General features: G+C 31.6%; 7 protein-coding genes and 1 long non-coding RNA gene across 12 annotated transcripts; 5 read left to right on the top strand and 3 right to left on the bottom strand.

Moving 5' to 3' along the window:
• Positions 1–2,859: 2,859 nt before the first annotated feature.
• On the bottom strand, positions 2,860–4,641 carry LOC133686120 (uncharacterized). 2 transcript variants are annotated; one of them, XR_009839519.1, is made up of 2 exons: positions 4,256–4,641; positions 2,860–3,136 (listed from the first exon to the last, which is right to left on the bottom strand). It is a non-coding gene; the product is annotated as an uncharacterized LOC133686120 (long non-coding RNA). The 2 variants fall into 2 exon arrangements; XR_009839513.1 differs by lacking the exon at positions 2,860–3,136 and adding an exon at positions 3,159–3,462.
• Positions 4,642–10,429: 5,788 nt separating this feature from the next.
• Positions 10,430–11,185, top strand: LOC133688376 (protein CUP-SHAPED COTYLEDON 2). The gene is made up of 2 exons (XM_062107849.1): positions 10,430–10,690; positions 10,783–11,185. The coding sequence occupies exons 1-2, from the start codon at positions 10,510–10,512 to the stop codon at positions 11,070–11,072; spliced, it is 471 nt and encodes a 156-aa protein (XP_061963833.1). The 5' UTR covers positions 10,430–10,509; the 3' UTR covers positions 11,073–11,185.
• Positions 11,186–11,832: 647 nt separating this feature from the next.
• LOC133701975 (protein CUP-SHAPED COTYLEDON 2-like) lies at positions 11,833–12,753 on the top strand. The gene is made up of 2 exons (XM_062126192.1): positions 11,833–11,837; positions 11,961–12,753. The coding sequence occupies exons 1-2, from the start codon at positions 11,833–11,835 to the stop codon at positions 12,478–12,480; spliced, it is 525 nt and encodes a 174-aa protein (XP_061982176.1). The 3' UTR covers positions 12,481–12,753.
• Positions 12,754–23,982: 11,229 nt separating this feature from the next.
• Positions 23,983–31,981, top strand: LOC133680132 (uncharacterized). Of its 2 annotated transcripts, XM_062102956.1 has the most exons (17): positions 23,985–24,148; positions 24,229–24,292; positions 24,419–24,527; positions 24,633–24,695; positions 24,776–24,876; positions 25,370–25,436; positions 25,536–25,607; positions 25,790–25,951; positions 27,345–27,418; positions 27,532–27,629; positions 28,034–28,144; positions 28,734–28,831; positions 29,752–29,889; positions 30,159–30,206; positions 30,562–30,676; positions 31,218–31,318; positions 31,555–31,981. In XM_062102956.1, exons 1-17 carry the CDS (start codon positions 24,073–24,075, stop codon positions 31,642–31,644), a joined length of 1,587 nt encoding a protein of 528 aa, XP_061958940.1. In that variant the 5' UTR covers positions 23,985–24,072; the 3' UTR covers positions 31,645–31,981. The 2 variants fall into 2 exon arrangements, with proteins under 2 accessions (XP_061958947.1, XP_061958940.1); XM_062102963.1 differs by lacking the exons at positions 31,218–31,318; positions 31,555–31,981 and having other exon boundaries at positions 23,983–24,148; positions 30,159–30,292; positions 30,562–30,673.
• Positions 31,982–36,499: 4,518 nt separating this feature from the next.
• On the top strand, positions 36,500–39,608 carry LOC133681147 (small ribosomal subunit protein bS20c). The gene is made up of 3 exons (XM_062104293.1): positions 36,500–36,721; positions 36,946–37,115; positions 39,026–39,608. Exons 1-3 carry the CDS (start codon positions 36,580–36,582, stop codon positions 39,260–39,262), a joined length of 549 nt encoding a protein of 182 aa, XP_061960277.1. The 5' UTR covers positions 36,500–36,579; the 3' UTR covers positions 39,263–39,608.
• A 5,186-nt stretch (positions 39,609–44,794) lies between these two features.
• On the top strand, positions 44,795–50,860 carry LOC133692249 (F-box protein At3g07870-like). Of its 2 annotated transcripts, none has more exons than XM_062113057.1 (4): positions 44,795–45,087; positions 45,526–45,617; positions 47,444–49,872; positions 50,524–50,860. In XM_062113057.1, the coding sequence occupies exons 3-4, from the start codon at positions 48,703–48,705 to the stop codon at positions 50,611–50,613; spliced, it is 1,260 nt and encodes a 419-aa protein (XP_061969041.1). In that variant the 5' UTR covers positions 44,795–45,087; positions 45,526–45,617; positions 47,444–48,702; the 3' UTR covers positions 50,614–50,860. The 2 variants fall into 2 exon arrangements, with proteins under 2 accessions (XP_061969041.1, XP_061969045.1); XM_062113061.1 differs by having other exon boundaries at positions 45,456–45,617.
• Positions 50,861–52,918: 2,058 nt separating this feature from the next.
• On the bottom strand, positions 52,919–55,645 carry LOC133692258 (PRA1 family protein H-like). Of its 2 annotated transcripts, none has more exons than XM_062113082.1 (4): positions 54,875–55,645; positions 54,182–54,318; positions 53,638–53,709; positions 52,919–53,431 (listed from the first exon to the last, which is right to left on the bottom strand). In XM_062113082.1, exons 1-4 carry the CDS (start codon positions 55,297–55,299, stop codon positions 53,376–53,378), a joined length of 690 nt encoding a protein of 229 aa, XP_061969066.1. In that variant the 5' UTR covers positions 55,300–55,645; the 3' UTR covers positions 52,919–53,375. The 2 variants fall into 2 exon arrangements, with proteins under 2 accessions (XP_061969066.1, XP_061969057.1); XM_062113073.1 differs by having other exon boundaries at positions 52,919–53,489; positions 54,875–55,639.
• Positions 55,646–61,272: 5,627 nt separating this feature from the next.
• LOC133689953 (uncharacterized) lies at positions 61,273–62,267 on the bottom strand. The gene has a single exon (XM_062110075.1). The coding sequence runs from the start codon at positions 62,202–62,204 to the stop codon at positions 61,362–61,364; it is 843 nt and encodes a 280-aa protein (XP_061966059.1). The 5' UTR covers positions 62,205–62,267; the 3' UTR covers positions 61,273–61,361.
• Between the last annotated feature and the right edge of the window lie 8,719 nt (positions 62,268–70,986).

Here is a 70,986-nt window from a genome sequence, read left to right as displayed (position 1 = left end):
CCCATATATCCTTGGAAGTTTCTTTGCCAAGAATTGTTTCCAAGATGGGACGATCAATTGCCTAAAAAAGATAATTTTTTGCCTTCAAATCTTTGAACTTTCTGGGCATCTATCAAAGCTGCAGTTGTTGTTGGTTCTTCAATTCCAGATTTAATAATCACCCAATATTCTTTTGACCGAAGAAAGTTCTCCATTAGCTTACTCCAATGGTCATAGTGACCATCAAAACGTGGGATCGCTACTTGCACAAAATTTGAATCTGATGCGATCGTTACCTGCAAAAGATGAAGAGGAGAAAAAGCTACTGCTATTTTTTTACTATTTTGGAGACTCATTGTTTAGAAACTTTTTCTCTTTTGTTTTTATCTCATTAACCAAGCTCTGATACCACTGTTGCTACGTTGAAAAACAAAAGAGAAAAAGCAATTTGAATGGTGAAAAAGCAATATATTATTGAATAAGAAAAAGCCTATTTATAGGCTTTACATCACAGGATTCCTTCTTAACATTAACCACTACTCCTATAGAATAAGACATAAAGACCACTTACTTAGCCATAAAAGCACGATTTGTTTAACTGAATAAATCCCTAAAGACTAGGACAATATAGAGCTATTATAAATAAATAATAGTAAATCTTAATAAAATGAACCATGATTGAGTTGAGCAAGCAATTTTTCATGCCATACAACTATAAGCAATAAGAACGAAGAATCTAAAATCATTTATCTGGCCTCATTGATTTGATCTTTATGAGGCTCACTCCTTGTAAGGAACAGGAATCCTCAAGGTACCAGGGCCCATAATCATGTCATCCCAGAGCAAATCAGAGAGAGTGCCACTGTCAGCTCTCCCACCCTCCTTATTCCCACAATGAAAAAAAGAACAAGTTGTGTAAAAATATAGTTTTAATTAAGCATATAAATTATAATATTTTTTATTAATGTTGATGTCCCGGCCAGTTTGTACGTACCTCGACTAATTTCACGGGTCTTAAAGTTAACGACCATATAAGCCTCTAGTAGCTCTAAGATTTGTCGGACTCAAACTGGTGATCTCCAGGAAGCAACTAGAACCTGACCAGTTGAGCTACACCCCTCAGGATTACATATAAATCCATAATTACTTACTTAAACGGTATATATATATATATATATATATATATATATATATATATATTGGGATATATTTTTATCCTTTTAAAATAAAAAGATAAAAATATGTTTTGAAATTTGAGAAGATTGTTCTCTCAAGAAGTGTGAATTTTAGTGAGGATAAGTCATGGAATTAGGGAAGAAATCAGATGAAACCAATGCAAATGCCTCTCAACCTTAAAGGAGATGAAGTTGAAGGTGAAAACTCTAAAGAACATTCTGTTGCAACCCAATCCGATAATGCTGAATGTTTCCATCTAAACTCTACAGTTGGCGAGTTATCTGAGAACATTGGCAATGATAGCAGTTAACAATCCACACCTAGGTCTACTTTAGTAAAATTAAAAACCTTGGAAGATACACACACACACACATACACAAGGTGTCACATGTGCATCATAAAACCTGAGAATTATCAAGAAGCAGTTGGAGATAATGCCTGGCAGGAGGCTATGAAGGAAGAATTAGAAATGATAGAGAAGAATAATACTTGGGAATTGATGAAGAGACCGATTGACAAACCTGTTATAAGAGTGAAATGGGTGTACAAAACCAAACTTCACTTTGAAGGAACAGTACAAAAACACAAGGCTCAACTTGTAGCAAAAGGATATGCACAGAAATCTGGAATTGATTACAATGAAAGTAGCAAGGTTAGATATAATTCAAACTCTTATTGCACTTGCAGCATAAAAGGGATAGAAGTTGTTCCAGTTGGATGTTAAGTCAGCATTCCTAAATGGTGTACTTGAAGAAGATGTGTATGTTGAGCAGCCTGAGGGGTTTAAAGTGAAGGATGCAGGACATAAAATCTACAAACTAAGGAAAGCTTTATATGGATTAAAGCAGGCACCAAAGGCCTGGTACAGTGAGATTGATGCATATCTCTCTATGTGCAAATTTGAAATGAGCACAAGTGAAGCTACTTTGTATACAAGGTCTGATCGTGAAGGTAACTTGATCATTGTTTCAATCTATGTTAATGACATTGTATATACTGGTAGCAATGAGAGGATGCTTAGTGAGTTTAAAAGAGAAATGATACAGAGATATGAGATAATTGATCTTGGACTTCTTCATCATTTTATGGGTATGGGAATACTGCAAACTTATCAAAGAGTATTCATTCATCAAAGCAAGTATGCCAAATCCTTACTTAGTAAGTTTGGACTTGAGGACTGCAAACCAGTCTCGATTCATTTGGCCACTGGTGAGAAACTGAAGAAGGTGGATGGGAGTGAGTTAGCTAATGAAGGGTTCTACAGAAAAATAGTAGGAAGCTTACTATATTTAACAGCAACAAGACTTGATCTAATGTATGCTGCCAGCTTGCTATCACGGTTCATGAATGGCCCTACCAAAATTCATATAGAAGCTGCAAAAAAGGTTCTAAGATATGTGCAAGGAACGCTCAACTATGGCATTGAATATGTGAGAGATCAGTTAGCAACTCTTATTGGATTTTGTGATGCAGATTGGGCAGGAAGTGAAGATGATAGCAGGAACACCTCTGGCTGTGCATTCAGTTTTGAAAGTGTAGCATTCTCTTAGGCCTCTGTGAAACAGAACACGATGGCATTATCAACTGCAGATGCTGAGTATATCTCAGCATCTGAAGCAACAGCTCAGGCCATTTGGTTAAGATTTGTTCTTGATGATTTTGGTGAAATGCAAGCAGAAGCAACATCCTTGTTCTGTGATAACATGTCAGCAATTTCAATGGCCAAGATTCCTGTTTTTCATCAAAGAACCAGACACATAAACATAAAGTATCATTTCATAAGAGAAGCTCTACAAGAGGGAGTAATAAATGTGCAATTCTGCAGAAGTGAAGAACAACCTGCAGACATCTTCACGAAGCATTGCCTAAAAACAAATTCAAGCAACTAAGACTGGAACTTGAAATTAAACAAGTAAGCAGCTTAGGAGAGGCTGTTGAAAGCTAAGCTGGTTACATGTTTTTAAAGCCTCAGAAGAAGATCCTGCAAGCTATAATGCGAAGAATGAAGAAATGGAAGAAGTTTCTATTAAAGCAGGAAAAAAAACAGTTAAAACAGTTATGGCAGTTATATTTGGTTTTTTCTATTACTTTCTGTTACAAACCGTTGCTTGCATGTGTAAGAATCGTAGCCCTCAATTGATGAATGGTTGAGATGAATTTGATTCCTAAAATCTAAGATTTTGTTATTAACTGCATACAATTTGTATAAAAGCAGAATTCCTGCACTGATAAAACAGTAGAAAAAATACAAAAGAATTCTTTTCAATCTTCTCTGCAAAACTCTTCTACAACCTCTTCTCAAGAAACCTAAGAAATAAACAGAAACAAATAAACCATATGATTCATTGCAGACTCTCAAAGTTGAACAAGGAGCCTTAGTATACCAAAGGCTAAATCTAAAGCTAAACCTAAGGCAACTCGGTACTTTAAAATTGCTTTATAACTCTTAATTTACTGTTAACTAAAATAAGAACTCAGTATTTAAGTTGTCTTTTTATTACTTTAAACTGGAAGAAAAAGAAAACATTTAAAGCCAAAAGAAACAATATTAAGTTGCTAATTGTAGATTATTTCAACAGAAACCGTAGCAAATAAGTAAATAGCACTAAATCAAGCAGGCCCAGATTGTAATTCTGGATTGAATTTAGCTGCATCTGCAATGCGAAATTAAAGCTAATTAAGGGTACCTAGATCATCTCTTTTCCATTACTTTCATTTGCAATCTTAAGAATAAAGAAATTGAAACAAGTCAAGAGGAAGACATCATAGGACTAAAACGTTAAGAAAAGGAATTACGGCTACAATAAATTACTTCAACAAATGAGGAAGCAGAAACAGTAATTTTCTGCGCCAAAGTAAATTCATAAAACTGAAATCCATACAAACAATCAAGATTTGACTCCAGAATTAAAGTTAATTGAGCAATAACTCTAAAGAAATCCAGGATTTACAAAATCATTCTATACCAACGAACATCATGCAACTCGTTCCTAGTGAAAGAACAGAAAAAGAATGAAATCTAGTCCCAATAAACATCTGCATGTAATAAATTCATTCAACTGCAGAGCCAAAACAGAAGAAAAATTTACTAAATTTTTACCTTCTTATTTGAGGAAGGCCTACTGTAGGTGCATAACCATTGAAATTATCAGATTGAAGAGCATCAACAACAGCTTCTTGAGCAAGTGTGAAAGCAAGAATGAGCAGTAGGGTCACCCATTAACAAACTGCGAATTCCTTTGATGGTAATGTTTTTAGGTGTCTCCATTTCATAACCATTCACCGCTCCATTCTCCATACTTCAAGTAATTCTTTTAGTTTCCTGCTGTGTACCTTTGGTTCTTGCTTCTTTAGTGTCTTGGAAACTGGGTTTTTGGTTTTCTTTTAATTTATCTGTGTGAAAATAGGGAAAATGAGTTAAGATAGATGGAGGAGGGGGTGAAAGTGAGTGCATGCATACCACACGTTTTCCCCGACTAGCCTGTCTCTGCATGAGAACAAATTCGGTGGCTGTTTTGGACAGAGTTTTGTAACAAAACCAAGAAAACAACTAACAAAATAGCTTTAGGTTATGTCTGTTTTTCCTTTAAAAAATATTTTTGAATTTTTTTAAAAAAATTATAATTTTGTATTGTTTTAATGTATTGATATCAAAAATAAATTTTAAAAAATAAAAAAATATTTTGATGCATTTTCAACCAAAAAACATTCTAAAAAATAACCGTTACAATAACCTCAAACACTACCTTAATCATTAGGGTAGTATTTGTTTCCAAGATTCAATTAATTTATTAAAGTGTTTTTAAGATTATTTAAAAAAAAATAAATTAATTTTTTATGTATTTTTTAATGATTTTAATGTATTAAAGTCAAAAATAAAAACTTAAAAACTTAAAAATTTTATTTTAATATATTTTTAATTTAAAAACACTTTTATAAAAACTTTTTACACGAACATATAATTTCTGTGTTTTTCCTCCTTATAAAAGATTTTGAATTCAAATCTTTTTTTTATGTAAAACAAACAAACAAAATTACAAGTAGTTAGCTGATTTATAAATAATTAGTAATATGACTCCACACAACAATTTTGACGTAACAATTATATTAATTGAAGTTTTTTAATTATTTTTATTTTCATCATATAACAATGTTAACTAATATTTTTTTTAATCCTATTGCATATTTATTTTGAGAAAACCTAGCAAAATTCTATACCCACAATCTCAATTAGTTTCTTGACTAGTTGTTCTGTGAACCTTTTTTCAATATATTTTTGTAACATTTATCAAGGTTTATCAAATGTAAAAAATTACAAGACTAATATTTAAAATTAAAAAACTAAGATGCAAAAAGACATACTTAGTGTCTAACCTTTAGATGTGACACCCTATTGTTGTCCTGTTAGTGTAGCCTCTCTTGTACCAATAAATACAAACATCATCTACAAGTTTCACGAACAATAAAAATATCATTTCAATTCTAATCCATTCCAAATTTTAACTCACTAAGTAAGATCCTTAAACTTTTACACATGTACACAATGCTTTATTTGTCATAATTTCTGTAATGTCGAGTTACAAGCAAAGGTTGGCAGTTAATTATTTTCGTCATTTTAGCTTAAGGCTTCTCAGAACACTATTTATTGTTTCAATCATAACCATAGTCGTAGGACTCAGTTTTAAATGTGGTTTGTTTAGTTAGAAAGATAAGATATAAGGCTACAAATTTTATGAAAGGTAATGAACCCAGATATGCCATTTATATATAAAAACTTTCTCATGACAGTAACGTGTAGGACTAGGACTGTCCAGTAGATTCCAAGTTAAACCTTTCATCATTTTTTAGCCTATATTTGGAGTTTTGTAGCTCCCTATTATGCAAAATCAGTTGCATTTGAAAGCTAACACTCATACCTACAATCGTATTTTATCATTTTCAAAGTCAAATTATAGTTGGACATCTAGTGGTAAAGCTATTCTTTTTTAGCTTGTAGCAACTAAATGTTTTAATGTATCTCTTCATCATTCAAGGCATCCATTTCGTTTCACTAACAATTTCAACACATCTCATAGCATATCTTTATCCAATCCAAGCAACATGGATGGAGTTTTTACCTTTGTTAAAAGATAAATCAAAAGACAAATGTAAGGATATAATTAAGTTGTCTTCACTTTCTCTTTTCTCCCTTCACTCCCTCTAAAACCATCACTTACAACCTATATTCTCTAACATCCCTTGATTTTTTTATTTTTTTTTTGTGATTTTGATCTTCCAAATCCCTTAAATCTATGTTTCTCTTAGTATTTACCAAGAAATTTGTAAGAAATTTGCAAGGCTTTCTCCTCTCTCCCTAACATGTAAGGCAAGTTGGAAATTGGCTTTCTTTGAAAGTCACATCTCCTAGTTATACCCTATAAATCCTTTGTTTGTATATTAGACCCTCATAGTTTCTATAGTTGCACATTAGCCCTTTATTTTTTTGTTATTTACACATTAACCCTATAATTTCCCCTCATTTTCACATTGACTCCAATATTTTTTTATTCCTACATTAGCCCACTAAACTCTTCCTTTCTAATAATTTAATGCTACATCATTTCTTTTCTCATTCTTTTTTTTTTATCCTTTTCTTTTAATTAGAGTTTTCTTTTGATTTAATCATTTATTTTGAGGTTAAATTGTCCCCAAATCCACCATTAATTTATTCTAAATTGAGGCTGAGTTATTGGAAATTTTCATTGAATATATGTTAGGATATTTTTCTCACATAAATATTTTTTTTCAAATTTTCAAAGCTATCATCTTTCCCACGCAATAAATTTTCTTATATTATTTTAATATAATAGATTTTTTACTATTTATGTATAATCTATCCAGGGATTTACAATTATGAAGCTTCATTTCCAACATATCTAATGTTGACAATTGAAATTAAGAAAAAAAAAATGTGAAACTAGTATATAACCAATAGAAAGTAAATAAAAAAATGACGAAGCACAATTTTTAAAATAAACTAATATTGAATAATAAAATTGAAAAAAAACTAAAAAAAGAAGAATGGGATTTGATTGTTGAATGGTTAAATTGAAAAACACATAAAAAAACTAACAAAAGAAAGAAAATCAATATTTCAATATATAAATAGTGTTTTATGAGTGTGACTATATTGATTTAGCTGCATCTTTTGGTAGAGGTGTTCACAGTTCGGTTTGAATTTAAAAATCTAACCCAATCGAAAGTTAGTATTCCTTGATAACATGATCAGGACCGGATTGAAAACAAGTTCAAATCAAACCAATTTGGTACTGGTCAGTTTTTTAGTATTAAAAATTAAAAAAATTAAAAAGTAAAATCAATCATATTGTTCATCCATGTCGGCTCCATAGCAACATCTAGTCAAATCAAAATTAATAACTAACAAACTTGAAAGGGTGTAGCTAACTAGTTAAGTTCTGAATTTGTTTTTCAATAGTTAGCAGTTTGAGTCTCACAAATCTCAAGATTACTAGATACTTATATGATCATTAACTTTAAAATTTTAAAAATTTAGTTAAGATTCATGAAATGACTCGGATACTAACAGTTACCCAAAAATAAAAATCATAACAAACAAAAAGAGCAGTTGCAAAGCGCTCTCTCTGCACTAGCATTAAATAAGATCATTAATTTCAGATCTTCTAATTTGACCAAAAAATCCAGCGCAACAAGATTTTCTCAAAAGTGGACACAAACAGGGCATGGAAAGTGGAAACCTCGGCTACATCTTGATGCAAGATATGATCATCAATTACTTTCTTATACTCTGCTTATTTTTTTAGATAGATTCTAGTTTCAGTTTCAGCTTTCTGAAACAGAAAAGACTGGGTGATTTTTCTAATTTTTAGATCATTTTTTTATATTTTCTCTCTCGATTTGGTTTTCCAGTTATTTTATTATGGTTTGCCCGGTTTAATCATATGGTTGAATTTCTTAGAGAAAACCTTACCCTCGGGTGTTTTTGTTAATATTTTAAAGCATGACGTGGCGGCGTGAAAATCCACTGCCCCTTCAAATAAGATTTCTTTGTTTTATGTGCACTGAGGCTCTTGGCCGAGAGGGGCTTGTCTTTTTTATTGTGGGTTCGAGTTTTCATGTGTGTTTGTTATTCTTGTGATGTCTTGTATGTTCATTAAGTTTGTTGGGTGTTTAGTGGGTCATGAGATTAATCATGGTGCGCTTAAGTTAGCCCGAACACTTATATAAATAAAAAAAAAAAAGATTTCTTTGTTTCATTACGAAGTTATGAGGGTAGATACGAGGGTTGGATTCTTTTACCCGCAATTATAAAATATTTCTCGCCCATTAATTTTCAAAGGTAGATTATGATTACGATGGGCCTTGTTTTCAATATCGAGACTAAGTAACTTTTGCTGTTTTTGTTATGATCCATGAAAAGGATGGACTGATGAACATCATGCGTGATTTGTTGTAATACGAGGAATTTGTAAGATCTTCAATCTGAAACAACAGCTTGAACAGTTAACTGGATCAATCAAATGACTAAGATGGATATTAAAGATTCCTGCACTCTCTCAATCTCAGCATCTGCAACATTGCACTATTCAGCATCTGCTATTCTAAAAGTAAATCATTGATGCTTTCACAGTTTAAGACTAGAGGAGGCACTTGTTCCCTGTCTCGAAGATCGACTTTCATGGTGACATATGGCAAACAAGTAAAACTACAACGTGGTCTGGAGGGATTCTGAGTTTCTCACTGTTGATAAATTCTTAACATCAACACTAGAAGGATACTCAAATTTCAACATTTCCTGGGATTTCAATTTGAATAAACAAAACCACTTCAAATATTACATCACCTGAAGAAGCCAACTGTTTAACAGCTGCAAAACCCTAGATACAGCAAGAGGGAGGTTAGGGGTGGGAAAAGCTCCTTTGCCACCTTGCTTTTAGCTATTCCCTGGAGAAATCTTTTTGTATAACTTATCGAACTGTGATTGCACCTTCTTACCATAAAAATGTTAATGGTGTAAACTGTAAGCAGCCAAAAAGCTAAACTGTGGGCAGTGAATCCACATCATTAGATGTAAGTTTTTTGCAACTTTGCAGACACAGAGCCTATAAACATTTGCATCCTTTTCATTTGGGGCTCAATGAGATCAACAAAAACTCAGCATCAAAAGCATAAAAAAAAAAAAATAGTTCCCCAAAACAGATATAACCATTCAACAGTGAATAAAAATAATAGAAGAGAATGGAGGAGTGGAGATATATATGGCGTGTAATAACAATGTCTCTGACAAGACTAATAATTTAATCTTTGTACTATGCTAACAGAGGAGATATGAAGCAGCTTTATCGATTCATGGTAAAAATCTTGAAAAAAAAGTTTGTTTTTTTTAACATGTTCCTCAATTGAGGAAAAAAAACGAATTTTTTCTTAAAAATTCTAAAGACTTCCACAATTCCGTGTGGAATTGTATTTTAAATAATATTTTTTAAAAAATTAAAATTTTTTATTTAAAATTAATTTTATTTTTATTTTTATTAATCATTTTAATATATTAATGATGTTAAAAATTATTTTTAAAAAATAAAAATATATATTATTTTAATATATTTTTAAACAAAAAATAAATATTAGCATAATCTCAATCAATATTTAATGATAGAAACTTTTTATTTTTTTAAAGAATTACATAATGACACAACTCATTAAATAAAAATGTTAAATTAATAAGGGATTACGCAACTAGGACAAGAGTAATCCATTCAATAAAAAAACAAGTTTCCTTTCATTTTCTTCACTGACGGGGAATACCTGCACACTTTCTCACGCACACACGCATACTCCAAAGCAGAACCCCTCTCCTCAGACACATACATCACCCCCTCCCTCTCTCCTATGGGCCATATCATATCCATAGCTCCTATAGACAGAAAGAGAGAGAAACAGGATAGGACAGAGCAGGGAAAACACAGAGATTTTCCAAACCAGCCAGATCATAATCACTATTATTGATTTATTTCCCCTTTTTCTACCCTGCCTCCCCATAACCCCCCGCCCCCTTAAAACCACGCACGCTTTCACTCACTCTCTCTGGCCTTATAATTACTAGCTAAAGTGATCTCATACATTAGACAGCAAAGTAACAAAACTTCTCTATATCTTGTAGAAACACAGTCCGGCATTGTTTCTTGGCTTTGTTTAGACGTTTTGCAGTGTGGGTTTTGATGGGTTTTTGAAGAAGTTTGGAACTTCAGCAATTTCTTTGGCTTTCTTTAACCTTTTCTCGAGCTTGACTTTCTTTTGTCAATTTATTGAAGTGGGTTTTTTTTCTCTTTCTTTTCAATGGAGAGCTACCACCACTTTGGCGATGGTGATACCCATTTGCCTCCTGGCTTTAGGTTTCACCCAACTGATGAGGAGCTTATCACCTACTATCTCCTCAAGAAGGTTCTTGACAGAAACTTCACTGGTAGGGCCATTGCTGAAGTTGACCTTAACAAATGTGAGCCATGGGAACTTCCAGGTAATTCATTAAGATACATTCTCTTCACTTAAACTTTCATTTTCACACAAACAGTTGCTAACTTCTGGTTTCCATATGATTTATGTTGACAGGGAAAGCTAAGATGGTAGAGAAAGAGTGGTACTTCTTTAGTTTGAGAGATAGAAAGTACCCGACTGGGCTGAGAACTAATAGAGCCACTGAAGCTGGTTATTGGAAGGCTACAGGGAAAGACAGGGAGATTCGTAGCTCAAAGACTGGTGCACTTGTAGGAATGAAGAAGACTCTGGTGTTCTACAGAGGGAGAGCCCCTGAAGGAGGTAAAAGTAACTGGGTTATGCATGAGTATCGCCTTGAAGGAAAATTTGCTTACCATTACATCTCCGGGTGCTCTAAGGTATAGTGAGCTCATTTGTTTTGTGTCACCATGTTCTCTCTTTCAAGTCATGCAAGGAAAAACCTGTTTTCTAGGGTTTAATACTCGTTTCCCTGTCAAGCCTTGTTTGTCATCCCAGTCCACGCCGTGTTAATTATTTGGATACCGCTTGCTAGTGACCTTACACTGAGGTGCCATATGTCATGATTAGGGTTGTGGTAGTGCATCGAAGAAAGAGATTAGGTTTTTTAGTTTCCATACAGTGGCATGGAGATGATATAGGGCTAGGACTGCGTGTGTGTTTTTTCTTTTGCTCTTAGATTCTTTTTGGAAAAGCAATAATTCAAGCATTTCTGATGCAAATAATTTCATGGTAGTTATGGTCTCAGCAATAAATGAATCTGCAGCTGTTATTCATTAAGGGGCTGAAAAAGGCATGCCATTATTCATTAAGGGGCATATCCATCATCTTTATTGGGATTTAGACAGATCACAGCACTTCAGCATCATTAATATTCTTGTCATTCTTCCAGAGGCTACTGATTAATAGTTTCAGTCTCTTGATTGCACAGTTCCTATACCCACTTACATGCTTGCTTGTGCCACTGCCCTTTGAATTAACAAGTTTTTGTAAAGCAGTAGGATCTTTTTTTGAGCCTGAGATTTGAATGATCTTCTAGTAACCAAATGTTCTCGTTCACCTTTTTGAAGACTCCATTCCTCAAAGAAAATCATGGGTCTTGGATATTATGTCCTTTAAGTAATGTTATTGTATCTTGGCTAACAAATGATGTAATTCCAAGTGCTGTCTTTCATTTTTAGACCTGTTGCAATGTAATCACACCAATCTTTGCAATCTGTTTGCAATATTTAACCTTCACATATATTATAGCATTTTACGTTTTAAACCTTCAGTGATTATGATCAGGACGAGTGGGTAATCTCCCGAGTCTTTCAGAAGAGCTGCGGTGGAGCTGCTGCGAGCAGTGGAAACATCACCAAGAAAAACCGCTTCGACACCACTATCAATCTCTACACAGAAGCCAACTCCCCATCTTCAGTCTCTCTCCCTCCCCTCCTTGATGCGACCACTACCATTACCACCACAACTCTCAATGACCGTGACAGCTGCTCTTACGACAACCACACTCAGCACGAGCACGTGTCCTGTTTCTCCACCATTGCAGCTGCTGCTTATGCCGCTGCTAATAACAACACTAACTTTGATATTGCTCAACTGCCTCCACCTCCAATGACTGATCCATTCTCAACATTCCCTGGAAACACTGGTGTCAATTGCTTCCCAAGTTTGAGGTCCATTCAGGAAAATCTTCAGCTGCCCTTCCTTTTTGCCTCCCCAGCCTCTGCTGTGGCTGTACCGCCGTTTCATGGCGGTGGTGCCACCACCACCATGAATTGGATGGTAAACCCCTGAGGAGGGGCCGGGAGGGTTGGTGGTGCTGGTTGCATGTGGACTTCTCGAGTTTCCAAAGCCAGAGATGAACACTAGTTATGTGTTGACTGCTAAAATTGTCTGCATATTTTTCTTTAATGATTTCTGTATTATTTGTACTAATTAAGTGGCCTGATAATAGCCAGGGCAGGATTTGGTAATCGATCTTGTTGTCAGATGTCAGTATCAGTAGGAATTACTGGTTTATGTGTGATGATTATCTCTTAATTTGGAAAGTGACTTTGTAATGTCCCATCATCGTTAATGTTATGTTTTTTTATTAGTTTTTTTTTTATAACTAATTTGTTTGGCATTACCGTCTAATGCCCGGTTTATTACTGGAAAAAAGTTTTTTTATTGAAAAATAAATTTTTAAAAAATAAATTATTTTTAATATTTGGTAGTGTAATGAAAAATAAATTAAAAAATACTTTACAATGTTTAGCTATGTCATGGAAAATAAGCTGTAAAATAACTTATTAATGTTTTATTTTTTCAAGTTTATTAAAATAATAAGGAAAATATCTTACAAATTAAAAAGTTGAATGAGAATGAAATTGAAAAAAATATTTATAATTTTATAAATTATCTCAAATAAAATAAATAATAATCAAAATAATAGAGATCAAATTTAAAAAATTAAAAAATTAAAAAATTAAAATAATAATAATTAACATTTTATAAATTATTTTAAATAAAAATAAGTAACAATCAAAAGAATGAGGACCAAATTTGATAGATAAAAAAATTTCAATTAAAAAACTGATAAGGAAAAAGCAAATAATAATTATAAAAATAAGAATCAAAATTAATATAAAAATTAAATTCTAATGGATGAAATTAAAAAAAATATTCAAAACATAATATATAGCAATCAAAAGTTTGATGACTAAATTTAATATAATCAGCATATAAGATGATATTTCTAAATTTTTCACAACTTTCAAAAAGTGTTTTTCGTTCAAAATAAAAGAAAAACACTTTCCTGAAAACCAAGTTAAATTTTCCTTTGACTGGAAAGTGTTTTCCGTTGACCAACTTTTCTAATGATAAACAAACATAGAAAAGTTTGGAAAGTGGTTTTCCCATAAACCACTTTTTAGGAAACAAACGCAGCCTAATTGTGTTTTTGAAATTTTAGTTTTAGAATTTTTTTTATTGTTTTTAAATTATTTTGATTTGATTATATAAAAATAAATTTAAAAAAATAAAAAATATATTATTTAATATATTTCAAGAAAAACATTTTAAAGATAAATCTTTACTGTACTTCCAAGTAGGCTTCAATTATGGAATATAGCATATTTATTTGTAGTAAAAATTAATAAAATTTAGTTTTAAAAATATATTTTACTTGAAAATATATTAAAATAATTTTTTTATTTTTTAAAATTTATTTTTTAATTATAATAATTTATTAAAACGATCTAATAATACTAAAAAAATAAAAAAAAATAAACTTTATTGAAAATCAAGTTCAACTCAATATCCAAACACTAAGATGTTTCACATGCGGATGAACGGTACTCGTTATATTAAGTTTATATTAGGTTGCTAAAGTGATTAATTACAAAACTATGGCATGTTTTATGGGAAAATTGGATATATACTTGCTGGCTGATCATCAATGAAGAAAAACCCTAATTAGATAACGCCAGATTCTACTGTTATTTTCCTGCAATTAATGAAGGAGGAGAAAGGACAGTGATTGAGCTAATTATAAACTTTTTATTTTTATTTGAGTGCACCAACTTTTACTTTGTGTGTTTTTAATTTTATTTTATTTTTCAAATCAAGTGTCGGGTATGAACATTATACTTTATTTCGAATTGTGTCTTAGTGTATGTATTTTTCTTTATTATTTCTATTTGAATGCACCCATTTTTATTCCTTCTATTTAAGTGATTAGAAAAAATTTAAAATATTAATTTAAAAAAATTAAAGTAAGAGAAAAATTCATTAAAATAATTTAAAATAAAAAAAATATTTTTAAAACATAAAAATAAACTGCGGTAATTGAATTTGGTGGCGATTGGTGGGGGGGGGGGGGGTTTTGGAAACTTGGAGCTCACCTTTCACACATGGTCCTGGTCTAGGAAGGGACTTGGAGAATATGGATGCCCCATCCCTACTTGTAGAAGGGACACATTTAATGCTCCTTTGACATTGTTTCCCTTCTGTGTCAGCGTGGGCAAGGACCAGTCTATCCACCTGCATGCGTCCTAGTAAATGGTACTTCCTCTAGCTGACAAGTTATATTGCTGGCATGACTGTGTTCCTACTTTGTTCTACTGTGTTGTAAGATTTCATGTATTTTTACTCTAAAAACAGTGTTACTACAATTCTAAACGAAACTTCTACAAGAAAAGAGAAAAGGAGAAGCCACCTGAAATTATGCTGATGAACTTCAATCTGTCATCATAGTCGTTTATCTGAGAGAGTTCTTCATCTTTTAAGGGAATTAAATAAGTTATTCTCCAGTTCATGGATCCCTGGCTGCCAGTGCTTTGCATGATCGATTACTTCTGGGAAAACATGCTGTCGATAATATAGTTTATAGGACCTATCATCTATGAAATGCAGCACTATTTTAGATTGTGACCAATTATCACGACCAACAACAGCTGTCCATAATAGTCTACCATCTGATTGAATCTTTCCAACCTCTAGCACTATTTGTGGGAGACCATTGCAGAAGACTAGTGGGGCAATAATGTAGGAAGTGCGGAGTAGCAAGTCAAATTGAGCAGGAGAAACCAGATTTTCTTACCGAGTTTCTTCCAGTCAAATTGGTAATTAATATCTTTCCCGGGTTGGTCTCACCTACACAAAGGGTTTTCAGTACTCATGGAAAGCGCTCTGCACATAGATCTACCACTCAAAATTAGAGGTGTTCAAAATAATTAATTAACTAAAAAAATTAAAGAAAAATTAACTAAAAAAACCAAACCGAAATAAAAAATCGATTAAATTAATTTTTAAAATCATAAATTTTAACAGGTTATGTTCAGTTTTGGTTTTGAACCAGAAACCGGACCAAACCGAACCGGATCCACTAAATAATTAACAAAAATTTATGGTATAAATAGTTAACTTACAATCTAATCGGCTAACCCTAACAATTAACATCACCTTCCTGCTTTTCACTAAAAGTCGCCTCATTCCCCTTTCAATTAATTCCCAATCTTTCTTTTCTAGTTTCTTGACATAGATAAGCAACTACATGCGTATGAAAAGTAGTGGGGCAGCCATAAAAGAGATCAAATGCCCTTTGCGTATCAATCTCCTTTTGCTCCTGTACTATTTGTCGTTTGCAAGATTGGCGATGGACATTTAAAGGCTCGAAGTCATCTTTATCTCAAGTATCTAGAAACTTGGCACATATTTGATCAATTCCACTGAAAGATTGAAATAATTTATGTTTTCTAGCCATATGGGACAATGATTTTTCACATGGTAGATCCAATACCACTGATGGCTTGTCCAACAGTGGCCTCAAAGGAAGCAGGGAGATCATGGCCAACGCGTTAATGACATCGCGGATGATGGCGGATTCATTTTTCAAGCCGGATTCGAATTCTTCTAGGTCTTTCTTGTAGATTTCGATGATGAATTCAAATTTGATTGCTAAGGTTTGGATGAGAGAGCCAAAGGATCAGGTGGAATTTTGAATTGGCGGGTCAGGGCTCGAGTTTTCAGAGCTAGGAGGAGGGGATTTGAGGGAGTCTAGATGATGGGATTAAGTTTCCTGGTTTTTTGCCAAAAAAACTAAATTTAACCCAATCGGACTGGTTCCGTTAATATTTCATAAAATTAATATAATTTGATTCAATTAGTTTTTTAAATCTAATCCAAACCTCAAAACTTGTTTTCCCGTCACCAGACCTTACAATTTCTGTGACAGAAAATGTACGCCCTGAGAGAGATGCACTAGACTACCACCGGCGTCCATCTTCAGAAGGATTTCATGACATAACTTATCTCACGAGTCACAGACTGAACAAGGACACAAGGTCACTGTGTTTGAAGAAAGCTGCAAACAGTTACAAACGTTACATAGCTTTGAGGGTCAAATTTGTTTGGGACCAATTGAGTGCACAAAAGAACTCTGAAGTAATGATGGATGGGCTGTGAATTGTGATGATGAGGAAGGTCAGCATCTTTTTGTGTATTAAGGTAGCAATAGGGCACATGATCTGTTCATGATGGGCAATGCATTCAGTGGCATAACATTTTGGGCTGCGTTGGGACCAGTGGAGTCGGGTCTAGCTGTGCATGGAAATGGTGGAGCACGCTAGCACCTCAATTGGTGCAACTTGTGGACATAAATGTATTTGGGCCGTGCCAGTTTCTGATGAACAGATATTTTTTAATTTTGATTTCTGAGTTTCATTATTTGCCTTTTTTAGACAGTGATTGGCCTGTGGTTGGAAAATGTTTTAAAAAAAATTATAATTTTTTTTATTTTAAATTAATATGTTTTTTATGTATTTAAATTATTTTGATGTGCTGATATTAAAAATAATTTTTAAAAAAATAAAAAAAATTATTTTAATATATTTTAAAATAAAAAATATTTTAAAAAATAATCCATACTATACTTTTAAATATCCTAATAGAATGACAATATGGTGCAAAATGGATAGCTTAAAAAAGAGGGTTCGGTCTAATAAAAAAAAAATTATGGACTGTGCCTTTAATTTCATTCAAGATGGTTTTATTGGCAGCTGGAGCTCGCTTGAGCTTGAAATTTGAATGGCCTTTATGCCCAAGCGATACGGAGGTAATAAATAAACTTATAATGATATTTTAACCACAAAAATTTAACCTAATTTTTTTTCCAGAATAGATAATTAACTAGATAAGTGGTATCCATTACATTGGAGGCTAGGTAAAAAAAATTCTGATGTAAAAAAAAAGATGATTGGATGACACTAACATTTTTAAATAAGTAAGAAAAATTTAAGACTCGAGTCATTAACTTAACTAGGTTTAATAAACTCGGTTAATTTTAAAAAAAATCCACAATAAATAAAGCGAATAAAGAAAATAACAATAATTAACTATAAGAAATGAGTTGTCAATATGTCAATATCATACATGGGAGAAGAAGAAAGAAAAGTTCATTTGATACCCATCATTGCTCAACTGTAGATACCGTCCCCGCCACCTGAAAAAATTCATCGAGACGATTCTAATGCCACTACGAAATACTGCAATATGACACCACGCGTCGTTAATGCAACGACCTGAAAAGCAAAATATCATGAAATAAACATCTCATGCTTATATTTAATCAATTAATTTAATTTAGTTAAAAAAACAAAATTTCTTTTAAAAAAGCTATATTTATCAAAGAACGACAAATACAAAGACCCAAGATAACCCGACTTATTTTTAAAATCAGTGAAAAATCATATAGAAAGCAAACCCGAAAAAATCTTTGAAACTTGTGTTCATCTCTCAAACCCACAACCCATGAAATACAAGACTCGGGCTCAATCAAAAAACTCAAATTTCAATTCATTTAATGTCAAAAGATAAAATAAAAAAATATCAATTTAAAAAATTTGTCGAAGCTAAAAAAAATCATAATAAAAAAAACAATGATAAGATCTGATAGGAAAAAACCTGGAGGGTGAACTCATAAATCAATTTTAAAAATTACATCAAATAAAACAAATAACAATAAAAAAAATGGGAACTAAATCTAATAAATAAAATATTAAAGGCGGGTGAAATTGAAAAAAAATCTAATTTTATAAATTATTTCAAATAAATTAAATAGTAATTAAAAGAATAGAAATCAGATTTGAAGAAGAGATAAATTGAAGGGTGCTTTGAAAATTGAAGTGTTAATGCAGAAATTAAGAAAAAAAGAGAAAAAAAAGGAAAAAAAGAGAGATTATCGACGCTAAAATAAAGCTCTGTTGGCCACATATGTTACCCAATAATAAAAGATCTGTCAAAAAAATTTGAACACCGCAATGAAAGCCACCATTTGATTGCCACAAGACTCCCCTTGCGCCTTCTATAGATGATGGGAGCAACTCATGCATTAAAACATTCATTGCAAGTATAAACTGTTTTTGAAAAATAATATTTTATTTTATTGAATTATCAAATTGCTTCTCAAATTAATTATAACAAAAAAAACTAGGGTGAAAATATAAAAAAAAAAACCATGAAAGCTAGTTAAGTAAAAAAAAAATTAAAAAGTAATTTAGCTTTTTTTATTGTATTGAAAATGGTGAAAAGATTCAAAAGCCATTGAAAGTCAGTTTAAAAATTTTTGTTTTTAAAGGCAATTCAATAACTTTATTGTACTAAAAAAAATGAGAGAAGATCGATTTGACTAATAGATCTTAAGAAAAATACTTTTTAATCCTAATGATAGTTCATTATTTTTGTTTGTCGATAGAAAAATAATCACTTATTGTTTCAATAAAAATACTTTTTATTTATTTATTGTAATTTTAATAAATGGTATACACTCTTTGTTTGTTTCTTATTGGAAACGATATACTCTCACAAACTCTTTACACGGATCCCTTGCACGCTAAGATACTTGACATTTTGATCCTAAATTTTTTTAAAATGTTAAAAAGTTTTAACAAAAAATATCAAGCTTCTTATGAAATGACATTGTGTTGAAACGGTGGGTGTAATTCGTTCATGCATGGATGGAATTATTTAATTGTGAATTTTCAGAATCTTTGGACACTAATTTGAGGCTTGTCCTTCGAGGGCCAAATTAAAAGGAGAAATAACTCTAATAAAAATAAAAAAAATAAAAACAATGAAGAACAAATTGAAAATAATAACACAACATCAAACCAACAAAACTTTATAAAAATGCTAAGAAAATAAAATTAAAATTAAAAAAATAAAAATCAAATTGAAAAAAAATACAAGACAAATTGGAATTGAAGGACTAAACTGAAAAGAAATAAAATACAAAAGGGTTAAAGACAAAACTAAGAAATTAAAAGAAAAAAGACCAAAGTAGAAATATAAAAAACCAAGAAAGAAAGATCAATGACGACAAACCACACACTTGACACTAACACGTGTCATACTAGGAGGAAAAGGATGTGGCGCCACATCCACCAACACGGTGGAAAGGCAAGTTCCACTACCAGAAGGCACCATACACATTTCGATCAAAGAGCACAAGCATCTCCCACACGATGGCATGAGCAACACACACGCCAAAAGCTTTTTAGTTACACGCACTAACAACTTTTTAAGATGTAATAATAATTAATTTAGGTGAAAAAGACCATAATACCCTCAACGAAACAGTAAATAACAAAAAAAAGCCACTTGAAAAGAAAAAAAAGCCCTTGACTGAAAGCTGTCTTTTTTTTTTTTTACTTTAAGGGCATTTAAATAATTTAATTATTTATTCAAAACTGAAATACTGAAAAGTTAACGTTAATTGAAATTGTTTTTTTTTTCTTATTTGTTTTGCTGCTTTCATCGCTCAACATCAACATTTTTTTTTTAAATGAGCTTTGTTATTTTTCTATGTTTTTTTTTATCTATCAGGTTATCCTGATTTCATGATCTGAGCCACAAATTTGATGAGATAATTTGGGTTAGCTAGACCCTGATTATCGGGTTTACGAGTTTATCATTTGAGTTGACACAAACCAAGTTAAAATCTTTTCTAACGTAAAAAACAAAAAGCAAGCCTAAGCGATGACAATTTGTGAAAATCTAGGTTAACTTTACTAACACGTGACCCGAGATATAGAATCAAAATAATCAGTAGAAAGGAAAGTGAAAAAAAAATTGTAAAGCTCAAGACCTCATAACTGAATGCCAAATTGTCAAGGGTTACTTAACTAACCCACACCTCGCAATATGAGTTTGATATTAAAAAAATAGAATTTCAAAAGAAGAGTCTAGTAAAAAAGACTCAAGCTCAATAAAAAAACATAAAAAATAATCGAGTTAATCCGGGTTAATTTTACTTATCCACTCTTAGGATAACCTAATAGAAAGAAAAGTAAAAAATGACAAAGGTCAAAGGCCAATAATTTAATGTCAAATGATAAAATTAAAAAAAAATCAATATCATAAAAAAAGTCGAGGGAAAAAAACCTAAGTCAACTTTGGTTAACTTGATTAACCCGTCACTCACAACATGTGATCAGAATAAAAAAAATGAGACTTTCAAAAGAAGAACCTAGCAAAAAAAAATTAAATAAAAAAATATTGAAAAAGAAAACTCAAGGTAACTCGGGCTAACTTGACTACTCCGCACTCAGTATAATCCGGTAGAAAGAAAACTGAAAAAATCACGAAGCTCAAGGGTCAATAATTTAATGTCAAATGAAGAAATTAAAGAAAAAAAAAGCAACCTCATAAAAAAATATAAGGAAAAAAATCTGAGTTAACCTGGGTTAACTCGACTAACACGTTACTCAGGATATGAAATCAAGATAACTCAATAAAGGAAAATGGAACAAACAATGAAGTCAGGGGCCGAATAATCAAATGTCAAATGATGAATTTGGAAAAAAAATTTTAATAAACAACCCTAAAAAAAGGTCGAATTTAATTAGGCTCGGGTCATGAGACAAAGATTACCCTATAGGAAGGCAATCATGAAAAAATAACAAAGTAAAACCTCCAACCATTTCAAACTCAAATAATATGGACCAAATATGGTATAAAAACAAAATAAATTAAAAAATAATAACAAATATAATTGAAAGAATGATGACCAAAATTGAATAAAAAACAAAAAGAAATAAAATGTTGAGGAAAAAAAAAGGTAAATCAAGAAAAGAATAAGAAAATAGCAATTAAAAGAATGAAGACCAAAATTGAATTAAAAAAAACAAATGCAATAAAATGATAATGGATAAAATTAAAAAAAAAAGAAGGAAAAGTATATAAAACATAGAACAAGAGTAATCAAAATTAGGAGGACCAACTTGGATATAAAATCAAGTGGAATAAAATACCCAGGGATGAAATTGAAAAAAAAAACTTTAAAAGCATGAAAACCAAAATAAATAGTAATTAAAATAATGAGAGTCAAAATCGATAAAATTACAAATTAGAGGACACAATTGTTTTTTGAAAGGATTGTTGCAAATTTCAAGAGCATGGGAGAGAAAAGAGAGACGAAGGAAAAAAAATTCTATCGCAACTCAACTGGATCTCAGTCATGAACACGCACTAAATTTCTGGAAAGAGGATGACTAGTCACTCTTAAAGCCATCGCAGATGAAGGATTTTAACAACTGTATGGCTCTACACACACCACCCAAAAGATACGAGAACTGTCATGCGCACACAAGCTTTTTTAATAATAGTTAATTACTTAAAATTACTAAACAACCACAAGAATGAAAAGACTAAAACGTAATTGAAACTAACCTTAGTTTTTTAAATAAGGGTAATTCTATAATTTAATTGTTTTAAAAAATGGAAAAGAAAATGACCCCATGTGCATGTTTAATTTTTTCTTTCTCAAGATATGATCGTAACTTTACTGTGTAGTATTTTTAAAAAAGATAAAAGAGCTCATAACTAAAAACTTAACATTTTTTTTGTTTTTAAAGACAAAATAATCATTTTGCCGTGATAAAAAAAGGTGTCATGAACAATTTGTTTCTAATAAATTTGCAATGACTAATGGATTGTACGGGAAAAACAATTCTATTCCAAATTATAAGCTTCTTTAAGTTTTTTTAAGGATATAAATGTCATTTCACTATTTCAACAAGCAATGAAATGTGTTTATGAATAAAATGTTTACTAATGGCTTTTAGATTTTTCTTGTCATTTTTACTATTCTAATTAACAGTAAAATATGTCCATGACTTAGAGGCTGTTTGTTTGCGTGGTTGCTTCTGCGTTTGAAGCAACCACAGCAAACATAATGTTTGGTTCCATTAAAAACGCACTTTAATTTTAATGGGTCCCATATAATTTCACGTTTTGAACGTGAATTTTGCAAAGCAGCTCATGGCTGCTTTGCAAAATTCTGTGTTTACGTGCACAGTGCAATTCACTTGCACTGTGCACGCAAACAGTGCAATTCACTTGCACTGTTTGCGTGAACAGTGCAAGTGAATTGCACTGTGCACACGAACAGTGCAAGTGAATTGCACTGTTCACGTGAACAGTGCAATTCACTTGCACTGTTCCTTTTTTTTTTAGTGTGTTTAGTTTTTGTATTTTTTTTAAAAAAAAACTAGTTTAGAATGAATTAAATTTACTCGCATTGTCATGTAAATAATATTTTTTTCCTGAAAAACTAGTGTAGAGTGAATTAAATTCACTCGCACTGTAATATCAAATCAATTTTATTCCTGATAATATTTTATCTAATTTTATTGCACGCTCAAAAAATAATAGAAACTGTAATTCTTGTCGAATAAATTTTGTATGTAATGGAATTGTAGATGGTTTAATAGCATAATAAAAAATATTTTATATAAAGCATTATTTATTTCATGAAGTAATAACAATAGTTAAATCTACAACATTTAAATTAAAAACCATCAATTTTAATATATATATATATATATATATATTAAAATTATTTTATAACTTTAATTTTAAAAGCATTATTAACCAAACACATTAAACTACTTTTTATTCAACCTCAATTTCAACCACAGTTTTAACCAAACACCTATTTTTTCAAACCAACCTTAATTAAAAGTACTTTTTATAAAATAACTTTTTTCAAACCACAACCACAACAGCTACCGCAATACCAAACACACTCTTAGTGTTTTGCTGATGACTTTTTGTTTTTTTTATAATGACTTTTAGTTTTACCATTCTAATAACAGTAAAATGATATTGCGAGTGCTTGGATTAATTTTCTTATTAATTTTGTTTTTTGCAAGATATTAAATAAGTTTTTTTAAATAAAAAAAAATCCAGCATATAATTTCAAGAATATACAAAACTCTTTTTGTGGAATATATTCATTATATTTTGTTTTCTTTAATTTGATAAAACTTATTAGATATTTTAGCAAAACTGAAATTTTTATTAAATAAATATTCAAATTTATGTATGTATCATGATAGGATTCGATCATCAATTTTGAACTCCATTAATGTATAAATAATAGATATTAATAAAAACTTTGTTATAAAAGTCCGCGTGGCTTGTTTGAGAATATAACATATATTGTATTTTAATTTATTTTTTATTTGAAAATATATTAAAATATATTATTAAATTTTAAATTTTATTTTTAATATAAATACATTGTTAAACTGATAAAAATAAAAATAAAAAAAATATTTTAAAAACGCAATTAGATCGAATGCCAAACGGGTTATGGTAAGAAAACATTGTTTAATAGTAAAGGACCAGGAAACCCAATCCTTTATTCAAAAGATGCGATGTTATCACTTGACAACCTTATCCCGGGTATTCGGATTCTCAAATCTCAACCCGACACGAAGCAAATAAAGTAGCCACGTGCCATTTAATATAAACCTCGCTCTCTCAATTTCCTTTTCGTCGTCGCCTTCTTCACTGCTGGAGCTTCAACTTTCGCTGCAAGCAAAGCAAAAGAAAGCATCAGTGATGGACGGAGAAGAATTCTCAATGGAAGACCCTTCACAGCTACTCCAATCAGCCTCTGATTTTGCTAACTATCCAGGTTACTCAACCTTCTTTATTTTTTATTTTATTTTCTCTTTTTGAGCTTATTTTTAACATGTGCTGTCTTTAAAAATCCAGGTGTTCCAAATGACGTCGCAGCCAAGGAATTTCTTGATCGTTTTCCGCTTCCAGTCATCATCAAGTAAGTTACTAGTATTTTTATAGCTACCTATTTATTATTCACGAATGTTGTTTTTTCTTTCTTTAAGAAAAAAGCTGCTTATTTTTCTAAATTAGGTTGTATTAATTAATTTAATTGAAATTGCAGTGCTCTGCAAACAAAATCAGAAGTGCCTGGATTAGAAGCAACTTTAGTGGCTTGTTTAGAAAGAATCTTTAAAACTAAGTGTGGTGCATCGCTTATTCCACACTATATGGTATGTAATATGGGTGTTTTGCTTCTTTTTATTATTATTATTATAAATTGAATTTATGATGGGTTATTTTTTTCTATTTTTTTGTGTTTTGTGTTTTCATTTCAGCCTTTTGTGCAAGTAGGTCTGACGGCGGATTCTCAATTAGTCAGGTGTTTAGCTTGCAAAACGGTATGGATTTATTTAAATACTTGAAACTTGTTATGTTTTCAATTTTGATAATAATTTGCTAGGTCAAATGTTATTGGCAGGTCTCTTGTCTCTTGGAGAATATTGATGAAACCATATCAGCTGCACAGCTGATTACTGACAATGGTGTATATCCGCTTTTGCTTGATTGTCTCATAAATGGGTAAGAAGCAAAATATCAGTTGCTTTATTTTATTTTTGAAAATAGTAGAAAAATCATATTGATCTTGACACACCCGTCTCAAGGAGAAATATGCAGTCTATCTTGACTCTTGATGGATTAATTTCCTTCAAAGATGTTGATGCACTAAGGCTGATTTCTATGCTGGTTAGATGTTTGATGTTTCCTCCATGTTGTCTAAATTTCTCAAACTACCAACAGGCTAACAATGCCACTTGTTTCATCTGGCGTCAATATGTTAATAACAGATTAAGATTGGCTGTCTGATGACTCGATAAACCTAATATATGATTTAGGGTCTACATGTGCTGGGACCACTTTGTGTAGCTCGTCACCTTGAAAGGCTTTATTTCCTCTCACTGTAATGTTGATGGGTGTCTGTAGTACATGTATTCAAAGCTTATACTGAGGTCATGCTGTCTGAAACCTACTGTTGATGTGATGCTACCTGTGAAATTTATTTCTATTTCTGCAGAAATGAACAAGTGGCAACTGCATCAATGGAGGCAATTGAGAAATTAGCTGGCTCTCAAAAAGGCATGGTAAAGACTGATCAGTGTGCCACTAATCTGGAAATCAAGTTAGTTATTATTTAATTTATTTGGACTGATGATTGTCAATTGTTTGCAAAATGTATGCAGGAAATTGTCTTCCCTGCAAATAACAGCGATGATATGCACCTAGGAAACTTATCAGCCCGATGTTCATCACTGGTATGCTTATTGGGGAGTGGATTTCTTAAAACTGATGTTCTTTCTTCATGATATCTTTTCTTGATTTTACAGTTCCATCTTCCATATTGCTATACAGTAGCTAAGCTTGTTTAGATGACATGTGTTCTTTATAAGTCGAATTTTTTGGCTAATTTGTTATACATGGCAAAAAATTCTTTCAGGGACGTGTCCGGGTATTATCTTTAATAGTGAAATTATTCTCTGTTTCTAGAGATGTGGCATCAGCGGTTTACAACTCAAATCTGCTGAGTTTATTGGAGGCAAAAATCAGCAATACAGATGATACTCTTGTATCTCTAAGTGTTTTTGAGCTCTTTTATGAGGTTGGTGTTGCTTATCTACTTTTTACTTGATCTCTCTTTTCCTTCTTAACTGCTTTTGAAATGATCTATCCTCTCAATCCATATCGAAAGGCCAAAGCAAGCATTCTAATCATTTGATAGTTAGTAGCAGCTAATTAGTGCCAAGTACCATTATACATCCCTTTGAAGTGTGCATCAATTATAAATCTTTTGTTCCATTCCTCAACTTCAATAATTAGCTTGTCATTGGAGTTTCAGTATGCAAAAGACCATAGAAAATGTGACCCCATAACATGCAGAACATAAGAAAGAGGATTTGCTTACCCTATTGTTTTTCCCGCTGCCTTTTTCACCTTTTATTGAACTTGTTTTTAAGGCAGTGTCAATCAGTTTCTTAATGGTTGACTGGTTCATCTTTGTTCCTAATTTTACCAGTCAAGTGTCAAACAAACCACTCGAAAATTCACTCACAGGGTGAAAACTACAATTTTTCTTTAATAGCATGGATTATAGAGTTTCATGGATACGATGGCATTAGATTGGTTGACAGACAGGAGCAGGCTCGGGGAAGAATGAGGCAATTCTAGGTACTAATTGGGCTTTTGGTATTGCAGATCAAAGGAAGTTAAGAATTCTAGCTGAAAAATACATGGAGGTTGTGAAAAGTGTGTAGAAACAAGGTTTAGGGGATGGGATAATGGTTAAAAATCTAGCTGTTTAGATACTGGAAATGGAAAAATTATAGTGAGTTTACTAGGAGTTTGAAGAATTAGGAGATGCTCCTGCAAATGTAACAGAACCTTAGTTATGAGTTCAGTTTTGAAGGGAAGAGATACTGAGGTTGTCCTCTTTCAATGGAGATGCCACCTTGTTTGCTAACAAGAAGGATTTCTGAAATGTTTGAACCAATGAGAAGGATTGAATTGTGACAAGTTTCTTTTTCTAATGGACAAAGATCTCATGCTCCTCAAAGACCGAAGAAGAAATAGGAAGTTGAGATCCTAGTAAAATGTTTTCTTTTGGATGCAATCACAGGAACTCTGAAAATGTTAAACACCAGCAATAAGTGGAACAATATGGTAGAGCATCATAATCTAATGATAGATCATCATAATTATAAAAAAAACAAGAGAATATTATTAGTGTGTCCAAAGAAACCATGTTCCATGTATCATTGTAAAGCCATGTAATGGACAAATCATGGCTCACATGGTTTAAGACACCTGGGTTGCTAAGAGGAGGTATATGTGATCTCATACCAAGCAACATTCAGGCAATACTTCTGAATGATATTGTTTGCCTGAATAATATTTTACCTTCTGGCCTCATTTTATTTTTTATTTTCTGTTTTCCTTTATTTGTTATCTTGTGTGCATTTTGATCTTTCCTTATTATGCATGGTGAGTGAATGAAGCTAGCAGAAGTAAAACATGCCACGGAATTCTTATCAAAGACCACTCTTGTCCAACTGCTCTCTTCTACAATCAGGTAGTTGTTTAAGTAATATTGTGTACGACTATTTCCATAGATTTTGATCCTCTCTGCTTTTGATATTATCTTCCTCTTCTTATGTGTTTTGTTTCTACCCCTTTATTTTGAAGCAACATGTCAAAAGAAGCTATATTAAGATCAAGAGCAATGATGATAAGTGGAAGACTTCTCTCTAATGACAACATATACATGTTCATTGATGAATCCAGTAAGACTTACCCTGGAGTTCTTGAGCTTATAGATTTTCATAAGGATATTTATTTGAAGAAATTGCATTTCAGTTCAGCAATAGTGCTTCATTTTATTTCTGTTCACATTGAGTGCAACTGGTCTATAAATAAGGCATCATGCATCTTGCACAACTGTGAGATGTGCATTTTCTGAGTCATGTAACAGCCACTTACTTTCTGTGAGATATTTATTTGAAGAAATTGCATTTCAGTTCACCATTAGTGCTTCATTTTATTTCTGTCACATTGAGTGCAACTGGTCTATAAATAAGGCATCATGCATCTTGCACAACTGTGAGATGTGCATTTTCTGAGTCATGTAACAACCACCAATTTTTATCTTAATATTGAGAAGTTTGTAAATGTACTGTTTTCCTTTCAGATTTAGGTGTTAAAACCATTATATCAGCCATTGATGGAAGACTTCGGTTAGAAAGTCAAGATTTGAATGAATGTGAATCTGCCCTTGAAGCATTGGGCCAAATAGGATCATGTAAGTACTAAGCACATGGCAAATTGATGTAAGCAAGTGATATGGTTGCCATAACTTGAAGCAGCTTCAGTTCATTGATGGTGTTTTTTTATGGATGTACATTGACATTAAGTCTTTATATTTGTTAACATGGTTTTGGTGGAGCTCCAGTTACTCACTGCATCAATAATAGCATGTTTGAGACTTTCGACTTGTTTGACATGGGCCCACTTCGAATTTGTTTGGAATCTTAAAGTAGTGTCATATCGATTTCTTTGATGTTTATTGATAAATCTGTTTCCTTTTTATTTTATTTTATTATTATTGACAAATGATAACTCAAACACACCAGAGTGCAAACTCAAAATAATGTATGCTCTCAATGTAGAACTTCATGGACTAGATGAGATGTCTGTCTGACTGTTTGTTTGGAGGATTCAAATCTACATTGCATAGATTGAAAAGACATCATTAGGTCTTATTTTATCTATTATATCATAAAATGATTTACAAGTTCTCACTTTAATCTGCTTGAGAAATTCCTGAAACTCTTTTCATTTGTCATCTCTGATGAAACTGAAAGCTGTCTATTGTTTTCATATGCTCTTAGCAAACCAAGGAGCAACACTGCTACTCACAATTTCACCTCCTGCTGCTAGACATGTTATTGATGCGGCCTTTGATAAACATGCACGTGGCAAACAATTGGTGAGTGCTTCAGATCATTCTATTCTACCTTTTGCATTTGTTGGCACGCGATAAACCATGGGAAGCTTCCCTTTAGTCAATAGTTTTAACTAAAAAAAGGGTTGATAGAAATATGCGTACAAGTCTAGTAGGTAGATAGAAATATGAAGGCATAGTACACTAGTAAATTTCACCTTACAAAATTGTTGACTGCAGAAATAATGCAACTATAACGCTAAATTGATGCATTTTAAATCATTCTATGCTACCCTACTTCAGTATCTGAGGAGTCGAGCATTAATTTTTGATACATACAGAATGTAAACATAACATATGATAATCTGTTGCAAGTGTCCTAGTTTGTAGATCAAGTGATACAGCATTAATCATTTCTGAAGATCAGAAGGAATTTCTCATTGACTTCCCATGCTCATCTGAAGTATGCTGTCTCCAGTATGAGAGCCTTCTTTGCTATGTATCAGGAGCCTCAGAGAAGTACTGCTAGATCTCTGGAAGGACATCACATAATCAAATATATTAAACGTGTTGAAGATGTGTGCGAGTTAAAAAGATATCCAATATGGATGTGCAAAATTTTACCATGCTGCTTAACATCTCTTCGCAGTCTCTGTATATTCTTCTGCATTTGCATCTATGAGCTTTACCCAATTAGCATGTTTTAGAAGTAACTGAATTCTTTTAACTATAATTGAACTTTCTCCTTATTAAAGGAATTAGTATTGCATCTATGCTTTATCCATACTCCAGCTCTGCAACTTCATCCCAAGTAACAGCCAGTGTTTTTAGTTTGCAAGTCTTTTCACTATGAAAATGTAATGAGTGATCTTCTATCAAGAGAATTCAGAATAAAAGAAATATCATATGTGACATTCTATATGTTCTTTTTAAAATCTGAGATGGTTTTTTAATGTTAAATGCAGGCTTCATTGCACTCTCTTGCAAACATCTCGGGCGAAACTCGATCTGATAGCAACATCATACTGAATGGTGATGCAGAAGAAAGCCTCCGGCTCTTGATCTATGAAGCAGCATCCAAGAGCTCAAAGCTGACACCATCAGTGAGCATTTTTTTGATATAATTTCTTGATTCTTTGCATGTTCTGTCGCAGCATGGTCTTGTTTCTCATAAAGTTCTGTGATTCACATTGCTACAAGTTTAAGTTAATAATACATCACGTAAGCGCCAGCAACAAGCAGGTTGCCATATCATGGGTCCTGTGTAAGACCTGCATTTTTTGTTTCAGCTAGGGGAGAATATTTCCTTTTCTTCTTGTTGTACGCACCTTTCAATTTTTCATAATTGAAATTAAGTTGGTTCAATTGGCAGGGACTTTTCCTATCAGTTCTTCAACAAGATTCACAAGTTCGACTGGCAGTAAGAATTTATCTCCACAATTTTTCTCTCATTTACTTGGTACACGACATGAAATTTTAAAGACATCTCAAATTATTATAAGTAAAGTTGAGTGGTTCTCTTAAGCCCTTTTTCTTGAGTTCTTGTGATTTTGCATTTCATTTTTTTCCTTTTTACAAGCCTGGTTCATAGTTAAAGTAATAAACACCTGGAAAAGCAGTTTTAAGCATGTCAAAAGTAGCTTTTCAAAAGATCTAGCCTTTGGTTGAGTTGAACTAACATTATTTGAGTCTAGCTGTATCTTGGTGCTTACAATTGCTGGATACAGATTATATCAATGATATGTAATATGACATCCTTGTGTGATTATTTTCAGGCTTACCGAGTGTTAACTGGGTTGGTGGCTCGGCCATGGTGCCTAATGGAAATTTGCTCAAAGCAAGAGATAATAAATATAGTGACTGGTCCAAATACTGAAACAACAAAAATAGGTTTATATTGTCTCTTATTCTTTGTTTTAATTTGAAATGATTGCATGCTTAAAACTATCATGCATTTTTTTTTTTGTGCTGCAATGATCGCATTGCATGGTTAAAACTGCTGTATTTGCTATTATGTGTGTGCTTGACTCTCTCTACTGGGAGCAGTCTTAGCTACAGTTACAGTTATTATTGTGTTCTTTGTATACAAATTCTTGTTTCCTTTTTCCTTTCTCAATTTATTTTTATCTCTTCAATTTCCTCACCGAAGAAGCTTGTTTATAGGAGGACAGTCTTAAAGAGTGGAACTTAAAGAGCATATAACTTTGTTTATTATTCATCTCCATGCATGCCTCAACAGAAACCATAAATACGATCATTCAATTGACCCTTGCTTGCCGTCTGTAATAAAATGTCTTCTCCTGGATTATTTTATCTGAGAATGTGGAATTTGGTTTTGTTATTGTGCCTTTTCCTCCCCATTTAGTTTATTTTATACTTTGAGTCTACAAGAGTTACTGCTTTTTAAAATCTTTTTAATGGAAAATTTCAGGTATGGAAGCTAGATATAAATGTTGCGTAGCAATCCACAGAGCCTTCATGTCCTCCAGTAAACTTACTGGCAACCCTGCTCTTGCTCCAATAGCTGCCAAGGTGAGATTGATAGTAATTCACAGTTCCTTTTGCTTCTTTATTGCAGAGGAAGTATTTTCTTTTTTCCTTCTTCTTGTTGGTTGTTTCTTTGTGGACAGCTTCAAACAGTGCCTTCCACGTTCTTAAGAACTAGTTATATCAGGCATATTTGTTGCCTTGCTATCTCCAAAACTGACTGATGAAATTTGCTGAACCTCCTCTTTCTAACCCGTTGGTTTTCATTGATCTGATTACAGCTGCAGGAAGCTGTTAGTCGAGGTCCATATCTTGCAGACAAGATTTATCGTGAAGCACAACCTATGGTTGTGACAGCTGATAGATTCTAACTTGCTTAGGCAAGACGAGATATAACTTTCCCATCTGTTGTTATGTACTCCGTACCGCTTTCATATGGTTTCACATATATAAGGCTGACACCAGACTATAGGACACAGTTGCTCTTTTTACCATACAATTCAGGAGTTGTGGACTTGTAGGCTGTGCTCGGGGCACGAGATGAGGTGGTGGCTTATGCAATGTTAACTATGGCATGGTATATCTACAGGTATCTACAGGTACAAATGGATAGCATTGTGATGCCAACAAATTTCTGAATTGTGTAGAATTGTGAGGGTGTTTTTTTTCCCGTGGGAAAGAAAATAAATAAAAAGGAAGTTACAATCACTGAGGTGCTGAGCGTAGGTGCACATTTATGCGTTTGTTTCTTAGAAAGTGATTTTTGATCAATTATTTTTTAAATTTTTTTGTGTTTTTTTTTCTTTAAAAAAGTTAATCAACGAAAAATACTTTCAGGATAACAAAAAATATTTTCTAGTCAAAAAAAAATTTAGCTTGATTTCCAGAAAAAATATTTTCTTTTTATTTTAAGCGAAAAACACTTTCCGTGAAATTGTGAAAAATTTAGAAATGTCAGGTTCTCAAATCTTTGATTATATATTTTATTTTGAATATTTATTTTTTAATTTCATTCTTTAAAATTTAATTTTTATAATAATTCTGGTCCTTATTTTTATAATTGTTATTTGTTTTTTCCTTATCATTTTTTAATTGAAATTTTTTATCTATCAAATTTGATATTCATTCTTTTGATTGTTATTTATTTTATTTGAAATAATTTATGAAATGTTAATTATTATTATTTTAATTTTTTTATCTTTCAATTTTTTTTTATTTTTTAGATTTGATTTCTATTATTTTGATTATTATTTATTTTATTTGAGATAATTTATGAAATTATATTTTTTTTTTCAATTTTATTCTCATTTAACTTTTTAATTTATAAGATTTGTTTCTCATTATTTTAATAAATTTTAAAAAAATTAAAACATTAATAAGTTATTTTTCAGTTCATTTTCCATGATATAACCAAGCACTGGAAAGTGTTTTTCAACTTATTTTTATTACACTACTAAACATTATAAAATAATTTACTTCTTAGAATTTACTTTTCAAAAGAAAATTAAATAAATAAACAGGGTGTAAGAAGCTATTGACTTGAAAAAAGTTCTCAAAATATATTTATAAAGAATTCTCAAAATATATTTATAAAGAAATTCTTTTTTAGAGAGGAAAGAGATTTTCTCATAGTTGAATATCTAAAATTTTATTTTATAATATAAATATTTAATTTAATATCAGAATATTTTATGATACTCAAATACATTAGAGTATGTAAATAAAAATAAAAATAAATCCTAAAATATAAAACTTGGACAATCTATCATAAAATAAAATTAAAAAAATATATTTATTGATCACGTATTGTTTGATTTTTTGAAGATAAAAAAAAAAGAAAAAAAGAAAAGGGATAATGGTGCATTGCCCCATAACAATCTACAATGCATTTGTAAGATGATAGATAATAACTGCAATAGTAAAACTACATCTTCTTTTAGTTTGTAAGTGTAATTTGTAATATATTGATTTTATTGTTTTCATAACATATAAATGGTGATTTTTTTTAGATTTTTAAATAAATAAAATCTGCTACAACATAACAAAATGATTAACTAGTTTAAAGGAAGCTAATAGTAACGAATTTCAAGTCACCAGCTAATTTTATTCATTAATATCATGTCTTATGAAATATCATTTTGGATATATAGAAAAATAACTAATAAAATACTAAGTACTTGTATTGTAAAATAAAAACAATATTGGATAATTATAATTATAAGAAATACTAAATAATTATAATTATAAAAAATACTAAAAATGTGGAAAAAACATTGTGGATAGTCCACAATGTTCTTTCTATTTTGCCCGTCTTGAAACCACTCAATTAAATAATTTTTGGTGTATTTTTTTCATTTAACATGAGTCCATTTATCGTTGCCATATTTATAAAAGATATCTTGATCTTTTTACATGTGTTATGCATAATAAAATAACTTTAATATTCTTTGATCAAATTTCTTAAAGTTGGGGTTAAAGGTATTTTTATCCTTTAGATTTTATATATACAAAAAAAATCTAAATTACTTGTAAAAAGTTAAGTTTTATTCACTAATGATCTGTGGTGTTTTAATATTTTCAAAATGATTTTTTTAATAATAAGTTGGTGGAGAGGATTTATTAAAATTAAAATTTTTAATATATAATAAAATCACTTAACTATCCTTGAGATAAAAATAATAATAAAAAAAGCTTCCTTGCAAAGGCTTTTGCATCCTTTTATCTTGGTTTTTTTTATTATTTTCATGAGAGCTAAAAGACACTTTGATCTTTTAGAAAATATACAATATTAATAAAAAAAACAGATTGTTAGCACGTGCCAGCAACTAAATGCATTCATGCCCTTTGGGTGGTGCTTGTAATAGCATCCTAAGATCAAACGACATCTTTAAATGTGGTGTTGGAAGTGCGCCAACCTCCTCTAGTTGAGCCTTGGTAAAAAAATTTCTTCCTCTCCCTCTTTTCTTTCCATTCTCCCTGTCATGGTATGAGTGTGTTATATCATTTATTTTTAATATTTAATTTAGTTCATATTCTTTTTATTACTATATATTTTATTTTTTAATATTATTTTGATTATTTTTTCTACAATCTTGCCCCTGTCATTTAATTTAATTTGATTTTCATGTCAAAGTTGATCTTTATTACTAACTAAATTTTATTTTCAATTTTATCCCTAAGCATTTGGTTTTAATTTATTTTTACGTCAAATTGGATCCTCGTTTTTTTTTATTGTTGATTGTTTTGTTTTGAATGTGTTTATTTTATTGCATTATTTTCCAATTTAATCCCTTGGTATTTTTTTTATTGAAAATTTTTCTTCGCAATTTCCCCCCTTCTATAGGGTCATTCCCAGCCTCATGGCTAGGGTTGACAATCTCAAATATTAATATAGATTGACTTTAATTTTTTAAATCCTTTTATAAAATTAATTTATTTTCAATTTTATCCTTTAATATTTGATTTTTTTGAATTGATCTTTGTGCTTTTTTCTCACATTTTTTTATATGGGGTTATCTTAATCACGGGTTGACTCGAATTTTTTTCATTGCTTTTTTTTTAAAAAAAATATTTTATTTTTTAGTTTCATCATTAAACATTTTTTTTATTGAGAATTTTGCTTCATTGTTTTTTGTATTTGCCTCTACCAGTCAGTCTTGATGTAATGATCACGATAATGAGTTTCAAAAGTTAACATGTGTTAACTTTGGTTCTTTTTTTTATTCTTTTTAAAAATAATTTTTTTTTCAATTTCATCTTTCAATATATATATATATATATATATATATATATATATATATATATATATATATATATATATTCCTTTTTTTTCACTTTTCTCTCTATGGGGCCTACTTTAATCTTATGTTCATGGTCGTGAGGTTAATGAGTTAATCTATGGTGACCCATATCTTTTTTTTTCATTGTTGTTTTTAATTATTTTTTTTTAGTTTTGTCATTTAATATTGAGTTGGTTGATAGTCGAGCGGAATATTTTTATTCAATTTGCTTTTGTGCTTTTGTTGATGAATTGTTTTTTTACCTTTTAATGGCATGAAGAATCGTCTGATTAAACAAAACAATTCCTAAAAAACAAAGTTACTAGACACAATTAGTGTATGATCCATGTTGCGAGATCAAGTATTGTAATCCTAGTAATCTCTTGATCAAATATCAATCTATTTAATTATATGTGTTTATAAGCATTTCGGTTTGTGATTGAAATTTTTTATATCTAAAAAAACGTTAGAAAAACCTGTATATTTTTTTTTAATTTTTAAATAACTTAATTCAACCCGAGATGAAGCAGAAGTCATATAAGTAGTTATTCACTATGACATGAACACATATTTTTAATATAATTAAGTATTATTTGGTTAAATTCTATTGTTGTGATTTTGAGATATAAAATGATTTTTTAACATACTACAAATAATTTTTAAAATAAACATTCCATTTTATACTAAATAATTACGAACTTAATCTTATATGTTATAAGCGTGTGTATATTTTATTAGAGTAATTATTAAGTTAAAAAAAACTACAAAAAAAGAGTTAAATTGGGTGATAATATATACACACATCCACATTTTATTTCAACAAAAAAACTCTTAATAAAATCAACAACATAAAAAAGGATTTTGACATAGAGTTGCATAAAACAGTTGAATCTATGGAATGTATGTAATTTTTTTTTATAAAAAAAAATTAATAGAAAAAATTGTCTTTTTAACTAGAAAAAATGAATTTTATATTAAGCAACTATTTTTTAATTACTATTAAAAATAGGTACCCTGCTTTGTTTAAATTTGATTTACTTTAAAAGCAAAACAAGTGTTAATCAAATATTTATTTTATATATCAAAAAGTAGTTAAAGCAGTTGTACTTCAATTATTTGACACGAGATTAAAGAAATAAAGGTGAATTATTAGAGAATTAATTATTATAAGAGCACATTTTAAGAATAAAAAAGTTGGTTTTTAAGAATGTTTAATGTATTCATAAATTAAAGGGCTAAATAATTAAATAATTAATGATGATGGGTGAGAAATAACTAAAAATTAATTTGGCATGTATTCTGAGACGAAAAAACAGAAGAAAAAGGAGCTGGACAATTGACGAATTACAACCATGATTAGGAAATCCTTACCTTGGCCCAAGTTTTATAATATACTGCTACCCAAACACTCTCCTAACTCACGATAACAAAACGGAGAAGCTATTGCATAGCCATCCTATCCACTTCACAGTCCTCAACATCTCTCATAAGCCAAAAAAAACCCAGAGCCTGCTCAGAGTGAAAAAAATGGCGACTTCCCTTCTGTCTCCTTGCTTAGGCCTCCCTCCCAAACTCAAAAACCTCTCCCTTAATTCCACAACATGCTCTACGTCCACTTTCAGCTCCCTCAGTTTCTCCTCTTCCCTCTCTCACAGCATCTTCAACAAAGGTAATTTCATTTTCATGACCCTAAAATAAGCATCCTTTTCAATCACATCTTCAAAGTTCTCATCTTTTTGTTAGACAATGCTAGAATTTTTATTTTGAGAACCCAGAAAAGAAAAAAGAAAAGACTTTTTTGGACCCATTTGTTTGTTTTTCAAGAAAGTTTCAATCTTTTTGTTAAATATTTTTGAGTTTTTTTAATTCCAAATGGTGATGTGGGTGTTGCAGGGTGTTTGTCAATGAGGACAACTCAAAGATCAATTCACAATTTCTCTATTGTCTGTGAGTCGACTCCAAAGAAAAAGGCTGATTCAGCTGAAAAGAGAACTCGTCAAGCTGAGAAAAGAAGAGTTTATAATAAAGCTCGCAAGTCCGAAGTTAAAACCCGCATGAAGAAGGTAACTCTCCTCCTTTTATTGATTTTTTTTTCTTTTTATGTATGCTTTCATGGGCTTTGCTTTCTTTCTTTTTACGGGTGAAATGGGTATGTTTCATTGTTATGTGGTCAAGTGTTTGTTTCCAGAATGTTACGAAATTGAAGCGATGTGAAGATTGTTTATACTTTTGTTAAATTGATGGGTTAAGATTGATGTGTTGTGCTCGTGAATTTTTACTTATTTTGCGTCTTAATTTTGTGCGCGCGAAATATCTGTGCTTCCTTTCTTGTCCCATGTTTGTATATTCTATATGTTTTGATTTTAAGAATGCTGATAATGGTTGCTTTTGAAAGAAAAAAAAAAAAGCATAGCTGGGGGTTTGGATCTTTGGGTTTTTGTTCCTACATCAGTTCTGTAGCTTTGAGCCGTGACAGAAATAGGTTGCTATTTGTTGTTTAAACGACTGGAGAGCGAGAGAGAGTCATGTTATGAGTCTAGAGAACATGAGGAGTTTTAAGTTTCATCGTGGGAAAATTTCACCATAACTTTCATTAGACGATGCGCTCATATGGTGTTCTGAATGTTGTGTTTAGTGCCTCAATTGTCATGTGTTAAGATGGTAGTTAGTGACCTTGTGCATTTGGTTTTTATATGCATATATCCTTTTTCTACAGAAACTAGCTTTGACTAGAAATTTCCAAATTTTAACCACTTAAATTGGCATGGAAGTTTTCAGAGTAGGATCAAAGGAACTCACTGATTATTCATGCAATTGCAATTTGACAGTTGATTTAGGTGAATAAATTGGTTTCATTTGCTTCTTGAGATTTCAAGGTGACTGTATTTGGTCTCTCAATTCAACAAATCATGTGAGGGTTGGAAAACATGGAAATGCCCTATTGTGAAGAATTCATAGGAAGGTTGCTGTACTTCTGCAAAAGAATTCCTGCTTATGTTGTGTTTCTTGGATGTTATATAGTGTGCTGAAGCACTCCAATCATTAGAGAAAAGCTTGAAGGCATGATGCCAGTTTCAGTCAAGGCTTGTTTTGTTGCTTACAACAAAGACTGGTAGCCCTTGCACTTACTGAATCATTGTCTTTGACCAGCCTTAGAAGAAGAAGCTCACGAGTGATATATACAATTTCTAAGTGCTATTTTATAGTTTTGGATAGATAACACGCAAAAAATAAGCTTCCACAGAACTTGATAGTTCTCCAAAGTTTGTTTATATTCATGTAGAAATCTTAACTATCAATGCACAGTATATACTGGATTTAATGCTTTTTTTGAACTTGCCATTTTGGGTGTATGATGTGTATGCTATCTCCACACTGGATTCTTAATTTGTATGAGACAGGAATACTAGAACTACATACCATGAAGTTAGCATGTGTATGAATATTAGAATCACATATGTATGAAGTTAGTGTGGGTAGTTTTGCAATTTTGCAGGACTTTGGTGCAAAAAGGGCTTTGGGCGTGAATCTTTGCTTGATAATGATTAGTACCGCTGACTTAGATGATCTGGTTCTCTCAAATTGACCAATTACTGTTTAAATTTAGGAATATTAGAATCACATATGCATGAAGATAGTATGGGTAGTTTTGCAATGTTGCAGGACTTTGGTGCAAAAAGGGCTTTGGGCGTGAATCTTTGCTTGATAATGATTAGTACCGCTGACTTAGATGATCTGGTGCTCTCAAATTGGCCTTTACTGTTTAAATTTAGTGATCCGGAGTCAATTCAGTTGAGACTAATGGAAATTGGGCTGAATAACTAATTGCGTAATGCTGCTGTGAAAATTTAGGAGTTCCGTGCACTGAATACTAGTAATGGGAAAAATAGAAATTACTAAGCTTTCCCCTTCCCCTTTCTGCTTTGCAGTGATGAGAATCTCATGGATCTCAGAATGGTAATTTTTATTGCAGGTCTTGGAAGCACTGGATGATCTGAAAAAGAAACCTGAAGCACAATTTGAGGAGGTCCTTCCTATTGAAAAGCTAATAGCAGAGGCATACTCGGTGATTGATAAAGCTATAAAAGTGGGAACCTTGCATAGAAACACTGGCGCACGCAGAAAGTCAAGGCTTGCCCGGAGAAAAAAGGCTGTGGAGATTCACCATGGCTGGTATACTCCTGCTCCTGCAGCAGCAACTGCAAGTTAGGACACCTTGGTTTTACCTTACGTAAAGGAGCATAGAAGAGGGGAATTTTTCTTTGTATTTGGAGGATGATGCTCTCTTTTTTGTTACAGATGTGTAATTCCTTTTGGTGCATATAATAGACATCTATCTGTTCTGTCACCAAAATATGACAATATATGTCGTCAGTGTGTCAATTCTTAGCAGAGAACATGCTCTAGAAAGCTAGTTTTTGTGACGATGACTTGTGAATGAATTGCTTGGGTGGATGGGCTGTGAAAGGCCATGTCCCTTGCATGTTGCGTGGAGATGGTTAAAGAGGTTAATGTGGGTGGTGTTCAACGATGAGTAAATGATCTTTTTACGGTGATTTGCCCTATGGAAACCTTACTTTTAGTGGACCGGTTACCATTTAAAATCACCATTTTTACTTTCTTGAAAAAAGAAAGAAAGAAGAAAATCACCAATTTGACCTGTAAAATAATTCCCTTAACGTTCAAACATCCATCATATATGTAACCATCATTGCAATTGATAATTTTTAAATAGGAATTAAGGTAGTGTTTGTGATTTTAAAACAAAAAGGATTGATCAAAACAGAGTAACAGTGGTCTGTGCGAAAAAAGCTAACCACCAGAAATTGGAATTCTGTCAACCCATGGAAGAAAAATTGGAAACCTTACTGTAATAATAACTCAAAAACTGGAAGAAAAAATAGTTATTTGACATGTGTTTTTGTTGCGGTTTAGATAATTATTTTTAGCAAAAACATACTTGAATATACAAGCTTTTACAATGCATTTTTTGACATAACAAAATCCTAAATATAAATAAAAAAAAGTTTATACATATATTTAATTAAATATATCAAGAATTATTTGTGTTAATAAATGCAAAAAAAATTATTCACGGTAACTAAAAATTAAATTGAAAAAAATCAAGAGAAATGTAGATTCAAATAGTGTATAATAACTTTATTATTACAATCAATTTTTTTTTTATTTAATCCAATGATAATAGAAATAAACGCATAAATGGGTCATAGACTAGATTGCATTTAATAACATTATTTATCAGAACCAATATTTTATTTAATAAAAAAATAATAAAAAACACAAATAGAAAAGTGATTTAATAAAATTAAAGAAAAAAAAAATAGGGTTGCACAAAATAATGCCTCTTAAGATCATTTTTTTTAAAGCGTATTCATAAACTAATTAAAAATGAAATCATATTTTATAAAAAAACATCATAAAAAATAAAAAATTTATTGTTGAATGATGAAAATACAAATAAAAAATAGAACAAAAAAACTCAATGGATCCAAAAAAAGACCCAGGTACACGGTCCAGGTGATGCGTCTCCCACTGTCTAGTTTCAAGTGAGCAAAAGGTCACTGGAAATTCAGGCCAAAGATTGTTTTGCTAAAAAAACTTGATTTTCAACCTGTTTTGATCCAAAATACCTAGAAAACACTATATACATGACCATTAAGAAACCTATTAATGACCATACATAGCACAAAAACCCAAAATCAACCTAAAATAAAAAACTTTTCTGAGCTCATTTAACATCACATGCATGGTGAAGGGCAAAGAACACATATGATAAACTCTTTTTAATGAATGAAACTCTTTGACACCAAAATTGATTTTTTATCATTAGAATCTAATTACTTTCTCTCTCCTCCATCAAACTAGGGACTAAAAAAATAAAAAAAATAAAATTTTAGATTGAAATTGGTTTTTTTGAAATATTGAGGGACCAAAAGTTTATCATTTGAAAAGTAAGAGGACCAAAGTGAATTTTTTGATCTAATTTTTAAACTACCACCTATTTTCTTTATCTTTTTCACTATGGTCCTCCTTCTTTCAATCTTGCCCTTCCTCAATAAATTTAAAGAGATTGGCCTTTGATTAGGTCTAAAAAGGATAAAATTGCCAAAATAAAAGTTTGATAATCAAAATGAAAAAAATAAGATAGTGGATCCATAATGGAATATGAGAGGTGTTACACTTTTTTGGTCCATAATGATTATGCCACAAGGTTTAGTTTTTTTCTATTAGCTATTTGACTCGTGCTTTACTGTGAGTCGGATAATTATTTTTTCAGCAGACAAATAAATATACTAGCTTTTTCAACATATTTTTTGACAAAGAAATGTGAATCATAAATAGAAATGTTTATGCATGCATTTAATTAAATAAATCGAGAACTATTCATGCCAATAAATGCAAAAAAGTCTTAATGTATCTATTTAACTTGCTTCATTATGGATCAGATAATTTTAGTTTCTAACACAAAAGAATAATTATGTAAGTGTTGTTAACATGCTTTTTGACATTGAGAAAAAAATATAACTATAAATCAAAAAATTGGTGCTTATATATAATAAAATAAAGTGAGGATCAAATGCGTTAATAAATATAAAAAAAATTTGTTAAACGCAATGCCGCAAGTAAGATCTCAAGTTAAATTTTAATGTAGTAGAAAAATGGAACAATGTTGCGAGTGTATTTAACTGTATTATGATTTTCTTAATTGAGAAACATAAAGACATTGTTTACACTAAACGAAATAAATTTTCGAATGTATGAACCGATAAATTGAGAAATAACTCTAATACCAATAAAATTCTAAAATAAAAAAATAATTATTACCCTAAAAGTAAAAGATAGATAAATATGATATCTAACTCTAATTTTTTCCCCTTTAATGCACTCTCTTTTTTAAAAAAACATTTTAATGGTCACTTTTCTTACCAAGAACAAGTAATTTTTATTTTAAAAACACATCATAAAAAAATTATATATAAATTAGAATAATCTCTTCGAAACATTAAATATATACAAGATAATTAACAAACAACTGCTATTTAAAAAAGGGACTAAATAAAAAATCTAAAAAAATAAGAGAGGAGGTTTTAATTTAAATATAAATTAAAAAATTATTTCAAATAAAAATAAAAATGGTATCAAATAAAAAAACAAAATATGAAAAAAAAAGCAAGATGTTGTTAGGCCAGCAAATCAAGCTCGCGCGCTTGTTTCATTTTGAAAAGGACCAGTGTGTGTGGGCCCTTATTTTTTATTTTGAAATGAGGAGAGCTATATATTATTTGTCTTAAATTGTTTTGAAGAAAAAAGGCAAGTAATGCGTGACCTATTTCTTCCTAGATTTTTATCATAGTGGTGGCTGAAAAATCAAGATTTTTTGTTTTTTGACCTAGAAACTCATTTCTCAATCTATTTCTTTTATATAAAACACCTATAAAACAAAATATATCTTTAAACATGTTTATGGCCTCAAATAAGCCAAAAACCAATTCATAAACCCAAAATCAACCTACAACTAAAAAATTTCTTGAGCTCAAATCTACCATTTTAAGTTATAAAAAAGCCAGATAACACCTATATGATACTCCTCTTAACAAATAGAACTCATTTACACCAAGATTAATTTTTTTATGGCCTAAATTGATGTTAATCAACATTTTCTCTTTCTACTACTGGAATATAATGATTTTCTCTCTCATTTCTCAAACTTTGAGGTTGTCACTTATTTTTCTATTTCTTTTCATTTTGATGCTTTGCCTTTTAGTTTTGTTTTTTGTTTTTAATAATTTAACTTATGGATTGATCTTTAATTTGGTTCTACAAGGATGAAAAAAAAACCTAGTGCACACTGAGTCTGCAATTAAGTTCATTGAGTATGTGCCCACAATTCAACAGAATAACAATTTTCAATAAATAAAAAAATTTAAGATAAAAAATAATAAAATCTTTTAGCTCAAAGTTATTTTTGTCCATTTCAAGATTTATGTCTTAGGTAGGTGAGTTCTTTTTTAGTCTTTTTTTTCTTTTAATATGAAATTTTTTTAATTTATTTACAATAAGAGTATATTATGTCTGATTTCACACATTAAAGACTAAATCATTTTTTAATTTATACAAAAATAAAAAAATAATTAAAAAAAAGCCTTATCAATGTTTTTACTATAGCTATAGGATCATATTTACTATGAATTACAATAATAAATTTATGATTTTGCTCCCAAGCCATAAACAATTATGTTGGCTAATGGAGATATTAAGATCTTTTAATTTTTTCATGAATAATAAAAAAAATAAAAATACTCCTAGGGTAAAAAAAAAATTAGGCATGGCATATAGGGGCATTTCCATCTTTTCACCTTTAAATGCATTTTGATTTTACTTTGTTGCCACTTTGATCAGAGTCATTCATCTTTTTCCTTTGGTTTTTTTTATTATTCTTAACTGGAGTAAGGGGTATATTTGTTGTTTTACATTTAAATAATATTAAAAACATAGTTGGCGCGTGCATCATACATGTCAGTGCGTGAAGGAATGTTGTGATCTTCAAGTGGACTAACGGTGGCTTTCAAATCATCTCAGCAGACCCTCCATCCCTGGTCGGCGCGTGTCTTGAATGGATCTCAAGTTTGGCTGTAATAACCTTTTTTTTTCTTATTCTTTCTCTCCTTCTTAGTTTTTTGTCGACCTTGTAAATTTTCAAAGCTGCCACTCAATTTGTTTTGCCTTTGGATTTGATCCTTGTTTTCTTGGTTTTTAATTTTTGAAGTTTTGATTTTTTTTTCAAATTCACCATTCAATTCCAATTTGTCATGTGTTGTTTTTTTTTACTTTGGTTCTTATTCTTTTGATTTCTGATTTTTTTTCTAACCCTTTTGTGCAATTTTTACCGGTTTTCAATTTCATCCCTTAATCCAAATTTATGGTATATTAATTTTTCAATTAATCCTTATTTTTTTATATTTATTTTTCTTCTCAATTTCACTATTCAATCAAAAATTTATGGTTACCCTCTATTTTTTTTATCTTCATTCTTCTAATTGCTATTTTTTAGATCTTTTTGTATGATTGATTTTTTTTCCCTACAATTTCATCCTTCAATGTTTGAATAATTGAGGATTGGGTTTTGTGTTTTGTTTTTCATTTATGGTGCTTTTAGTCTATTGACTTGGGTAATAAGTTTGAAAAATTAATGCGAATTGACATCCTTTTATTTGGTTCATTTTCTTTTCTAATTTTATTATTTGATATTATTATTTTTAAAAAATTAGCTTTATGGTTTTCTTGAAAAAAAATTTATATTGGTTATCTCAATCTCATGACCTGAGCTATGAATTTTACAGGTTAATCCGGGTTGGTTTGCCTTTTATTACTCAGGTTATATGTTTATCATGTTATTTCGAGTTGATTAAAATTGTTTTTTATCATTTTTTTATTTAATTTCATGCTTCCAATGTTTTTTTTTCCAAGTTTTCATCATCTTTTATTTATTTTTTTCTGTTTATTATAACTTGTTATTATTTTATTATTTAATTAAAATAAAATCAATTTATTAAATCTAATAATAGTTGTAGCCCAGGCCAAGCAAAACTTAATAAAAAAAAAAACCATTGAGTTTTTTTATTTATTTAAAAAAAGGCATGCTGTTTCGGTTCTTTTATTATTAAATTATTAATGTTAACTTGAGTTAACAGGTAGACGTCGGAACTCTCTACTTATTAAAAAACTTGTTAAATTAAACAAGTACCTAATTTCCTTCTTTTCTACAGTGTGGGTTTGATTCTTCTAGTGCCCGGTAGTGAAAGCCAATTCCATTTGATTCAAATTGTGATCTCAAAATTTCCCGCGACACAGAGACAAAGAAGATGATGATGACAACTGCAATTCACTGCTTGACTCTTCCTTGCATGCCAAGGAATCCATCTCTCACCACCAACCTTTCTCTCTCTTCTCATCTAAATCTTGCAACTTCCAGGCCTCTCTCTGACCTCCTTTCTCATGGTCTCTTCTCCAAAGGTATATTACAAGCCTCTTTCTCTTGCAAATTACATTTTCTATGCGAATCAAGATAACCCATTTGCTTAAAGTAATTGCTTGGTGGCCAGAAAGCAAAATTTTGGGTCTTTGATGTTTGGTTGTTGCTTTTTTGGGAAACCAAAATACCCATCTCCGTTTTTGGTGCGTTATCAATCACATTCGAGTTTAAATTTTGTTCTTACTTCGATTATTTGTAACCAAACAGAGAAAATGGATTTATTTATTTTTGCATTTATTAAGTACTCGGGTTTTCTCAAATTTAAGGGGTGTTGATCTGTGATCGTCTATATTTAAAAAAAAAAAATGTTTCTTTTCTACTTCTTTCACTAATGCCTTTCATTTTCTAGGTACCAAACAGAGCAAAATGCATATGGGAGACTTTTTTTCCTTAAGTAATGGGCTTTTGTCAATTCTCAGGTTTTCTGTCAATAAACACTATTGAGAGGTCAATTCGTCAGTCTGTTGTCTGCATGGCTAGAAGATATGGTGCCAATACTAGGAAGAGAAAGGTACCTCCTTTCAATTCATGCCAGTTTCACTAAAATTTGCCTAAACACCATATGTATATTTCCTTCTATTTTGAGCCTGATATTATGGATCAAATCCCGCTTCAGTTGGTTGTACCAACTAAGGCAGGCGTTTGGGATTATAGTAGATGTTGCTGTTTAAAGTGTTTTTTACTTGAAAATCTATTAAAATAATATTTTTTAATTTTATTTTTAAAAAATTATTTTTGATACTTAAAAAATCCAAAAACATAAAAAAAAATTAATTCAAAAAAAAAAATCAAATTTTTTAAAAGTATGGTTGGACCACTAAAACAAACATTGTGAGCGCCACCTTTACTATTTGGGTATTCCTTTCTGTTCAAACCTTCAGCACAGCTTTAGGATCAGTTGGTATAAGGATTTTAAAGAGATTGGCTGGATTGAAAGGGCCTCTGTTCTCTGTTGATGGTCTCAGTACTTGATGATCCTTTTTTCAGCAATCCCTACTCCTATATATCTTTGTTTAAGGTTGCAGTTGGTGCTGCTCTTATAAAATTGGAGAGGTATCTTTTGTTATCTAAAAGAATTGAGTTTAAAAGGTGGATCCAAGACAATCAAAATCTGAAAGGGTCTTGGGACTGGGAAGTTAACACTTAAGAATAACTTAAGTAGCTGAAGGGTTTTGACGTTCTCTTCTTGAGAGCATAAAGTGCTTTGAAGTGTATATGGCCTCTTACATAAGTGGTTGGGTGCTAAAGTTTGTGTTTATGACACCCATTTGAACCTATAAATTTCATCTCTGAGGTATTTTTACATCCTCTAATTCATCATAAGGTTGGAGAGATGGTTGATGAATTGAATTTTGGTAAAATTTCTGGATTTGGGGAATTCTGTGTATATTCTCCCCGTCTCTTTTCTCTTTCAACTATTCGTTGCCCTCCTACCTTTAATTTCAACAATCCCAAAGTGAATCTTTTCTTGAAATTTTTATTTTCTTTGCAACTTAACCCACATTCTAATCTCTAATTCTTTTTCAAGGATAAATAGGAGAGTTTTGGACTTGGGATACTTTGGAAAAGTTTACGTGCGAATCATTGGTTGTTCATTCTACATATAGTCCTATCCCCTCTCAATATCATTTGAATCATTGGTTGTTCATTCTACATATAGTCCTATCCCCTCTCAATATCATTTGACTATTATATCTCAAACATTAAGGTGCTCTCTAAAATTATATATGTTTTTGCTTTGTAGAATTGCAGTCCTTCATAACATTTTAACAATTTGTTGCAAGAAAGAAGGCTTAATTGTGTTATCAATAAGTGCATGCATGTGTACTGTTAGGTGTGAAATCACTTATTCATGCATCCATGTATCTTCCCTCAAAGCTTGGAGGGGTACTTTCTTTTGAGTCAATTTGCAGGTTTTGGAAATTGTAAGTTGTTATTGTGGCAGTTTGTTTGTTTTCCAAAATTTTGGTGTATCTTCTGTGAGACAAGATTATAGAATTTTTCAGGACAGGCATTTATCTCTGCATTTGATTTGGGATAAAAAATAGTGCTCTATTACGTGTTATTTGTTCAGGTGCTTTCTTGGACGATTGCAGAGTTGGTTTCCAGTTTCTTATTTCTTCTGTTCTTAAGAAGCTGCCTCTTCTCTTTTATGTACATTATTCTTCTCTCTATCATATTGAACTCTTTTTTTCCTTTCAAAAGAAGATTTATTTTCTTATCAAAAGCATTTTTTGTATTTTGATTTTATGCCATCATTAATTTGAAAATGAAAATCAATTTTTGAAAGGGCTTAGAGTGTCTCTAAATCTCAAACCTTTCGAGTTCTGCCTGCAGATACAGAGCAGAAGAAAGGGTGGTGACCGAGAGAAGAAGAAGAAGCGTAGAAGGAAGGCAGCCAGGAAGAATAAGGATAGCTTCAAAATCATCCGGCTTGTCTCAGCGGCAGGAACTGGATATGTCTATGCCAAGAGAAAAGGAAAGAAGAGTGAGAAGCTTGAGATTAAGAAATATGACCCTGTTGTCAAGCATCATGTTTTCTTTAAAGAATCAAAATGAATACAGTGAGAAGATTCTTTAAAGAATCAAAATGAAGACAGTGAGAAGCTTGTGCATAGCTTTTTTATTCTCTTAAACTTTTGCTGGATCATGTACTCCTAACATTGTTTCTTGTGGACAAGTTTTAATATGGCAGTGCCAAACACAGGCCATGGTTAGCTGGTAGAACTTTTTGTAGGCTATTAACTCTTACGAGAAGAAAATTTGTGAATAACTTACTTGTATTTTGATTTGTTGGGCTGTTCTTCCTCATCGTTATAAAAAGCTTGGGTGCTTTTCTGAAGATAGATGTGGTACTCTTTTAGCATCATAGAGGAGTTCACTTTGTTCAAGAAAGCTGCTAATTGACTCGTGCGTAAAATAATACATTTGTTGGGATCCTCTCCGAGGGTTGACCTTAAGATCGAGACCAAGATAAAATCATGAGCTTTCTTCCGAATAAAAAGTCCCTCGCCATTGCTAGGGCAAACGGGATTTTCAATATTAAACCCACGCAACAAATTCGGAGCCCACCATCTCCCAAACCAGTGAAGTAGACGACTTCTTGAATCGGATTCTCTGTTCTTGAAGAGAGCCTTAAAACAGAACCAAGATCACCCAACCTCTCTCTTCCTCCTCTCTTTTATACGGACATTGGGCGATTCGACCATATTCATCGCATCTCTTTCCCAGTTTCTTTCGTTCTCCTGCTTCATTTTCCTCATATACCCAATCTGCCTACAATTACTTCCATCTAGTTACAAGAATCACCATAATTGATCTTGCATCCATTTCTCTCCAAAACCCCACGAGCTTCCTCATGCTTCTTTATCGACTTGAAGCAAGTAATTGAAATTTATATCATCTGGCATACAGCAACTCTTTTGGTTCTCTTGCGTATGGCACCCCCATTCTCTGAATCTTGCACAAATTAACAACTTCGGTCTTTCATTTCCTTGCAAACTGCCAAAGCTTTCAAGAACCCCTCTTCTTGAAGCGAAGTTCACCTTATATATTCACTCATCCTGTCCCTCCAAACAAGAAACCTTTACGCCTCCATGGATCATAGAAGGAAGAAAGTGACAAAAACCGAAACCACCGACCTCCCGGATTGTTTGCTGGAAGAGATACTATCAAGATTGCCCATGAGGTCACCTGCCCTAGGGCAATGCAGGTTGGTTTGCAAAACTTGGCTTCACATGATTTCAGGGACATACTTTTCCAAACTAAAGCTTGAATCACACCCTCGCATGTTGGTGAAAACCATACCCGAAACGTACCAATCAAGAGAAATCATTTCAGTTCGGATAGCGGAAGGAGTTAATGGTAGAACTTTCCAGGTTGAGAAGTCAAAGAAGCTTGTTCCGAAGAAGGACTTGCCCACTTCAAATTTTGAGTTAGTGAATTCTTGTCATGGTTTGCTTTGCATATCAGAAGGCAAATCCCGCAATGTTATTCATGTTTGCAATCCAGTTTTTCGTGAGCATATAACAATCTCCGTGAATAAACCCCTGCCGTTTTATCAGAATAGTTTTTGTCTTGGACTTGGCATCACCAATGGCAAATATGAGTTCAAAGTGTTGCGAACTTTTTGTCTTAAGACCAATAGAAGAGCTCCAGGTTACCCTAGGGCTGAGATATACACAATAGGCACGAAAAAATGGAGACGAATAGGAAATCCTCTTTCTTGCATTGAAAAACTGGATTTTGATACTTCTGTGCATGGTTATATCCACTGGATTCCTGATCAACAAATTTTGCAGTTTATTTGTTCTTTTAACTTTGGAAAAGAGCAGTTTGGGCAATTGCCATTACCTCCTACATATGATGGAAATGATGCCAGGGTAAAGTTGGGAGTTTTGAAAGATTGTCTATGTGTGAGTGTTCCTGAGAAGGTTGGCAGTGTTGATAAATTTGGCATATGGGTTATGAAGAAGTATGGCATCAAGCAGTCCTGGATCCAACAGTATGTGATTGAAAACCTCTATCCAGACGTTGGCCGCTTGAAATTTTATGAACCCTTAATTTTCTTGAGCACTGGTGAAATCTTGATATCATTCAATGGTGAATTCTTAGTCTGCTACAACACAACACTGAAAAAGCTTGCGAAGAAGAGTACAATAACTCAAACTAAGGGAGGTATCCATGCGATTGCATATAATCCAAGTTTAGTTTCACTCAACGTTGTTGCAAGAGGAGAAAAAGTGCGGACACTGCCAGAGCCAGAGGTAACTCTTTGCTAATCCTTGAAATAATAATACTGTTTATTTTGATAATTTCATACGTATATATCACTATTAACATCATGCATATCTGCATGCATGTTGTTCTACTTCTCCCTAAAAAAACTTGATTGGTCTTCCAGATTAGAATTCTTGATTCTCTCTGGATCTTGAAATCAAAATATAATCTAGCATAGTGCCAAAGAGTTTGTTCAGATTCCGAACTTTTGATACAGATATGTATGTGCATAAGCAAAACAAGCGTTGCCAATTTTGATGCAGACGCACAGATTATTGAAATTTACTTTCTTTCAATGTGTTAATGTCAAAAAATTCCTTGCTCGAAGTTGACTTGTTTACTTTATTCATGGAAGGTTAGGTGATGTGCTAGTTTCTTTAATGGCAGATTTTGGTGATCTAAGAGTATATTTCATTTAGTTTTTATGGAAATAGAAAAACTTGTTTGGTCTTCCAAGATTTTAGTCATATAGTTTTGGCATGATTTAAGTTTCAGTAATTATGGTTGCAATTTTACACCTTTCTAAGAGCATCTTATCTCCAGCAGAGTAATTTCTGGATGCATGAATTACTAGACTTGGTGGACTGAGTTTTCTACTATTACTGATCGTTTCTATGTCCGTTAAAATTTCATGACAGAAAAAGAAAGGTGATGAAGAGGGAAAAGTTTCAACCCTTTCATCTGAGATCGGAGTCAGATTCTATGAAGGTGAGAGGTTACCAGAGTAAGAGGTCAAAGAATTCTGAGATTGTCATAATGCAAATGCCAGTAAAATCAAGTTCACTCCTGAAAGATCATTTCTGCACATGAATTTTGTCAAGGTTGTTGCTATTCTAAAAGGAGTATATTTGTCAATGACCAGCTATTGTAGTGATACTCTATTATGAAATACTGAAATTATGATCTTTAAGTGATGGCATTTGATTGTAATGCTAATGGGGATTTGAGTCTTTTAATCATGTTTGCACTTGATTAGATTGCTCTTTTTTAGTCTCATTTTTTATTGATGTTTTAAGGAGCCATAATTAGAAATAACTGACATTTTTCTAGTGGGATTTCGCTCTAGCATTGGAGCATAGGAATTCAGTAGCAATGAGTGTATAGAAGCAGTTTGGATTTGCTAAACCACCCGGACTGTGAATGCCTGTGGTTTTTGGGTGATTGCAAGAACTTTTAACTGCAATATCTTCTTTCTTTTTCATATACCTGCACACTACAGCCATCCTTTCCTAGACCTTCTGGGTGAAATTGCCACAACATAAGCATTCTTCTTAGCAAGAGACAGAATCACATCTGCTTGGGTGGTCGATACAAGCAGCGTCGCTGGGAAGGATACAGATGGGGTCCATTGAAAGCAAAGTCAGGACTAGAAGGGTTGAACGAGAAGAACAGATTGTGGAGCTTTAGTTCTGCTTGGCTGGTCTTTATGGCATGAGGAACTCGGATTCAACAAAAGAATAAAAACCATAGCTGAACTGAGGTATCCCACTGAAGCCAGAAAAAGCATGATAGCTCTCTTGAACACACTGATCGCTCTGTTTGTCTTCTTGGTGGAAGGGTTCAGGTTCAGTGAACTGAATGAGCGAGAGCTCGCCGAGCCTCTCTCCAAGACAGTGCCCAGGTCATTACGCCTTTCATGCGGGTTGAAGATCCTTTACTGACAATTCTGTAGCGATTCAACCCCATATTAGCTGACTTTATCCCCGAAACCACTAACCTTGATGGCACTCTATTCAATCTACAGGTTCCTAGCAATTTCCTTGCCCTAGTTCTTATAACTAAACAGATCCAACAAAAAGAACGACAAGAGATCATGTATTAATATGGTACCTTCTAGTTGAGAACCAAGGAACAAAGGCTGCAGAGCAAGTTTCTGTATAGCAACAAAACTCATTTCCAAGCTAGTTGAAAAAACAATAATGTTACGTCTAGTTGGTAAGGATCCTTTGCTCATAGAAGAACCAAAACAAACAATCAGTAACACTAATATCATATTCTTTCCTCTAGATGCGGTTCAAATAACTTGCTCATTATTCATCAAAAAGGAAAAAAAGAAAACTGAAAGAGCAAACAAACTTTCTGCACTGAAATATTACAAGTGAAATGTCGAATATCCTACATGCTAAGTAAGGCAAACTTACTGGACTGTTATGATATCACAGCTTGCCTCCTCTCTATTGCTCATTCTACTATGTCATCCATGGAAGCTTCACCAGCTTCCTTATGTTTTCTTTTATTCTTACCTGTGTCTTGAGATGCAAATATACACAGGAATCACAGCTTTATCCAAAATCTAAAGTAAAAATATGGAGCACATGATTTTTTTGTTAAATTTCCCTGCCATTATGTGTATTTTTCTTTGATTTCCAAAAATTCCCAGATTGATGAAGAGCATCGCAGCAATCACAACAAATAAATAAATTCAAAACGAAGATTGAATAGCAGCCATTTAAACATTCAAACACAGACTAACCAGCAACAGATTATAGTAAAAGCACGCAAAACAAGCAACTCGACCTTCTGTAGCTCCAAGCCACTGATATTGCTGAACTCCACAGTATTGCACGCCAAAACCTAAAATAAACCTGCAATCATCGGAGTCAGAAGGCCTTTTTTGGACATTGGTGCTTAAGTTAACTCTAGCGATACGTTGCAGGTGAGGATGCTGATGCCTTGATTACATCTCTCTGCAGAAAGGAGTTCCATTGTCAAAATTGTCCGTTGGCCTAGGACATTTGAATAGCCTTTGCTTTTATGCATACAAGTGGACAGTAACTACTAGGCATATAGAATATTCACGCTCTTTAAAGAACTCTTCTCTCAAAGCAGTTGTTGTGGGATTTAGTAGTTTTACTGGCTTGCTCATAGTGCTAATCTAGCTGGGCTTTTGAAGGAGTCTTCAGCAGGATTTGAAGGCCTTCTTGGACCTTTTTTATTTTTTGAGTTTTGGCAATAGAGACAACAGAACCTTCTAATTACCAAAGTTTTTCAGTTAAAATTGAAGTAATTGCAAAACATAATTCGGAGCTTAAATTTCCATAATTGAAGATCTCATTTTCTTTTAGGAAGAAAAAAAAGCCTAAAGATACAGGAATAATTAGTCAAACATCAAATGGATCCCACGTATTCTACAAATCCACCAGGCAATTGACAGCAATAAAGTAGTCCGAAACAAATCACATGGACACCTCAAAATATAACAGGAACTACAAAAAAATTTCACTCGAGCTCGCATGATGACACAGCTTGAAATATCTTTGTTGACTCCTATTTTTATCGCTGACAACTAGATAAGCAAAGCAATTTACACTGCTGTGTACGTTGGATCAAAGCTGAATCAGCTATCAGCAATATGGCATTTCTTACTTCGCATGACTAGTGCGACTGCAAAATGATAAACAAAAGACTTGCCCACCACTATATTAGAGATAGCCTTTTGTCACATCCAGCCAATCTGCAGAACCAGTCCACCAATTTCAGCAAAGCAGAATCAAAATTGATGCCTCTTGTTTTGCAGCTTAGTTTTCAAATTTCCTACTTCATCTCCTGCGAGCAGATTGTTTTGCAGGAGTCAGCTTTCGAAATGCAGCATGCAAGACCATAACTGCAAAAGGATGAGGAAATAGCAGCTCAGATGAGGGGCAAGGAACATTACTGAATGAGAAAGGTGGACCATGAGGGTTTCCCTCAACATACAAGAAAAAAGGAACGTGACTAAAAAGAAGAAAAGGAAAATAACATAAATTTTTTACCTGTATAACTAATGCCAACTGCACAAAAGAAAGCCATTTGAACGTTTAAACATATCAGAACAACTGCAGTTACTGCAATGACAGGTTGATATGATGAAGTCAGGTCCAGAAAATAATTTTCATCATCCAAAATTTGCCTTGCTATACTCATAAGCTTAGAAAAAAAAAAGTCAAATAGGAACGAGCAAATGGAAGTCAAGTAATAAGAAAACATGATGTTTAAAGAATCTCAACATGTCCAATTCTACCATTTGTTTAGAGGTGCAAACACAGGATTAAAATGGAAGAGCAATCTATTTCCAATTGATTTCACGATCATTCAGTTAGGGTATCATTAGCCCCAATTCTACCTTAGGACGTTGCTCAGTTCTTAGCTGAAAACAAATGCTTGTGAAAGAGGCAAAAGAAAATTCCAGTGGCCATGTTTTTATCTTAACAGTCTGCTCTATCCCCAATATTCTTGAAAGTACCGACCATGTTTTAGTTACAGAGCAGACCTGTTTAACGATATATGACAACAAAAGGAAATGACTTGATCACTTACCACATTGGGCTGTCCGGACCATAACTTGCCGAAGTACAGGATATCGATCCCATCCCCACCTATCACTACAGAACTTGAAAACATCCCAAAGTGCCAAACTTGATATCAATCCAATAAGAGCAAGTGGCATTTGATACCTACAACCCCAATGACATACAAAGAGTTAATTACCAGATAAGAAAATTAAAAACACAAAAATATTAACAACATAGGAAAATTACTTATGCCACAAGCATCCCTATCGCCATTCTTTGAAAAATACAAAAGCATAAAGGTCATATCAAGAATGATCCAGGTTCAATGATTGTCTTCCATACTGACTGAAGATTGAATTTCTACAGTATTCCAATTTCTATAGCAACTTAACAAATCACTATAGAACCATGCATCATTTGCTGAACAGTCCTAATATAATCGAAAGACCTATAAACCTTAAGCAATAGGATAGTAGGCTACAAGCAACACCATTTACATACTTGAAACACCAAAAACTAACATAAAACAATAACACCATCAAAACCCAAAATTCGTTTTTCCCTTTCTTTTCAGTCCCTCCAATTTTCTCAGCAACCAAACGCACCCAGAAAAAAAACTTCAATCTTTCTAAATTTTCCGAAAACAAAATAAAAAATTGAAAACAACCCAAATCAAAATACACATAAATGAACATAAAGAAAGACGGAAAACGCTTACAAAGTACAAGCAAAGAAGAGAATGAAAAGGGAGGCATAATTTCTCGCATAACGTTTAACATTCTCATTAACCCGGAGCCTAGCCTGGTCCGACCCGGATGGAAACGAGTAGGACCGACAGTCAGCGAAAAACGACCGGGTCCAAGATGGGGTTTGACCCGAGAAGTCATCGGTGGTGAGTTTAGAGAAGGGGTTGAGAGTGAAGAGAGAAAGGAGTGTTAGAATATGGGAAAAGAATGAAATGAAGAGGCCAGTGGCTGTTGCTGTGGTGGTAGTTGACGTGATAGTTGAGGTGGTGGCGGGGGGGGCGGTAGCGGAGGAGGAGGAGTGTTGGTCGAGAATTTCGAGGTAGCCGGAGTCGCGGAGCCATGCGTCGAAGGTGGTGTCAGTGACGCTTAGTGATAAAGGGTTTGATGAGAAAACCATACTTCGAGGAGAGTGTTGTTCCTTTTGTTTTGGTTTTGGTTTTGGTTTTGGGTTTTGGGTGGTTACAATCAATGATAGAGCCCGCAATTTCTTTTCTTTTCTTTTCTTTTCTCGAAGATTTCCCTTTTTCTTAAAGCAAAATTCTCTTCCAAACCATGTTTGTTTTCTGAGTTTCAAAATAATTTAATTTTTTTATTTTTAGATTATTTTAATACATTAATATTAAAAGTAAATTGTAAAAAATAAAGAAATATTATTCTAATATATTTTTAAAAAAATACTTTAAAAAAGAAAAGAAAAGAAAAACATAGATAGTGTCGAGGAAAACCAGAGATTTCACTCTTATCAAAGCGAAGGCCGAGTGTCGAATGGCCATTGCTTTTTTCTGTTCCTAGTTCCTCAACTCTTCAATTCATCCGGCGACCGACCATGGGGTCCACCGTCCAAAAATGTGACTGGATGAAAATGGTATAAAGAGAAACCCAGAATCTTTGATTATGATTTATTTATTTATTTATTTTTGTAGGTCTGCATCGATTCCGCCTTTCACAAGCAGCTGATTCCATTGGCTTGAAAGAGATATCTACTTGTGAGGTTACAATCAGCACTGCGCATGTTGCTTCTTTGCATTCTCTCCCTTTCGGAATTCTATAGAAAATGGTTAAAGTGAAAGCTAGTGGTGATTTAGTGTTAGGTGAACTTTTTTTTTTCTTTTTTCTTTTTTTTTTTTAATAATCGGTTCGATCTCAGTTGAACTGATTTACTCAAGTAATTTCTTTTAATTAATCCTAGTTATCTTATAACTCTCCTTCTCTTTTTTGTTTTAACTATTTCTCATATATTTTTATAGCATAACACTTATCCCCTGAAACAAGTTGTTCATTGATGAATGCAAACTAATAGGTAATTTTACTTAATGGAATTAAAATCCTTTAAAGTCAGGTGAATTCAAACATGACAAGAATTCCTCTGACGCGGAACAATAAACTAAAATAATTAAAGCAAAAAAAAAAAAGATTTTAGAGAAAAAAGTTAAGAATTAAAAGTAAAGAAAAAAAAGAATGAGGTTCGAAATATACAACTCTATAATATTTTTTATTAATTATAAAAAAATTCTATAACATTTAGAAAAGTTGGATATAAATACTAAAACTCTAACTAAAACAAGTGATTGGGCTTATAACACACTAAATAAAATACCCAACAATAATTAAATCAAACCCAACAAATAAAGCTTAATTAATAAACCCCAACTAAAAGTTCATATAAATTAAACTAAAACATAAGTTAAAGTCTAATCTCTTAATTGTTTGAGCTATCATCCATCGTCTATGATCATACAAATACATAAATAATATTTTGGATTTTCGATTACTGCAATAACCTTGATGCATAAACAAAACAAAAAGAATTATATGCCAATTTTCACAACTTATAATATCACAGAAACTAATTTAACGTGCCTAGGACAGGTTCAAACACTAACCTGTACCATTTCCCCCACCACGCGTTACAGACGTTGTCTTCTGTTCCAACTGTGAGCCTTCCTTGCCTTCATCAAGCGATTTATTCAAGGTAATATCTCCTGCTGAGGATGCAATGCAGACTGAAGGCTCGGCAGGAGTAGATACAGAGGCATCATTGCCATTGACTATGGGAGAGGTGACAGTGTGAGCACCATGAGTGGCATTCTTAACTACATTACTCCCACTCCTCAACTTTGCCTGATTGGCTTCCAATGGGGCAGGTGCTTCTTTCAGGTTGGCACCCTTGCCTAAGCTAGTCCCACTTGCCAACTTTGCCTGATTAGCTTCCGGTTAATCCAGAGTTTCTTCCAGGGTGGTGGTATAGCATTTGATAATGCTTGCCTCGATGCTGATGTAATCAACCGTGTTTTGTTTTTACTAGAACTAGAAACTGTACTAACCTTTTCTCTGCCAGGAATAGCCACCTAGTCAGGTGGATGAACATTATTCCTAGCAGAGCTAGATTCACTGCCACAAATCCCTCCATTGGGAATCTTCTCATGTTGCAAAAAGTGAGCATAGTCTTCTCCCGGCATTCTGGTAAGATTACTCTTGGAGGATTTAATTTGGCCTAGTTCAGGCATCACAGGGGACAGTGCCTCCACCGCACCATCATGCTTATCCTTCTGAATCACAGCACTCTTTGCAGCTGCTTGGGACCGTCCAAGTCCACTTCGGAAACTTTTTATATTTTCCAAAGCCTTTTGTCTTAAAATTGTCTCTAAATCATCGCCGCTCACGCTATCAATAATAACCCGTGAAACCTCATTCTTTTCCTTTTTAGCATCATTTATTCCACCCTTGTCAATGTCATAGCCAGGCTTATTTCTAGGAAGTTGACCCACTCCAACCTTGTCACTTTCTGTGATTTCATTAGCTTCAATATTGGAAGCAGCATAATCTTCTCTTTTTTCATCCTCTATGGGCCTTTTCTCCATGTTATTTAGCCCGTCATCACTACCATTGCTTCTAGAAGAAGGGTAATCATCATCATCATCATCATATGTCATCTCCTCTTTGTGCTTATCCTCCCCGGGAAGAATAATAACGGTCCTCGGCTGCTTTGAGGGGTTCTCACCAATCGTTGTGTTTGACATAAAAATATCACTGCCTACACCATATCTACTGCATGATGAACAGCTACCTGACCAGTATCCCCTCCTTGTACACCACTTCTGTAACTATTCTCAGAATCAAAAGACGAGGCAGACAGTGAACTTCTCAAATCATCATCGGAAAAAGACTCTGAATCATCACGACGCCACAGCTTCTTTGATTTACTTCTCCAAGTGTCTTCTCTCTTCCTTGTACGACCCTAAAGGCGCAACATCCATCTTTCTTTCTTTGCTATTGCTGGGGAGTTTTTTTATTTTATTTTATTGGTAAATAAGAGAGTTTTTATCAAGTGATTGAGTTATGTGACTTTTATTTTTTATTGTGTTTTGAAAGTATGTTTTATTTGAAGAAAATAGTTTTTTTAATGTTTTTTTTAATAATTTAAATGTGTTAAATTTAAAATTAAAATAAAATATCTAAAAAACTTATTTTAATGTCTTGTTTGTGACGTTTCGTATGTTTATATACATAATTAAAGATTTTGATTTGATTTCAAAATTCCATAGAGGTCTATTTAATAAAATATAATTTAAATTTATAGCATAAAAACATAATGAAAAAAAAATATCACAATATTAATTATAATCAAAACTTTATCCTTAGATAGAAAAGGTATATTCTCTCTTAACATTTGTTTTTATCCTTTTAGTCTTAAAATTTTAAGTTTTGATCAAAACTTTATTTTAATTATGTTTTATTTTTAAAATTTAAAAAAATATTAAAAAAATAATTTTAAAAAATAATTAATTAATTACTTTCTATCGTAAAAAATTAATTTTAATATTAAACAGATTTTATTTAACAAGTTATTGAAGTAATTGTAATTATTATTCTTGCCAAAAAAAATATATTGGGGCTTCATGATATTTTTTTATTTGGGCTAATGTTTTTTATTTATTAACCGATTAAAAATTAATTTAAGACTAGAAATAAATTTATTAAAAATTTCTAGATGAAAGGAGTTAGTGCCAAACTTTGAACTTCCTATCCACATGAGATGATCTATGTTCCACTACAAGATGATGTACAAACAACACGTTTTTTGTTTTGTTTTTTTTTTTTTTAATGATGGCCAATTACACACACCTAGCTTTCTAGTGTCAAATGCCTTATCTATTTTTATAAAAGTCTTTATGATATTTTTTTAAAACCTTTTCTTAAATTTTAATTAAATCTCATGAAAAATTAAAAAAATTAAAAATATATTTAATTTTTTTATTAAATATTATTTAATTTTTACTTTATTTTTAAAATGAGATTATAAACATTTTGTGCATATCTTCGAGATTTTTTCTTCTTAAATGATTATCTTTTTATAAATATTTATTTTTACTATCATCTAATTAAATAATAAATAAATTCTAAAACATTTTCTTCAGCAATGCCCAAGTAGCATATTAGCTTTATATATTTTTTAATATATTCATTTTAAAACTATCAAAACATTATTTAAAAAAAAATTAAAACTTGCTTCTGGAATTGTGATAAGTTGTTATTTAAAAAAATATATATATCTAGAGAAAAGTGGTAAAAAAAAAAAGAGTGTATTAATAAGAAGATGGATTTTAATTAAAGATATTTTTTAAAAAAAAAGAGTGTATTAATAAGAAGATGGATTTTAATTAAAGATATTTTTTTTATCTCAGTCTTTATCAAATAATGAATATAGCTCAAAAAATCCTTTTTATTGTTGAAAATAATATTTTAATAAGAAAAGGATAAATTATACTAGAAAATTATTTTATTTTAATGGAATTTGAATGATCTCTTATCTTAAGAAAAACAATTTTATTTCCATATAAACTAATTATTAAAATGGACAAGACATTAGCTTGTAATAAAGACAGCATGTATCCAAATGTAGCAATGTCTAGAGGTGACCCATTTCGAGTGTCTGAAAACTGAAGACACGGCTTGGACATGAATTCAATGATTGCTAGGGTGAACAAAAAAATTTAAAAATTAATTAAATTAAAAAATAATTAAAAAGAATCAAACTGTAAAAAAAATCAATTAAACTGATTAAAATTTAAAAAAAAACTGACCGGTTTGGTTTTGATTTTATAAGATTGAAACCAAAAAAACTGAATCAAACCAAACCCAAACAAAAAAAACAAAAATAAAACCCAGTCAAATCGGTTTGAACCGGTTTTTATTCTAAAAAACTGAACCAAAACCGGTCGGTTTAATCCAATTTTAGTTAAAAATAATAATTTAATTAATTTTTTTAATAAGAACAAAATCGAATTGAAAATAAAAACTCTCACTGCTTGCTTTTTGCAAAAGAGAAAGAAACACTGAGCCATCGAACTACTAATGATACTTTCACAAGAAATTCTGATTAATGCAAGTTTTGATCATTTCTTCGTTACTATAGTTTTTTTTATATTTATTTTCGAGTAAAATCTTCATACAATAAGTAACCCATATGGTTGATATTGTTTTACAAGGATTATAATAAATAAATAAATAAATAAATAAAAGAATCAGCTATTAAAAGCCCCTCTCTTTAACAAGTGATATACATCGTCAACAAGAATCATTGGCATAGAGGTAGATGAGAATCCATCAACAATAGAGGTCGAGATTCTGTTTGAAAGTACGGTTATTTTTATTTTTATTTTTTTGATGTTTTTTAAAAATAAATTAATATTTTTAAAAAAATAAGTTGATTTAAAAAAACATTAAATTAATGTTTTTTAAAAGTATTTTTTAATGATTTTGATGTGAATAAATAATAATTATTTTAATATATTTTTAAATAAAATATACTTTTAAAAAATAATATAAATCATATTATAATACCTTACTTAACGGCTTAAGATATTGAGTTGAATTGATTCTTTAAAAAAATATCAGAGCTTTAATGATGAAGCAGTTACGAGTTTGAATATTATTATTTTTATTTATTTGATAAAAATTAAACATATTATATTGTAGATTTGTGCAAGTTTTAAGTTTAAAGAACTTTCATTTAATATGTATATTAAAAAATAATATAAATTATATTCTAAAATATAATGTATCAAAATATTAAATAAACATAAGAGAGAATTATATACCAAGCAGTTTTAATAAATTTTTTAGTACTCTAACTACATTAACTATACTACCAACTAACTTGTACTATGTTTCAATGCCAAATACCAAATAGTAGAGTAACTAAAAAAACCTCAGCTGTTTTTTACACTAATAAACTAAAGAATTCACTTCACTTAACAAAATCGATCCAGCAATCCAACTTGCCAGAATGTCGGCAACGGTGGGGGAGCTAGGGATTTTAGTTTAAAAAGGCTAAATTAAGGAGAAAAATGCTAAAAAAAAATTAAGAAAAATAAAAGTATAGTTTATTGAAGGAGAAAAGCTGGAAAAAAAATTCAGGGCTCCTGCCCTGCAAACCCCTCCTAGTTCCGGCCCTGGTCAGCAAGGCAATTGATCCATGGACTTATTCATCCTGACCCTTTTCCTTTTAATCGGTGTGGTGACACCTGGCAATCTCCTCCAATTGATCACAAAGCAAAGCTTTTCTGTATCTAGTCTTCGAAACATCCACAGAGTAACAAAGTCTTGGTCTTTCCTCAACTGATGCTCATGAAAGAATGCTTTCCACCCTCCAATGAGGACATGAATCTTGGACACCCAGATCTTGAATACCATCTCGAATTCCTTGCCATTAGGGTCATAAGTGGTCACGTTGATTCCTTCAGCAAGATTCTCATCTTCATTCAGCAATGGGTAGAGGTACTTTTGTGCATCTGCTTTGTTAATTGACAGCCTGCTTTGATCATCCCTCAAATCACTCTCTGTCAACTGCTTTTCAAAAGGCTTGCTGCATCTTCCAATTATCCCATTTAAACCTGGAATTGAGGGGACTTCATGGGGGTCGTAGTTTTCAATGAGCCTGAGAGCTACTTCTAGGCTTCGTAGTGGTGGCTCTCCTGGCAAGTTTCTAGCAGCAGCATTACTGTTGTCTTGATCACCTTGTTGATCATCAAAATGGTTTCTTCTGACCGCAGCTCCAGGATTTTGAGTTGGAGAAACTCTTGGACGCCTTCTGCTGGAGTGTGAATTCTGGTTCCTCCTTCCACCACCAAGGATATTGCTTTTCACTTTATCCAAAGCCAAAGCAGTTTTGCAGCTAAGCCTTGTGTGCAGTAGACAGGAAAGAAGTAGAGCTGCTGCTCCTTGCTCTCTGAGTTCTTCAGGGTAGTCATCCTTGTCCATTTTTTCAAGCTTCATCAACTTCGTATCTTCCTTTTCCATGATAATGTTTTTGAGAGAAATCAATTGATTTCTTGGAGAGACTAACCAACAGTAACTATTTGGCAATCTAAAAGATACAACGGGAAAAGGGAAAGGAAATAATGTCAGTTGAACAATTTCGCTTCCATTATTTGGAAGTCTCACAATAAAATCAAAAGGGAATTGAAATTTCTTTACTCGCCTGCCCTAATCGGCTCTCCCCTTACTAGAAATATCTCATTCTAGCAAGACTTTATTAATTTCATATGAGCTAAACTAATATAAACTGTCAAGAGATTCTGGACTTGTTAACAAAAACAAGACTGTCAAGCAATTAGTAACCACAGTTTTGTTCTGAAATTACAAGAGGTGCATGATGATAATAATATAGTTTTTCCTAAGAAAACGTTAATTATTTCTATATAATAATTACGAATGTGGGTTGCAGTAAATCCTGTATAAGATTGTTATAATCCTTCATCAAACAAGAATCAATGCAGTGTTTAGGCAAGAACGAACAAGTAAATAAAGGAGATAGCAAACGATCACATTCAAAAGATTGGAGAACTAAATTCAGTGTCAAATAATACAGAGCTCACGAACCAAAAAACAAAATATTGATACATGGAGATCGATGGCGCCATACCTGTAGAAGAGAGGAGCCTACAGCTTCTGGCATTGGGAAAAAACGGCTAGCTTTTGGGCAACATTAGTATATATAGAGAGAGAGGGTTCAGGGTAAATTAGATAACTAAATAGGTTTACAAAATATTGGAAATAATTTGTGAAATTTGGGGTAGTTCTATTTAAGTACAGCATTACTTTCCCTATTTCGTTCTTTCTTGCGGAACAAGAAACAAGTTGAAGCCTTTTTCGTATTGACTAGAGAGGTTGCTTGAGGGACTATTTTGATTTACTCCGAGTGATGGTTCACAAAACCTACAAGGCGATCTGGAGGAATTCTATTTTTATTATTTTTGTTAAAATAATATTTTTTGTTTTTTAAAATTTACTTTTAATATTAATACATTAAATGATTAAAAATACTAAAAAATTAATTTAAAATAAAAAAAATCTAATTTCTTAAAAAATATAATCACCGGACCCAGATGTTTTGTATGTCCTCAGTCCATATAGAGCTTGGCATTGCATGTGTGAGTCATGCTATGAGTCCATTCTGACTCCTCGGGCCTGGCTAGTAATTACTGTCAGTATTGCGTTCCAGAAATCGAGTAAAATAATATATATATATATATATATATATAGATATATATTTGAAATTTTTTTAATATGCTATATTAAGAATAATTTTTAAAAAATAAAAATTATTATTTTAATATATTTTTAAATAAAAATTATTTTAAAAAACACAAACATCCTTTTATATAATTATATCCCGTCATGACCACACTTCTCTGCTGCTGAGATGTTATTTATATTTTATAAAATAAATTAAAAGGTATTAGTTGATAAAAAAAAAATTTAACACTAATTAAATATTAAAATAAAAATCTAATTTTTATAATAAAAAATAAAATAATACAAATACAAATACCTTATCTTATTTTATCTTAGCTATCTTTTTTTATTTTATTTATTTAATATTTAAATTTAAATTTAATGTAAAGGGAAAAAAACAAAAACAAAAAGCCACGCCTAAGCAACAGGCTTAACAACCAGAAGCCCCCAAGTCATGTGCCTGGCAGGGCTTTTCTTTTTAATTAGCAAAGTCTTTTTATATAACTTAGCCACAGGGCACCTCCTAGACTTGGGTTTTTTTTATCACTTCAATGATGGAAAAATTAAGTTCTAAGTTTTAGATTCCTAAAAACTATTTTCAGCTTGTTTTTATTTTAAATAAATTTAAAACATTATATAAATGTTGATAAATCTACTATCAATTATAAAATACTTCAAAATCCCAACAAAAATAAAATTCAAACGAATTAAAAAACTAAACCAGCCTCGATGATTCAAGTTACGGGTTTGGAAAATTAGCTCAATTTAATTTTGGTCTTTTTTTCAGTCCTTTTTAAAATTAATTTTTATCCTTCAACATTGAATTGGTTGGAGATTGGATTTTGTGATTTTTCCACTTTCCTCTTTATAGAGTTATCATAATATCATATCTCAGATCACAAACTTTGTAGGTTAACCTGAATTAACTTGGGTTTTTTTTGTTATTTTTTTTAGTTTTATCTTTTAATATACGGTTGGCTTGAGAATTGAACTTTTTAATTTTATTTCATTTGTTTTTTATGGGATTATCTCGATCTCACGGTCAGGTTGTGAATTTGGTTGATTGATTCAAGTGGACTTGAGTTGAGTTTTTTTTACTTTTTTTAGTTTCATCTTTCAATATTTTATTTGTTGAGAATTGAACTTGAATTCTTTTTTTTTTTTTAACTTTTCATGAGGTTATCTCGTTTTTATTTAACTTTTGTTTTGTAATCAATACAATCATTGAGATCTTTTAAGAATATTAGGGTATATATTTTCATAATACTAACAAACATTTTTTTTGTAATTAATCATTGTCAATGTTTTTAGTTCTTTTTTATTGTTGTTCCTATTATATACCCTATAGAATGGAAAGTAAGAGAAAAACACAAAACTCAAGGTCCAATAACCTAATCTCAAATGATGAAATTGAAAAAAAAATCAATTTAAAAAAATCATTAAAGAAAAAACTGAGTTTAACCAAGTTCACTCTACTAACCCATCACTCAAGACATGAGATCAAGATTGAAAAATTAATATTTTTTAAATGACCTAGAAAAAAGGATAACCCTATTAAAAAAAGCTTAAGTCGTCCCGAATCAACTTAATTAACCCATGACCCGCGATAACCTGACTAACCCTTAATCCAGGATAACCCTATTAAAAAAAGGCATAAAAAATAAAAAAGCTCAAGATCCAATAGTCGAATATCAAAGGATGAAATAAAGAAAAATACTAAAAAAATCATTGAAAGAAAATCTAAAACAACCTGGGATAATTTGACTAACTCGTGACCCGGGATAATCCCATAAAATAAGAATAGGTTAAAAAATTAATTAAAAGAATGAAGACCTAAATTGGATAAAAAATTAAGTGAAAAAAAATATTAAGGGACACAATTGAAAAAAAACAAAATAAATAAATAAATAAATAAGAGCAATTAAGAGAATAGGGACAAGAATTGAGTAAATAATAAATGAAAAAAAAAATTGAGGGATAAAACTAAAAACAAAATCAAGAAAAGGATTGAAAAAACAGCAATTAAAAGTTTAAGTATCATATTTGATATAAAATTTAAATAAAATCAAATGAAAATGAATGAAATGGAAAGCAAAAAAAACAAAACAAATCCAAAACAAATAAAGACCAATAAAAAAAATCACTATTGAAAGAAAAAATAAATTGGAGGACAACTGTGGATTTTGGCTAACTCGGCATGAATTTCAAGGAGAAAAAAGAGAAAATAAGGGGGAGGGAAAAAAAAACTCCCACTGCTGTGAATTTCCCTACAGTCATCGCCCCATCAGCTGCCTTATCACTAAACGCTTTAGAAAACATGGCGATTAGATATTTTTGGCTACCGAAAGATGTAGCATGCGTTGTCTTAAGGGCACCAGCGGCTACGCTTGTGCGTGCTACTCATGCTCTAGCAATTTTTTATATATATATATATATGTTAAAAGATTTATTTGCCCCTAATTCAAATATATTATAACAAGAAAAACATTATGTAAATACTAAAATACCCCTTGACCCCTTCTTTATTTTTTTTACTTCGAAGGCAATGAAGTAATTTTTTATTTTTTAAAAATAAAATGGCAAAAAGCTCCTCTTATCCTTTAATTTTATTATATAATTTAAATGTGCAAAAATAGTTAATAGACCATTATACCTTCTATTAATTTCATGAAACCAAATGAATCCTCTAAAAAGATTATTTTATCCCATAAAAAAGCCATTTATATTTTCTAATAAAAGCCAAAGACATCATTGCATTGTAGTAATCCACAATACAATGTTTTTAGCCCTGAAGTAAAAGATTGATGGAGTTTATTTATATATAATTTAAATCTTAGCAATGAATTATCTTTTTAACAATGATTACAAATTCTTTTTTTCCTGATTTTGATGAGTGGAGAAATAATCACTTGAAGTTGGTTCAAAAAACATTAATGCTCATTATAAATTAAAGTGGAAAGAATGACCTCAATTGATTGTTACAAGCATCATAAGTTTGATGATATCATGGGTAAAATGATTTTTCTATGATTTGTTCTATTTTCTTCTTAATATGAGACGGTAAATAAATACTATGTTAATGCCAAGGAAAGAATATGGCTGGAAAGCCCTCCTTCATTTATTTTGGATGCTTTGCTTTTCGAAATTTCTTATATCTCTGTGAGAACAATTTACACCTGTATCAGTTGGCTAATTATCAAAATAGAAAAGAAAATATGCAGATATTGATAATACATTTTTTATTTATAAGTACAATTTTGATTATGAACTCAAAATTTAATGAATAAGAAGTAAAAAAATAATCAAATATTAAAATGATAATATCTTCAATCAATTTAAATCAACCCGAACTAATCTGTCAAACTCGTGACTCATGTGTTGGATTCAGCTGAGCTTAATAACATTGTTTTCCTAAAATAATTTTTATTTAATTATATGATAATAAAAATATATGTTGTCAGAAAAGAAACTAGATAAAAAAATATTAAGCTAGACATGTAGCCTTGTGTAACCCAACATGCCTGGCCCTTTAAAAAGAGCCCAACTATATTGATAAGCAAGTCAAACCCACATGCCTAACATTAATTAAAAATCCTAGGCTAGTGCTTTTTTGTTTTAAGGAGCTGATAACTTGGTGTCTACTCCTTTTTCTTTTTATATTAGGCAAAAGGTTGCATGTAATAGCAGTAGCAAGCGACCCATTACCTATTGGGTTGCCACCTAGATTTTAGCCAACTTTGTGACGGGTAGAAAAACAGGGAATTTGCCCTAAAAAATTATTTTTTTTTTATTTATTTTCATCTAAAAATCTTCATAAATCATCTAACAACCTTGTTGGTGTTCGGTGTACCACACCGTGGGTGCAATACAAGTATCATAATCCAAAGAAGAGAAAGAAGAGAAAAGGCGTTTAGATCAAAACCTACATGCTTAACACGTGCATGCGGGTCGTATGAAAGAGAAAGACAAGAACCCTACGGGACCGGAGACGTCCCACCCGAATTGTCCAAGAAGAAAAATGGGGATGTCGTAGCTTTAAAAGATAGGGGCCAAGGCAATCAGAAAGGCTTTTTTTAGCAAGGAGACCCCCTCATAAGCTACACCTAATACCCAACTCAAAATCACTTAAAAAATTAAAATCAATCATATTGGAATATCTAAATGGACCTGGTCTACTTTTTAATGCATGTTTATAGAAATAAAACAATTATCATTAAACTTTTTTAATTGAAAAGAACACTTTAATACTAAGATTAGTAATTTTTGTTGTAAGAATATGACCAGCCGATAACTTTTTTTTTTATTCATTGTTTTTTATAGATTTTTTTTTCTCTGAAACTTAGGGACGGAAAAATAAACAAAATAAGCTTTGAAGACGAAATGAAATTTCTAAAACTTTGAGATTTGTCGCACATTTTCTTTGTGTTATACATTGTGTCCTTTGCCTTTTAATTTAATATTTGTACTACAATTTAAAATATTATCTCATGAAATTAGACCATAAAATGATTAAACAAAAAAGTAGTTCGATGATAAGACTTCAAAAAAAAAATAGTTGTTTCGTAATTGAAAAAATTATATAATTGAGCTTTTTTTCATTAAAATTAAAATAATTTAATAATAAATATCGGCAAAACTCATTATGTATAGTTTGTGTTCCCAATTTATCAGTAAAATAAACTCGATTGCTTAAGTCAATTGAGCTCTTATAGTTTTAATTTTAGTTAATTATATGTGATTTTTTAAGATTGCACATTTATATCAACTAATTAAGTAATCACTATTTTTCAGTGTTTGAGAATGATATTTTCAACATCATCACTTTTATTATCTTCTCCTTTTTTATTGAGTAATATTTTTTTATTCAATATATTATATTTAATTGATTGGAATTAAAATTTCATGAGGTTAATTGATGACATTTTAACGGCTAAATTTTTCCTCCACCTTAATCTTCCATTTCATTAACCCAAAAAAGACGTCTACCATATTTACTTCTTGTTGTGAAGAAGAGTTGGTGGTTAGGAAGAGAGAGAGAGAGAGAGAGAGAGAGAGAGAGAGAGAGAAGATGACCCCAAGCAATAAATGCGTTGTCGAAGAGAGGACAAAATTTACGTGGTTTAAGAACGTGGATGGCCCAGCCATGTTTTACTTGTGGGCACAACGGAGTCGTACGGAACTTAAATGTAATATTTGTAAATTGAGATTCATAGATAAAATTGATAATAAAAAAAATTTAAAATAAAATTTAAAAGAATAAAGATTAAAGTTAAAAAATCAATAATAAAAAGGACCAAATTATAATTTTTTTTAAAAAAAATATGATGACAAAAAAACTCAATGACCGCGAACCAGACCACCAATACCAACACATATTGTTTCACAGAGAAGAGGATATGACAACACTTCTAGTGACATGGAGAAAGAGCATTTTTGGATGTCGAAAGGCACCAAACACGTGGCATGAAGTGTCTGGGTGCCTCCCGATATCATACACATTCATGTTTTTTTTGTTGTTTTTAATTTAGGTAAATACCAAATTGCTCCTGAAATGATTTAATAATAATGAAAAAATCATTATGAAAACAAAAAAGCTCTAATATACTAGTTTTAAAATTTCTATTTTAAGGGTATTTTGATTGTTTATTTGTGCTTTCTAATTGCTTATTATTTTATATATTTGATTAAATATCTCTCTCTTTTCTCCTTGTTTTTTCTTTTATTATTGAAATCAAATTTTGGAGTGTGGTCATTTAATTATTGAGTGGGGATCCTTAGTTGACAACAAGATATGTGTTATAATATGAAGTTTTGTGGGAAGAAAAAGAAGTACCTTTTTAGTGCCTTATCTCGAAGAACAATATGTACATCTCCTTTTTATTTTTATCGTGTATAAACTGTTTGTTTTTATATTTTTAAAGTATTTTAAAAAAATAAAAAAAAATATTTTTATTTTAAATTAATTTATTTTTATTATTTCTAAATTAAAATATTTTTATTAAAAATATGTTTTTTTAAAAAATAAAATTTAATTCCAGAAAAAGCAGCCGCCCAGAACTTAACTAACGCCCTCATTTTCTTCTTGGAAGTTGCTTTATAATCATGCCTTTGTTATCTCTCTTCTGACACAGCTCCCCAGGTGTCAAGCAACCAGGTATCCCTTCCGTCACCCACAGGTCCCACCCTTAATTCCCCCCTACACGCCGGTTTCAACTGTCTGTCACCTTCCCACACAGCATGACCACTCACGTTGCTTTCTCTGAGAATCCGTACATGTATTCACGTGGTCATGTCCACGTGTCATGTGGCTACCGGGCAGTACCTACTTTATTATAACCATAAAGATGAGATCTTTGAAAATGGATTCAGAAGGCGAATGGAGAAAATGCGGACCCCCACCGTAAGCGGCCGCCGCGCCTCCTTTTACCTGACTGTTTCACACGTGTACTCTTTGTCTATGTGACAATTGCAAAATCTTAAAAGAGTAGTGGCATGAATCTTTCTCCAATAGATTTTTTAGCGTACATGTCCAATTATACTACTCCCTAAACCAATCTCTACAAAATAAATAAATAAATAAATGTTAGAGTGTAAAAAATAAATAATACCACAGGGGACCAAACTGATTAAAAGAGGGTTAATTTTTGGTAATAATTGTTTTTTAAAGTATATTTTTGTTTGAAAATATATTAAAATAATATTTTTTTATTTTTAAAATTTTATTTTAGACATTAATAAAAAATTACTTCTTTTATTTTTAAAAAATATTTTTAAAATATAAAAACAAATAAGACTTAACCTATATATGCCAATCTGCTTCTCATTTGCCTTAGCTTTTCGCATCAACAGAGTTTTTCATTTGCATTTATCACTGCCTAGCAGTAATAGGATAAGCAATAATAACGTTTTCAAAATTTTTTATATTTTTGTGTTTTTAGATTTTTTTAAAATTATTAATAACAAAATTAAATTTTAAAAAATAATAATTTAAAATTTTTTAAATAGAAAACATTTTAAAAAGTACGGTGGCAGGCCATGAATGTTCACGTAATAGAAACGCAAGCGTTTTGGCGAAGAAGAAAGGGGGATACGTTTAAAAAACAAGAGGCTCAAAAACTGCCCCCGAAAACATATATATATATATATATATATATATATATATATATACTTTTAAAATTATTGGACGGTGGATGTTCATGTGACGACAACCCGAATCCAGACATGTACCCCGTCAACACGGAATTACTCTTCCCGGTCCCCACCTCCCTCTCCCATGGACCCCGCTTCTTGCCTCTTGACTCGGTCTATCCCTTCGATCTGCCTTTTTAAACCAAACGGAACTGTGGTTCTGCCGCCAGTGCCGCCTGTAATAATAATATAGCGCGCGCAAAAAAAAAAAAATAAATAAATTAAAACAACCTGCAAGAAACGCGTACACACCCGCATTGGACCCACTCACGTTTGATTTTTTGAAGACACTCTCGATATCTGTACCGAAAATGACAAACAAGTACACGAATCACGAGGAGCATTTTTAGAGAGAAGTAAGAAAGACAGGCGGCCA

Source organism: Populus nigra, chromosome 1, assembly GCF_951802175.1.
Source record: "Populus nigra chromosome 1, ddPopNigr1.1, whole genome shotgun sequence".
Taxonomy (NCBI): domain Eukaryota; kingdom Viridiplantae; phylum Streptophyta; class Magnoliopsida; order Malpighiales; family Salicaceae; genus Populus; species Populus nigra.
The sequence above is the reverse complement of the archived record's forward strand: the minus strand, read 5'-3'. Positions and strand labels throughout refer to the sequence as shown.

Bases quoted from the DNA above. Each gene is read 5' to 3' on its own strand.
- LOC133688376 (XM_062107849.1), top strand. From the start codon at position 10,510: ATGGAGAGCTACCACCACTTTGGCGATGGTGATACCCATTTGCCTCCT. The intron at 10,691-10,782 runs GTAATTCATTAA...TTATGTTGACAG, and splicing joins TGAGCCATGGGAACTTCCAG to GGAAAGCTAAGATGGTAGAG.
- LOC133680132 (XM_062102956.1), top strand. From the start codon at position 24,073: ATGGACGGAGAAGAATTCTCAATGGAAGACCCTTCACAGCTACTCCAA. The intron at 25,437-25,535 runs GTAAAGACTGAT...AAATGTATGCAG, and splicing joins CTGGCTCTCAAAAAGGCATG to GAAATTGTCTTCCCTGCAAA. The intron at 28,145-28,733 runs GTAAGTACTAAG...ATATGCTCTTAG, and splicing joins ATTGGGCCAAATAGGATCAT to CAAACCAAGGAGCAACACTG.
- LOC133681147 (XM_062104293.1), top strand. From the start codon at position 36,580: ATGGCGACTTCCCTTCTGTCTCCTTGCTTAGGCCTCCCTCCCAAACTC. The intron at 36,722-36,945 runs GTAATTTCATTT...TGGGTGTTGCAG, and splicing joins TCACAGCATCTTCAACAAAG to GGTGTTTGTCAATGAGGACA. The intron at 37,116-39,025 runs GTAACTCTCCTC...TTTTTATTGCAG, and splicing joins TTAAAACCCGCATGAAGAAG to GTCTTGGAAGCACTGGATGA.
- LOC133692249 (XM_062113057.1), top strand. From the start codon at position 48,703: ATGGATCATAGAAGGAAGAAAGTGACAAAAACCGAAACCACCGACCTC. The intron at 49,873-50,523 runs GTAACTCTTTGC...ATTTCATGACAG, and splicing joins GGACACTGCCAGAGCCAGAG to AAAAAGAAAGGTGATGAAGA.
- LOC133692258 (XM_062113073.1), bottom strand. From the start codon at position 55,299: ATGGTTTTCTCATCAAACCCTTTATCACTAAGCGTCACTGACACCACC. The intron at 54,319-54,874 runs GTAAGCGTTTTC...TTGGGGTTGTAG, and splicing joins CTCTTCTTTGCTTGTACTTT to GTATCAAATGCCACTTGCTC. The intron at 53,710-54,181 runs GTAAGTGATCAA...CTGTCATTGCAG, and splicing joins GGTCCGGACAGCCCAATGTG to TAACTGCAGTTGTTCTGATA.
- LOC133689953 (XM_062110075.1), bottom strand. From the start codon at position 62,204: ATGGAAAAGGAAGATACGAAGTTGATGAAGCTTGAAAAAATGGACAAG.